Raw genomic sequence first — 72089 nt, 5'->3', positions numbered from 1 at the left:
CCCGCAATGATTCCTGCCACAGACAGGACTGGAAAATACTAGTCTAGGGGTGGGATTTTCTCCTCTGCAGACTGAATGCTGTGGCGGGCGGGAAAAGTGGCCTGTCCTCCCCCGGTTGTAATGGTGGGTTTTCGCACCCAATAGTCCGCTTCTCGTTTCATTAAATATACATCAGCAGGAAATACGCCATAGTGCGGGTGGGTGACCTCTGATTTGCCCACCCCACCGTGACCTCAGCGGATCATCGGTCTGGGTGCCATATTTAAACCGCACCCTCGCACAGCTTTCTCAATGTCTGCATCTCAGGACTACTCCAGAGAGATGAACCCCCAAACCAAAGAAGTCTGCAGTGCCCAAGTTTGGTGATGCCTTGCTGGGTCACCTTCCAGATGTCTTTGAAGATCGCCGGGAGGTGCTCTACCCCCATGATGCTAGAAGGAGGCCAACCAACCTCACAACTGCGGCTTGGGAGGAGGTGGCCACTGTCGTGAGCACCAACTCCGCACAAAGGAGATCAGCCATTCAGTGCAGGAAGAGGATGAATGATCTTATCTGTTCCACCAGGGTAATTCAAGTATCTCATCACTCTCAACTCACTCTCACAATCCCCTCACACATTCACAAGATGACACTCCACAGGGATCTCATAGACTGCCAGCTCAAGGGACATCACTATCTCACACACATCTTCACATCTCCATCTGGGCTTATATCCTGTGTACCTCGTGTCCTCACCCCATGCACGGCTCCACTTTGCACCCACGCAAGGCAGGCATCCTTATCATTTGCCTTGGCATGCGTCCTGCTCACACTCTCTCCATCTGACTTTATGCAGGTCAAACTCATCCACAGCAAAAGGGAGAGGGCCCATGCTGGTGGGGGGATGACTGAGCTCAAAGCCCTCACTCCCTATGAGGAGTGCGCTGTCGAGCTGGTCGGAGAGGACCTGGACCATGCCTGGGGCAGCGGTGAGTTCGGCAGTGGAAATCCAAGTGAGGACCCTACACCAGCTGATCCTTCAGACAACAATACTGTGAGTGCATCACCATGTTTTCAAGTCAGCTGCCATGCACTAATTATCTCTACTCTCTTTCATAGGCACCTCCGTCAAATGCTCCAGGGACACCAGGAGCCAGCCCCTTCTCTCCAGCCCCCTCGAACCTCGGATGAGGATCCTGAGGGCGCCATCATTGAAGACACGTCACAGCGCTCAAGACCCGCGCCGGGTGTAATGGTGGGCGGGACCAAAACACCCCGCCCTAGGCCTTTCATTTTAAATTATAGTTGCAACAAAATGTCAATCCACTTCTGTTTATCTTTGAAAACACTTACACCTATTCTGCATTTTTGGCCTGCTTTTTCAACGGGGAATAAAATAGATAAAGTAGCTGACACAGAGCCATGGTATCAAAGTTGGTCAAAAATGGGCCTTAGAAGGCTTTCAAAGGTGGAGACAGAGACGGCGGGGTTTCAGATGGGAATCCCAGGGAGTAGAGTGAGAGGCTAGAAGTTCACCCATCAGTGGTGCAGTAAAGGGGATCAGGGGCTAGAGTCAAAGTATCAAAGGATATGGGAAGAGATGCCAGGCTGAAGGCTACAGAAGCATGGTAGCATAAAGCAATGGAGGTATTTGAAGATAACCATAAGGATTTTAAATTCTATGTGATTTTATTAATTATTTTGTGCACATTAAGGTGAAGAATGTTAGCCCTGGTTAATGGAACACTATTCAATTTCACCTATCCAATGTTTGCATCAAATAGCACCAGGTATTGTATAGCAAAAGCAATGACAGAGTTATGCGCCATCGACTATGTCTCAAAAGATGCCTTTGTCCCAATCTCAAAGTGCAACTTTTACTTCCCAGTATCCCAATGCTATTTACTACACCAGCCATTCTCATGTCCTTCTCCCTTAGTGATTGCCAATGCATGGGCAGCTCTGTGCTAAAGTTCCTTGTTTGATATCAACTGGGCTGATAACATTTATATTAAATTAAGATGCAGGTTCCTTACCTGAGAACGTAAGAACATCAGAAATAGGAGCGGCTCTTCAAGCCTACACCACCATTCAATATGATCATGGCTCTTCTGCCTGAGCTTCACTTTCCTGTCTGCTCCCCATATCATACATTTGCTGAGATATTAAACATCTGTCTAGCTCAGGATTAAATATATTCAATGATGGAGCATTCACAACCCATAATTCCAAAGGTTCATAACACTTTGAGTGAAGAAATTTCTCCTCATCTGAGACTGGCCCCATGTTCTAGACTCCCAAGCCAGGCGAAACAACCTCTCAGTGTCTACCCTGTCAAGCCGCTTCAGAATCTCATATATTTCAATTATAACTGGGGGCGGGGCGGGGAGGTGGCAGTTTTGGTGAGGCGGGGGGCATAGACAGAAAGTGAGAGAGTGAGAAGAGACTTTTATCCATCAATTTGTGCTAATTGAAACCCAGGCCCATGGTAGGAGAACAATGCATTAACCCATTGACCTACCCTACCCCTTGAGCCTTAGATTTATATCTTAAGCCTGCCTTTATATTGGTTATATAAACAGTCACAGCCTTAATGCAATGAGGTTGGTTCATTTCAAAGAGAAAAAGTCTGATTTTTCATTGCTATGCTTTTGCTCTACAGCCATTGCTACTGCTCTATCTCATCATAAAGGGACATTTTTCTGGTGCCTTTTTGTGGTATGCTGTCTGCTCTGGGCCCTCATATCTTTTTATTTGCTTACCTGTCGACTGCAAGTTTGTTTATTATGAGTTGTTATTGGGTGGGGTGGGGGTGGGGGTTGATGATGCAGGGGAGGGGGGCAGTGTGGGGTGGTGTTCTATTGTAGCTGTACTCCAGTATCCAAGTACTCTGGATAAACAGATTACCTGGCCATTGACACATTGCTATTTGTGAGACCTTGCTTTGTGCAAATTGGCAGTGCATTTCTTACATTATGGAATTAATTACACCTCTAAGAATACTCGATTGGCTGTAAAGCACTTGGGATGTAATGAGAAGTGTGATATAAATACAAGTCTTTCTTTCAATCTTTTTATTATTTCATTCACAAGTGCGCTACTCATCACAACACAATATTATTGAATCTGTATACAGACTGCCTTCAACATTCCTGCATTTTCTCCTTCTGAGGTCTTTCTACCTTCATGTTATGATTTTATCAATATAAATACCATGAATATATCATAGCAATACCCATGATATTCCAAATGTTTTCAAGAATGCTCACCACTTCAACAGAAAGAGCACATTCATTTTAATAAATGTAGATCCTCCATTGATGCTTTCCACAAAACTTGCAAATATTGTTTCTGCCCATGAAAGCAATTGGTTTTTGCATAAGATTTGAGTGGACTATTTCATTCATGGAAAAATCAAACTAAATACTGGTTCCAAAATTCATTGACCTAAGCTAAACAAACTGGGAAATTCCTCAGAGCTGCCTCCACTTAACCAGCATCAGAAAGTGCATGGACACCTATATCATATACAGTTTTGGACACCCAGTTTGAGAAAGGATTTACAAACAGTAAGAAAGTACATCTATTGATGTATAAGTCACCAGGGATGTGGGGTTACAGTAATGAAGAGAAATGTGAGAAGTTCGGGTTTATATCACTGAAATGGTTAAGGGGATCTGATAGGCAGCTTTGAAGGGTTATAAGTTAAATAATAACAGATTTGGCCCAGATCTTCTGAGGAGTGACAATTATGTGGACAGTTGCCCCTAGAGAATGCTCCACATTTCTGGTCGGGTCTTCCGACCTTGGCTTCTCCAAATTGCGGAGCATACAGTCCCTCGAAGGGCTTCATCATAGTGCCATAGTGCTGGAGCATCGGTGGAGGGTGGCGGGGGGTGGTGTGGTGCAGGGAAGACAAGCTGAACCCCCTTTTTGCAGCACTAGCTGGCATGTTCTTGTAAGTGTTCAAAGGACCCAAATCTTCTCAGTGTTAGAATGTGTGCGTGTGTGTGTATGTGTGTGTGTGAATGGGTGAGTAATTGGGTGAATGTGTAGTTATGTAAGTGGGTAGGTGGGTGAGGTAAGTTGGCACATGGATAGGGTGACAGCTGGGTATGGTGGTAGGTGGATAGGATGGCAGCTGGATTGTGTGGCAGCTGGACAGGATGACAGGTGGGTACAGTGATAGGTGAGTAAGGTGACAGTTGGGTAGGATAGCAGGTGGGTAGGGTGGTAGGTGGGCAGGGTGGTAGGTGGGTTGGGTGGCAACTGGCAAGAGTGACAGCTGGATATGGTGGTAGGTGGGTAGGGTGACAGCTGGGTACAGTGGTAGGTGGGTTGGGTGGCAACTGGATAGGGTGACAGTTGGGCAGGATGGTAGGTGGGTAGGGTGGTAGGTGGGTTGGGTGGCAGCTAGATAGGGTGGCAGGTTGGTGAAGTAGGTGAGGTGGGTAGGTGTGTGAGTGGGTAGGTGAGCTGGGGGGTAGCTGAGTCGTGAGGGGTTGTTAGGTCAGTGCTGGTCAGGTTGGGTTGGGGGAAGTTGGGTGGGTTAGGGAGTGGGAATTGGATGGTTCTGGGGGGAGTCAGGTGGCATGGATTAGTCAGGTCGGGTCAGGGCAGATTCAAGGGGGTCAGGGTGTTGGAGTGGGATTCTGGAGGATAGTAAGGTGGGGTTGGTGGAGTCGGAGGGTGGGAGTAGTCAGATTGGGTCAGGGAGGGGAGTAGGGGGTCAAGGGGTGGGGAACCATGGGGGAGTTGAGTAGTGGGTGTTAGTTAGGGGGCTGAGGGGAGAAGCGGTGGTGCCAGTTGTATAGTTACCCAGGAGTTAGACTAGGATTTTTCTGTCTAACATTTCCTGGGTAACTATCCAGGTAAGTGAGCCAGAAGTGTCCAAAGTCTCCGACTCTAACTCAGAGCTGAAGACATTTTCATAGGGTTGCAGGGAGCAGGAGAATTGCCCATGAAAGTACAAACTTCCTGGGCAATTCCCACAGAGTCAGTGCACCAGGACTTCCAAAGGGTCCCGAAGTGCATCTTGGGGACTACGTCCAGTCTCCAACTATCTGGAGATCGGAAGATCTGGGCCAATATGCTTCTGAGTCAACAAGACTGCAACAAGAGACAGAATTTTAGGATAATCACGAAAATAATTAAAAAGGTGGAAAAAAAACTTCACACAGAGGTTGAATAGAAATGGAATTCATTTGTTTTTTTTTAAACAAAGAAAAATATTTAGAAGAAGGATTATGTAGAGTATACAGCACAGAAATAGGTCATTTGGAGCAACTAGTCTGTCCTGGTGTTTATACTCCACACAAGTGTCCTCCCATTCCATCTGCCTCGTCTCAGCCTTTCAGCATATCTTTTTAGTCTCTTATACACCCAGTTTTGTTTTGAAAGCATCCAAGTTATTTGCCTCAACGAGTTCCTGTGGTTGTAAGTTCCAAATTCTAACTACTCTGAGTAAAGAAATGTCTCCTTATTTCCTTATTGGATTTAGTAGTAACTACCATGTATTCATAGCCAGCAGTTTTGGATTCTCCCACAATTGAAAACATTCTCTCCTGTCTAACCAATTCATAATTTTAAAGACCTCCATCAGGTCACCTCTAAGTCTTCCCTTTTTAAAGAAACATGCCCCGATCTGTTAAATCTTTTTCATTAGCCGTAATCCTTCTTTCTGGTACCATCCTTGCAAATAATTTTTGCACTTTCTCCAGTGCTTCCATGTCCTTTTGATATTATGGAGACCAGAACTGTGCACAATATTTTAAGTGTGGCTTAACCAGGTTTACAAGTTTAACATAACTTCCCCACTTTTGTCTTCCATACCTCAGAACTAAATCCTAATGCTTGTTTTAGCATATGCAATTACTTTGCTGACTTACAACGCTGCTTTTAATGATTTATTCATCTGAATCCCTAGATCCTTTTCCTCCTCAACCCCATTCAGTTTTTTCTATTTTCATATGTTGTTTTTATTTTTCCTACCAAAGTGCATCATTTCACATTTATTTATGTTAAAGTTCATTTGCCAATTAACTCTCAGGTCTGCAAATTTTCCAAAGTTTTTGTATCATGTTACATTCTTCCTCAGTGTGAGCTATACCCCCAGTTTGGTGTAATTTGCAAATTTTGAAATTGAGTGATTTGTTCCTAAGTCTAAATTATTAATTTAAATTATGAATAGCAGTGGTCCTAGCCAAGGCCCAGAAGAGGGGGTGCACAAGGTGCAAAACATCTGGGCCCATGCATTCAGGGAACCCAGGCTCAACTCACAGCTTTCGCCTTTGCCTTGACTGGCAGCACATCTCCTGTCTCAAGTGGCCTTCTCACACCTCAATTTACTCGCACACAAGCACGCAAAGGGTGCACCACTCTGGGACAAATTTCCACTGCTCAAGATCTGATTTTCCTGGAGCAAGAGTGTAAGTCTATGTGGCCACTTGTTTTGATAGCCAGCATGCATCCTGGGTGATGGAGTCCACCCTGAGCTGCACTCTCTCCCTCCTGCACAGGTGCCCGCCCATTAAAAGATTATAGATGTCGCCCTCACATTAAGATGGTGGAATAGGCCGGGCAGGCCTGGAGTAGTGGTGGCTGCAGCAACAGCATGGTGGGGGGCACCTGGGGTGTTAGACAGAGCTGAGAGGAAGTACATCCTGCCACCTTCACAGCTTTTCTGAATTCCTCCTCAGTAACATTAATTTCCAACCCTTCCGGGTTGAAAGGGGAGAGGGGGCGAGGGTGGGGGGGGGGGGGGGGGGGAGGGTGGAGGGAGTGAGTGAGTATGAGGGTGATTGAGCTAGTGTGTGTTATGACTGAGCAGTTGGTAAAGCTGTTATTTTTTTAAAATCCCACAGGGAAACTTAAAACAACTGTCATAACCTATAATTTTAAGTGTTATGTTTGAGGTGCAACTCAAAATTCAGGAATCAGACCACCAGTTCTTGAGAGGTTTTATATTAAGCTAAATGGAACATTTTTTTCATTTACACAAGTTAAATATATACACATGGCTACAAATTACTACGATCATAACTTTAAAAAAATTCCCAAATTAATCTCCATTAAGGCAACAACAACACATAGATCTTACCAGACACCAGACAAAGCATTTTCATCTCATGAATTCAAAATGAGGTTCTTTTCACTTTGGTTCCTGTGGAGGCAGTTGGAGGCTTACAGCTGCTTTTGATTTCACATTGCCTCTGCTCTACCCACACAAAACTGCTGAAGTTATACCTAGCACAGCCCATTGAATGTAAATTCTCATTGTAGCACCAGCCTCTTCTAACAATAAAATCCCTTTCATAGTACCAATTTTATTAGCAATATAAACATATTGCTTGGTCTCTGCTCGCTAGGTGCCAGAATTCACCCCACTTCTTGAATGCTCTATTCAAAAAATGCACTCTGTCTTACATATCAAAACTAGTATACATCAAAGCACCCAGACTAGCTGGCTTTAATCCAATTAAGACACACCCATAGACTAAACCTCTATTTTAAAAGAAAAATATTTTCCAATAATATTATATACATTAATAGCTTCATGACAATGTGTGAGAGAGTGAGTAAGTAGATATGAGAATGATTGAGTGTGTTTGAGAGCTGAGGCTGGGAGTGAGTCAGACACAAACATGCACACACACACACACACACACACACACAGAGGCTGCTCGATGCAAGCACATGCACACGCACACACACTCTTCCCCTCCATCTCTCCCTCCCTCCCTGAAAATCTATCCACACACTGGGCTGGGGGAGCAGGAAAACCCAGACTGAAAGGCAACACACTACCCACTGCCGCTTTTCTATGAATTCTGCCGAGGCCTGCTCAAAAACTGTGCCACCGGAGGTGAATGTATGGTCAATGTTAGCTAAACCTAACTACTTATCATGGCTCCGGTCCCCTCCTCTTTTCCTGGTGACCTGGGCTTGTGGCCTGGTCTGTCTCCCTTTAGCTCTGCTTCTTAAGCGAAAAGGCAACGAACTTTTTTTATTAGTTAGCTCTGAAGCTTGGCACTTTTTAATGGCCATTTTTATTAATCCTTCATTTAAAAAAAAATAATTTTTTTGCTTTGACATTGAATTTGTCTTTGCTAAAAAAGTGAATAATGTTTTCTACATACCTTAACCATTTTTATGAAATTCATGTTTAATGTTGAACCAAACCAGATCTCAGGCAGCTGCTGGGTTACTCGCTGAAGAGGAATTAAAGGCTCACAAGAAGCTTTTAGGAGAGCTGGAAAAAAGATTTTTTTTTTGCTCTAATAGAAATGTGTTAGAATCCTTGACCAGGCCCCCAAGTTTTTGGTAAGATCCAGGTTGCGACCAATAATGTTTTATTTAAAGTAGGCCAAGTTTGAGATTCCAGGCACTTGCTCAGTGAATAAAGCCCCAAGATTCCATAGGTTTTGAACAAACAAAAATAAACTTTACAATACAAGGCTAGAAATATAAAACAATTTACAATATCTATCTTATACTCTAACATTCAGGGTTAATATGAGGTACATGTGAACTAACAAGCAAACTGTGGTTGAACACATCACACTACACAATAAATGCCAAATGAGACCAAAACAGAGTCCACAGATTTTTCGGAAACCCACACAGATGTCAATATAGCACCAACCAACCAACGTCACTGAAACTCTGTCTCTCTCATGAGGAATTTCAGTCTTCACCTTCAAAGATCTAACCTGGGAATTTTCTCCAAATGTTTTGCTAACTCGGACAGCGCCAACAACAGCCCTCCTCGCAGCATTTCAATCTCATCTCCCAAGATTCTGTTCCCCTGGATTCCTAAGTAAACACTCAAACACTAACTCACAAGCACAGCATCAGATCTTCAGCCACGCCAAGCAGCACACTGCTGCTCCAAAGGGGTAACTTTGCCCCAACAGCCTGCAGCATGGAGTCACCAACTTTTGGCTGCCTTCTTGAATCCTCAGGGCTTATTTTAAGTTGTCTTCGATGACCAGGACTTCACACAAGCCCTCTTCACTTAACGTCTGCTACCTGCAGCCCTTTCCTTATTTCGAGCCTATTTTTCTTTGCATTTCTCTTTTTAACTGACTGGGACCTACTCCTATCCCTGTCCCCTCTCTGGGACTCTTCTTTTGGGACATCTCCCTGTCCCCTGCCTGGGATTCTTCTTCTCAATGGCGCTCCACCCCCTGTCACCGGACCCCAGCTTCTTGTGCTGTTTATCTTCTTGCACAGGTGCGCTGGACCCAAAGAAAATAAAAATGCTGATCTGTGCATGTGCAGCCCACTCCCGGTCTGTGCATGCACAAAAACTCCAAGGTCTGTCAGGAGTTGAAGGTCCTTACCTTCACTCTCAACATTAAGGTAAGTATAGTTTTCATAACAAATCGGAAGTGTTGAAAATGCTCAGCACATCTGGCAGAGGGAAACATGTGCAGAGAGAAACAGAGGTCACAACCCTTTGTCAGAACTAGTGCAGATGGTGGATCTGAAGTATTGACCCTGTTTCTCTCCCCACAGATGCTGCCTTGGCCTGCTAAGTATTTCCAGCATTTTCTGTTTATATTTCAGATTGCCAGCATCTGCAGTACTTTACGCTCCTATTGTATGCTCCCCACTGGGCATTTGTAAGTGTGATTAGTTTCAATTTAAAATGAGAAAACATTTATCACTCAATGCAAAGTGTAATTTTCCTGTTAAGGAAGTCCACTTGGGTAGATAGAAATAGTACATTATTGCAAGTGAATTGGTTGGTGCTTATTTACTTGAAGGTTTTGCCATTTTTAAACTTGGAAGTGGAACCACCAGTCATGCGCCAATAGAATGTGTCACTGTTAGTTCAAGCTATTCTCATTTGTACATGGGATTGTTGTTTGCAGTGCTTGTGAGTTTCAAATCTTTTGGGTCTTGGTGTCTGAATATTGCATAGAGCCAGGTTTGAAAGTTCAAGTTGTGTGTAATTGTGTAACCTGTGGTTGTAAAGTGTATCATAGTGAAACCTGAGCTTTCGATGGGCTTTATAAATAGAGGCATAGAGTACAAAGTCACAAAGTTTTGCGAAACCAACATAAACCAGTTTGACCCCACTGTGACCATGGTTCCCAATTCTGGGCAGCCAAAGGGTGTGAGGGGGAGAGTTAAGGGCGGGTGGGGTTTAATGGGCTGGGAAACAGGAGAAACAATAGGGCCTATGATTTCTCTATCTGGCCCTGGTCCTAGCACTGATCCTTGTGGAATGCTGCTTTCTATCTTCCTCCAATCTGGATAACTACCCTTTATCCCTGTCAATATTTCCTATGTTTTAGCCAATTGGCTATTCAGTCAGCCATTTGTCCCCTGGCCTTTGTTTTGAGCCTATTACGTGATACTTTATCTAAGGCCTTTTGAAAATCAAAGTATATGACATCTACTACATTACCCTTGTCTACTCTAGTAAAAGAATGAGAACAAACACCTTTAAAATAAAATGTGTTTTTTTTGGAGCACAGGAAGATACAGGGCTGACATTAAACAGCAAGGCAATGAAAGTAGATTGCTCAAAACGTTTCTATGATCTGGTACACACACCATAGCTTCTTCCTGTAAACTGTACCAAATGCAAATAGCAAGTAGGCTAAGAGTAGATGGGTCATGTAGAAAACAATGCTAGTATACTATGGATGTAGTCCTATCCACATTTAAAAACAATGTGGGATAGAATTGGTTTGTGTTTTTTTCAGGCACAGCGTGGGCCCCACTCTAAGAGCACTGCTGCAATCATGCAAACATATCTAAGTCTCCAAATTGGTCCCTCCTATAAATTTAAATACATAGACAGCTTGTCTCAAGGGGAGTGGGGGGATGGGTGAGTGTCATTATCAAACATTGCTGACATCATTTAACGGCCGCCTGCACCTTTTAAAGAGGTGATGTATTTTGGCTGCAAGCAGCTATAACTGAAGATTGTGGACTGTAGCACACTGAACAGAGGTTGCAAGCCCTCCACCACCCTCCCACCCCATTTTTCTGACATGTTGGCAGTATTGATGCCCTAATTTTGTGTGTAATATCAAAATATCTTTTTCAGTTGGGGGAAGGGTGGTGCACAATGATTTCCATAAACTGTTTATTTGACCATTTGTAAGGGCTTAATAGAGTTCCTGTCTCTCAGTCAGAAGGTAATGGGCTCAAGCCCTACTCCAGACAGTCCTGTTGAGTGGAGACCAGACTCTGGTTCTGGATTCTGGTTTGACCTCCAGGGAAACATTTGTGCCTGATGATGTGGGTGCCTATCCTGTCCTCCCATATTGACTGACATAAAGATGGTTAGATTCTGGGCTGCAAAACTGGCAGCAATTAACCTGCGAATACTTCCACTACTTCACACTATTCTCCAAAGGAAGAGTAGGAGATAGGGCAATAACCACTGGTAAATATGCTAAAACAGGAAACAAAGTGACCCTAGCAAACATCATCAGCAATATTTCACAGAAAATGCGACAACACCTTGCATTTATGCAACACCTTTAAAATCCCAAGTCACTTGGAATATCATGTAAAATTCTGGTCATCATATTATGATAAAGGATATAGAGGCACTGGAAAGGGCACAAAAATGATTTACAAATATAGTATCAGAAATGTGAAGTTTTAAATATCAGAAAAGAATGAACAGGCTGGATCTCTCTTCACTTGAAAAGGGAACATAGAGGAGTGACCTAATAGGGTTCTTTAAACTTATTAAAGGTGTTGCTAGAATAGGTACATAATGTGTGCTTGTGGAGAAGCGCTAAACTAGAGACAATCAATATAAAATAGCCGCCAATAAATCAAATAAGGAATTCAAAACTTCTTCACCAGAGAGTGATGAAAAATTGGAACTGGCTACCACAGGGAGTGGTAGAAATGAGTAGCATAGATACACACAAGGGGAGGCTAGATAAGCATAGGAGAGAGAAGGGAATAAAGGGTTATGCTGAGAGTTAGATGAGGAAAGACCAGAGGAGTTCGAATGGGCCATAAATGTTGGCATGGACTGATTGGATCGAATGGCCTGTTTCTGTGTTATATATTCAATGTAATTCTATTTAAGGTGGTTAAATGCATCCAGATACCAGCGAATCCAATATATCAAATTGGTTCTGAATTTCTATCAGTTTATATTTCTCTCATGTTATAATAAACTAAGTAATATTCAGAGAGAACATTTAATCTCTGGCATGGCATGCATAAGAACTACTGTAATCTGCTGACAACTTCATCTCTTTTGCTCTTAGGAAGTGTATGCTTGTAGTCGTCATGCTCTGTGTTAAGTGCCTCACTGGCATATGGCATTGCGTCGACAACAAATGCTGTAGAGTTCCAGGGTGACAGATTGGCTTTCAGCCCAGATTCTGAGGCCTCGCAGACTCAATTACCATGATACTATGAAGTTACTGCGGGTTTAAGGATAGGAACTGCACTACAGTATCCACGGACGTGAAAGATTACCACCCTGACAACTGTACCTGCAATATTTTAAAAGTAGCCTGACTCCTTTTGGAGTTAACTTGCAGCATGAAACGTGCAGCAAATTTCCAGCGGATATATAGTGATTTCCATTAAGTTTCAACACCATGTGCAGGGCCATAAATTCAGCTTGAAGACAGAATTCAATCATAATTTGGGACACTTCACACAAAAATAATTTTGAATCTCTCTGTCTAAAAAAAACCATGGCGAAATACAGTAAAGCAAAGGGTGATTTCGGTGGCTATATGTTAGCCACGTGCACAAACTGAGAAAATTCCCTCTGATCTTTCTGGCGAAATAAGTGTTCTTTTATCATGCTTTTCCGATTTCGTGGAACACCTATGGGAGTGTTTAAAGGAAATTTTCCCTTTATTTTAAATGAATCACATTTTAAACAAAGAATTAACGCCACACCTTAAGCCAATTGCCAAACTGGGAATTACTATATTTCTGAATGATAATAGCAAGCCCAAAATGTACTCAAAAAACAATAATGGTACCATCTGCAGTTCAATGGTCTTCACATTATTCATTCACTTCATTGTGAACTCGTGACCACATGGCGTAGTTGAGGCGAATAGCATGCATGCATTTCAGGGAAAGCTAGGTAAGTACTTGAGGGAGAAAGGATTAGAAGGATATATTGTTAGGATGAGATGAAGGTGGGCGGAAGGTCCTGTTGCTTCTAAACACCGACATAGACCTACTGCACTGAATGGCCTGTTTCTGCACAGTACTGTAAAATTCTATGATGAGATTTTAACTCACTCAAATCCCATTCACTCATGCAGAGTTAAAATCAGGCCTTTGTATGTATTGTTAATGACTGCTAGCACAAGGGCACACTCAGGTCTACATTTGGGTCCATCTGTATCAACGAAACGCCATCTAGGTGGTGACCATATAGTTCCTTGGCAGTCACTGCTTGTGTTTTGAAATGTTCCCTGATTACATTTGACAGAGGACGGGAATTTAATATGTGCGCCAGCTGAATTATTGAAAACACGTGTTTACTTGAAAACGGACTCTGGACCCAACACACAAGCGAGACATGATACCATCCTTCTGATCTTTGATTTGGATTCTATCTGAGGTCCAGGTTATAATCGCAATGTCAAGCTTAAAATAAAGGTAAACTGGTAGAAGTGCCAACTGGAAAGGAATAATTCTCGTTTCTGCCCAAAGCGAACGTTTCCTGTTTTTATTACTTATGTTCCCTTTAACTAGAAACCACAGATAGATAGCACGTGAATTAGTATTATTCTCTTGTCGTTCCTTAAAAGGTACAGAATCACAATCGTGATGACAAGCAATATGCTACCAGTCAACCAAATATCACAGCAGAAGCTTTCAATCTTTCTGGACCTCGGGGGTGTTAGACTTGTGCCTCGCCAGCAGGTGGCAATCGCTAGTGTTCCCTATTTTGTTTGGGACGGTTCCCGGCGGCGTGTGCACATAATAAGGAATGATCTTAATCCCGAAAAACATCGCGAATGGGTGCCTATTTCGCTTCTTGAAAGCAAAAAGGAACTTGCCTGCGCTTCGATGGAATGCAATAAGCTTACTTTTCTATTAACGGAAATATGAGCCACGCAAAAATCTCGCCAATGGCGCAGAGAAATCAAACACAAACTTAAGAGAAATGACGTTCTCGGAGAAATAAAAACTGTTTCTCGAGTTAAAAAATACACAATCACAATGGGCAATGTGTAGGAAAATGCCCGATCCAAAGCCAAATAAAAATATATGCCGCCAAGCCTGGAAAATAATCCACGGTGTTTTCGTTTTCATTTCTTACTTTTCGTAGAATTTGTACGATTTGATGCCATAAGGAAGTTAAAAAATAAAACTTGACAATATGATATGTCTAATAAATAAGTAAAATGGGATTACTTTACCAGCTGACAAATCCACTCGCTCTTGGGCTCAATAAGATACTGAGGTAAACCAACGTTAACAATCCGCTAGCAACTTCACAACCAGGTTCTTCCAGGCACCGATGTGATTTTTTGTCTGCTCTGCCGACAACAAGAGATTGCTTCGTCAACACACGGACGGATTGATCTCTTACATCAATGCTTCCCGGATCTAGGGCAGTGCAGCTCAGACAAGACCAAGGGGCTCGGCTACTTGGACTGAAAATAATACCTGTTCACTCCTGGAGATTGGAGATGTTCACCATTTAGTACTTTACTAACACAGATGGTGGCATTGGGAGCCCTTGCTGTGCCCGACCTCATTCCAGGACGGCGTCAACCATCTCTCTAATTCTTTGCCTAACCCACGATAACAAAACCAGCAACAAGTGCATTGAAAATATTAACACCATAGTCTGACTAGGGCGGCTTTCCATTTATTTTTGAGCTTTACAGTTACTAAAACCTGTAGAAGAAGATCAAAGCAATTCGGAACACGATCTTGGATTTATATAAAAAAAACTAAAACAGTTTCTACAAATCTTGAGAAAATCTGAAACTGGCTATGTTTGCTTCTCCCATGCTATGGTTCTTGTATGATTAGAATCTCAAGAAGCTAAATTATTTTATTAAACTTCAAAATATTGCTGACCTTCTAAAAATTCGAAGTTATTCCATTTTGCAAAACGGTTCAAAAGTACAAATGAAATAAATGCAAGCACCTTGATAATGTGCCTAAAACGCGCCTAAACCTTTCCATAAGGTCTGACTAGGAGACAAGACCCTGTAGCGTTTATGATATATAGAACGATTCAAGTAACAAGAACGTTGGTACACATAAGATTGCTTCAATTCTGAACATAATGCAAAATTAACTATTCAATATGTATTTTGCAGATTACATTTTTTTTGTCATTTCATGGCGACAGACGAACAGTATTGTCGACAAAAAGAACATCTACGATCACTATCTTTGCCAATTCCATTGGCTAGCGAGAGGCTTCAGCAAACTTGTGACGAACAGGCGGGAGACTCTCAACGTTACCCTTCACTTATGGATAAAAATTTGTGTCTTTAGCAGGAATTGTACCGTGTTATGAAGCATTGATTTGTTTGAACCTAAATTGATTTTTAAAAAAATAAGCTGACCAATTAACTGAACTCTAGCCGAAATATTAATTAGACTTTAGGAGTTAAAAGCCTGGAAGATATCTATCCCTTCAGCTGTATTGTCTAAATTCCATGTTTTCTCCATTTTCAATGAAGTGCTTCCCCTATGACTACATAGGTGGGATTCCATCTGTGTTCTTCACATCATCTTTTCAAATACATCATTATTCTTTGGAATGCTTCATGGAAAAGGAGCAAGTCGCATTCTGATGTTCACAATGGAGGTTCAAGATTTTGAACGGATAGACCTTTGTGTTGTAATAAGGGGTTAATTACCTGTAGGGATTTATAAGAATGTAATTGTCACATCTGTGATTTACTCCAATTAATAATTTAATTGTAGCCATGTGGGGCAGCCAAATTATTAATGGATCATGCATCTTAACGTTTAGTTGTGAAATTGAACCCTTGTGACTCTGCTCCTAATGGACTCTTCTTAGATTAAATAACCCGGAATAAACCCATACCGACTGAAAATGCATTTCTGTTTACGTAGCTAGAAAATTAAATTTACATGAAAAGTGCTCTTGTAATACATTCAGTGTTGTTATTGTTGCTGTTGTTCCAGTTGCTTATAGATTTATAAATGCCTGAACAAGCTTACATAAACTTCTTTAAATGCGTTTTTAACCCGCAGTGAACCGTTCAGTCTGCTTTCATTACACCCAATTTAGCTGAACACTGTCTTGGATAAGAACAATGCAGATTGCATAGAACGTTCGGCTTCTTAGCTGAAATATGGGAACATTCACCAAGTGTGTATGATTGCTGACGTTTTATTTTAAGTATTTTTGATCAGTTTTTTATTTTGAGGTGCTTTGGGGAAATATACCATAATCAGCAGCCCATCGAAAGTGAAGCTATTGGAGGTATGCAGGCAATGGATTTTCTGTTTTGAAAATTACCAGTTCAGATCCATCAATAATGCAAAAACAAATGGGAACATTTATGATTCTATCTGCAGATGTTGCAATTTTTCCCAAAAACGGCACACGAATTTTTAAGTAAAACAGTAGCTCATCAATCCAATAGGGAATTGAGGAGGAGCTTCTTTACCCAAAGAATGGTAATTCCAATAGTAACATCCTACCACATGGAGTAGTTGAGGCAAATAGCATAGGTGCTATTAATGGATAATTTCACGAGGGAGAAAGGGATAGAAGGATACGTTGATTGGATCAGATGAAGGTAGTGAGGGTAAGGAGCATAAACGCCTGCAGAGACCAGCTGGGCCGAATAGCCTGTTTCTTCACATGGCACTCGGTATAAGAATCGGGCGCACATAAAAAAAAGTTTTGACTGAATGTTATGTATTTACTGAAAGATCACACATACACACACACACAATTGCGAAATTATAGGACTAGATGGACAGTCCTTCCAGCGAGCCGGGTGGTCTATTTATGTGCTGCGGATTTATAGTCTGTGAAATATGCGATCTTTGTGAATAAAAGTAACGAGATAATCTAGTATAGCACCTTATTTTCATGGATCGTGATGATCTCACCAAGCAAAATAAAATATTGTTGAATATTGAACAGTTTCCCATTTTGATTAGCCACTGTCACCATTAAACGCTCCCAGATTAGGTATAAAATAGTTCGGATGGAAAGCCAAGTTGGGTATTCAGGAACAACTCAACGTTTACACTGCAGCTTTAATATCCCTAACAACCAACTTCCGAAGGAGTTCCGAAGAAGAGTCTTATTGGACTCGAAACGTGAACTCTGTTTCTTCCTCCACAGGTGCTGCCTGACCTGCTGAGTTTTTTCCCCCCAGCACTTTCCGTTTTTATTCACTATTCTTAGGGCTGCCATTGCTTGGAGTATAAATCAAGCGTTGTTTCAAGACTGATTTATGAAATGTTCATAGGGTCTTTTGGACCCCATGGACATCCACCTGACGTCGTTTAAACATTTAGAAAGCAGGGATTCGCCCTTACCAACTCTCTGAACGTTTTACATTCAAACTATTGGAAGAGGGTTTTCTCCAAACAGACCAGCTAATGTTCCAGTCAGGCAGGAGCCGAGCAATGCAAACAGGGTCCTGCATGGCCAGTACCCCTATCGCATTTACCAGTCTCAGACCGGAAGATGCAGTGCAAATGCGCCCTTAATTCCAATCTCAGAAAAGCGCCCAACTGTGAAAGCATGAACGTTTCCATTTATCACATCAAACATTCTGGCATTAGTAATTTTGCCAATTTGATGCCATGCATTGACTGGTGTGTGCTGTGCACCCAAGCCCATTACAGAGTGCTCGAGAAACATTTCCCTTATTTCAGATAGAAGCCTTAAGGCCATCAAAGAAATAAACCCACTTCAACAATATGGCCTTAGTTCGAACCCAGATTGAAGAAATGAAAGATCAGCGAGCGAACCCAGCGGGGGTTCGGTGACATTGCAACATATTGATTACAATGCTTTACACGTAACATGCATTTATAATGACCAATAATCAGAATGTCTACTTCAATACTCACCAATAATTAAGTTACAAAAAGCGAAAAGTCATGTAAATGCTTCAGGATTTAAAGAATAATCAGAAATATATGCATACGATCAGGGTTGGGTTTCACTACTGTGCCTTAGCCGAAGTAGCTTACATTGAATTACATGGAATTTACGGCACCGAAGCGGGCCAGTCGGCCCAACTATCGTGTTTATTGCTGGTGCTTATGCTCCACACGACCATCCGCTCACTCTATTTCATCCTAGCCTATCCGCATGAACTTCTTTAGACGGATTTATATTGCAGCAGACATATGCCATGGAATAGCCACTGCAAAGTTGCATGTACTACAGTGAAATCAGTATAAACAGAACAAAACAAAAACACATGATTCCAACAAAACTCGGATAATAAACCAATCCATCGATTATTTCATTGCTTTAATCCCAATAATTGTAAAGCATAGCATAGCGACAAGCCCTTTTCAATTATAGCCCAATAAATTCACAATGTGAGGTGGACTGTTAACTCTAAATGTAATTCAAGGATTAGCCAATTATGTAATTGTATTTGTGTGTGGGGCTGGGTGCTAGGATCTGAGGGCCTTGGGGTGGTCGTGAGTGTGTTATGGAGGAGGAGGAGGAAGAAAGGAGGGGGTGTGTGTGGATAAAATATCCTATTATAAATGTGTTGAACGTTAGTTTTTTTTTTGCTCTTTTATATGTTGAAGAACCAGCCCTATATTTCTAACACATCCACCTTGTATTTTAGGGTGCATTGCGGCATAAGAGATAATTCAGGATATCTAGCTTTATATCGCCCAGAAGTTAGAAATGTAAGTATTTCGAGAGGGAGGGAAGATAATCTCTGTTTTCCAAACATTTAAGGTCAGGCAAGTTTATGAAACGTCCAAGCGGTAGCAACCAAGGGATTTGCACTCTACGCCTGTCAAACTCAGGCCGTGAGATTAGTCCCTGACACCTCCCCGCTTGTCACTTTTCCTTTCAAGGGATTCTCACTCCGCTTCCTACCAATGTCAGGCCTGCCCCGACTCCTGGTGTACATCGCCTTTATACGACTTAATTCTCACTTTTTCTGTTTCATTATTGGTGGGCATCGGAATTGTTTTAAATCTATAATATTAAAGCTTATAAATGCGAATATTGCTCCAAAGCCCAAGGAAGGTTAACTCGCTCCCCCCAACAGAAAATTTGCACTATAATTGTGAAAAAATATAAAACTTTGTGCAAATATGCCCACAAATCTAGATGTCTTCGTTTACTATTACATATGTCTTTGTATTGTGCCATTATTGTTTAGTGAGGCGATGGAGTTCTTGAAACCATGACATATATATATCTCCTACATTTTTCTCATGTTTTAAGTACTATAGGTAAGTATGAGATTGAATTCATCGCTGTTCAATATGTGGTGTTCGGGGTTAACCAACGCCATTTTCAGTTTCAGAGATTAAAAAACAAATAATCTTACAATTATTTCACAAGGTGCTGTCTATTGGTTAGCATGATTGCCTAAACACGTTTTACACATTTAGGTACCCTGTAATGGAATTTACCTAACGCTATTAGCTGTGTTGTGTCGACTCTCGCGGCATTCCGGTTTTGCAGGCGTCCACACCCCAGGGTACAAGCTACAGTTAATAATGACCATTTGACTAAAATAAAAGCAAAATTCAGTGGATGTTGGAAATCCGAAATAAGAACAGAAGTTGCTGGATATACTCGGTGGGATTGGCAGCATCTCCGGATAAAGAAACAAAGTTAATGTTTTTAACAGAGTTGACTGAAAGTTCTGAAGAAATCATGTTCCAGTCGGAACGTTAACTCTGGTTGTCTCTCTACAGATGCTGCCAGTCCTTCTATGATTACTTGGCTATTTACCTTTGGTAGTAACCTCAAATAAAAACATAATTATGTAGGAAACAAATGGCAGTTGACTGGGTTGTTTAGCATTTTCTGTTTTGATTTCAGATTCCTAACACGAGGATTTTATTTCCTCCTGGTCCGAGTAATTTATTTCCCTCTATTGAGTTAGCTATTTTCACACCAAACTCCAAATAGAACAACAGGGTCACGCGCCATAAAACACTAATAGATTATTGAATAGAGGGACAAATCTTTTCAGCGATACATCACAGAGAGCCAGAAATATATAGAAGGTAACATTATTGGGAAAAAAAACTATAGATCGATATATATTTATTTTAATAGTGTCTCCTTTTGGTTTAGACCTTTATTTTCAGTGGTATGAAACCACGGCGCACGCAGATCCTATGAGGCTCCTTGATTTACATCTGAATAGAGCAAACTTACTGAGTGCCATGAATATAATTATATGCAAAGCTATTGTTTTAACGCTCTACTATTTATAATATTGATCTTTATTTATGTCTTCAGCAATTCCTGATTTTAAAGAAATGTTCTTTCCGGTGATAAATGTTCTTGCCTCTAATTGAATCTAGTAGCTATCATATTAGTTGTATGTTTAAATTCCTATTGTAACACACGTCTTAAAGGTTACCTGCTGTCTGACCCCGAGGTCAGATTCTCAGCCCAGTCACTTAAATTCCGTGCTAAAATTCAAAGCCGCCTAGCCACAGCTGCGCATTTCTGTTAGGTTTTAACATTCGTATTCGCTCACAAGTGTGCTGGACGTCATGTCAGTCCTCCAAAAGGAAATGCTCTGACACATTTTGTATCACTATTTTCTTCAATTTATCTTTATCCGTTGAATTCTAATCAAGGAGTCCTATTTACTTTCCCGTCTACGGATGAAACTAGTCCCTGCGCTTGGGGCAGTATGCGCATTAGCGACTCTGGCGAAAGTTAAAATAGTCCATTTGTACGGCCTGACTGAAAAGGCAACTGTGGCCTCGAGAGCACTGGCAAATTTTGCTCCGATCTTGAACATCTGCTGCTACAAGGCAACTATTCGTGTGGACCATATCACAGGTCAAATCAAGCACCTCCTTAATTTTAGATGCAAAGTATTCCTACTGGTAACATAGATAAATGGTAAAGGCAATCCACTTGAAAATATGGCCAACTTTAAAATGTTTCGTAAAGTTTAATTAAATATAATTGCACGCGAATGCCAGTTTCATTTTCTCGAGTCCTCGTATAGACCGACATGAGAAGCAATAAAGTATATATATAATTTTAAACATTGCTGATTGCATTGTCTGTCGCATGCTTCTCTCGGGAGTTCGAGTGCAGTCAATAATTTTCAATTTATGAAACTGACCTGTAATCTTTAAGTAGATAGCTGGAAAGGGGAGCGTTTAATAGCATGGAAAGGGCATGTGCTGATATTTAAAATGTAAACCACCGCTTAGCCTGCGCCTTTACTGCTAGATTTACAACGGGGTGGGAGCAACGTAGCAATACTTTTTACAAACTGATATGGAGGGACATGATCAAACTTCAAGTTTAGCTTACATGCAGATAAGTCAAACGTCAAGTTTAATTTCGTCCTCTTTGACTGATTTTGGCTAACAAGTGTACAATTCAGTTTAAACGCTATTAAAATAAGTTCTATGCCTAAATCCATATTTGGCCGTTTATTCAGAATACACACAACTGCATTATTTATTTCAGCCTTACAAAAATAATCAGTTTAATGATATACCATCGACAGCATATTATGTAATTAGATTTATAAATAGATTTACCATCCGAATAACGGCGCAAGGCAGTTTAGCAGTCCCATCTAAAAGAAAGTTACAACCACAACAGAACAAAATATATGATTTCTTTAAAATAACAAAGAAGCTCACTTGAGTGACAAAATAAAATCCAAGAAGCTCTCAAAACGTACTAATAATAAAGCTTGCAAAACTCAAGCGTCGACATGTTAGTCAACTACAGAAATCATACTGCGTGTTTCAATCCCGATTTATGGGGTTATTTTAATTGCTTAAAACGTTACTTTCATAATCTTAATTTATGACTAGTTAAAATAAATGTTATGGATGAACGCTGGAGCAGACCAAATTTATCAACCACATTTGAGTTTCACTGACTGGAGCAGTTTTAGTGCAGTTATAGCTATCTGGGAGCTGTTTTTCCACTGTTGACCCAGTTGCTCTCTCTGACTCGCACACAATTAAAACAAACCCAAATTAACTGATTATTGAACTCACTTGAATGCGTTCGCGCAAATTAGTCCAAGTGGAGCGACATCCCCTGGTGCAATTTAGGAAAGGCAAGGGAATACGGCAACCTAATGGTCCACCTGTAAACTTACCCCTTTCTCCTCTGGAAATGCAAACAAGCCGTGCAACAGGGAGGTTTGTTTTTGTTGTTGTAGAGACATAATTTGATCGTGGCCCTTTTCAAACTGGCTTTTCTTTTATTAATCTTAAACCAAACAGTGGGCTGTTTTAGAAGGATATATGCAAGTCGGCCTAAAGAAGGCTTGACAACATTGTCAAAGAGCACTGCATGTTTAAAGAAGCGAATCCGACTCATGTAGCGCAGTCACGCACCATCAGTGGAGTATAAACTTCACAGTGGAAATTGAGAAAATCCCATATATTGAGTAGAAATCAGCTAAAAGGCATATCTCCTAATAAATGTGTGAACAAATAACAGGGCAAACCTATAGAGGGCCCTGGCTGTTAGAGTTCATTTTTCAAAGTGGCTGAGTGTCAATTTGGACAGAAATTCTGCATTTCCAAATAAACGACCTGCTTCCTTCCCATGCTGAAGACGTCTGACAAACTGTTAGACCTCCAGCGCCTGCAGAGTTTTTTTTTCTCTCATGCGTCTCCCCACCACCCCCACCCAACCCCTTCGATTTTACATAAATTATTTTGTAGCCTCACGTTATGCAGGGTATTGCAAATCACGATTCTGTTTAACTAAATCAGTGACCACCCCCACCCCCACTCACACAACACTGCTGTTGCTTTAACTTCTGTGTCACTTGTCAAGCGGTCAATGCACGTACTTCTCTCTTCGTCCGCAGTGGGTAAGAAGAGAAAACAATTTGTAGCCAACTCCTTATTAAATCATGCATGCTTACTTCTCTAGCTCTTTAAATTTGACCCATGAAGTAAAATCAGAGTAGCTTTCTAACATTTGACTGGCACGCTCAAGCGTTATTAAATAACTCACAAAAGCTGTTTCTTCGGAGTATTTACAACACCCTTTTTCCTTTGTTACTAGACGGACAAAACTCAATTTGAAATTGCAGAAAATGAGCATCTTGTTAATCAACACGCGAAGAAATAAATTTTGTTTATCTAAAATGTGGAAAGCAATTATTATTTGTTATATGCAATCATTACAATTATACGTCAAATTGCTTACGACGCATAATTGGTGTCTTTCATCAGAAGCTCTGTCCCTGTAATAATACATCTTTTATGATAGACTCAGCAAATTGATTGATATAAATGTCAGTCTATTAAAAATGCATTAACTTTCTCAGCGCCCTGCGTTCTATCGTGTAACTTCGTTGTAAGTTGACAATAAATGAAATTCACGTCAGATATTCATGTTTTTAAATATATTTATATATTTAGAACAATTACGCAGGAAAATACCCTGAAACACAGCAACAACAAAAAACCCTCAGATCAGAATGAATCCTAATTATCTTGCATTTGGCGTCTGCTTTCTATAATATTGATCGACATCATAATTGGATTGATGAAACAGTTAAATATATTGGACTGCTGAGAGAACTATGTTTAATATTCAGTCATCATTATGTTCATTTACTTTTTAGATAAAGAATAACTACGTTAAGTGTTTATATAAAAAATACAGCATATAATAGCAAAATAGCAAAAAAAATATATCTCGACTGTGGCGTAAAACGCTATTATTTTGAGGTAATTGTTATTCTAAATTAGTCTAGGTATTAGCATGCATGGGAACGCTCTGATATACTTCGCAAAGCCTGTCAAAGATGGCGAGCGCCAGTGCGCTGATACAACTTTAACTATGATTACTTCCGAATGAGCACGCACAATTAAACACGACTCGTTCTTAATATCAAGGCAACGCTTCCTCCGCTCTTCACGTCCCTTTCCACAAAATTGTACAGATTTAAAATTAAAAGTCTAACAGCACTGGAAGTAACAAACATCGCAGAAGGCAGAGGATGGGGTAATTTAATACGTTTACTTAACCACAGAACCATTGTATGTTTATGAATTTGTTGCTTCATTGCCCGTGTTGCAAGACAGCATGGGAGTCGCAGTGTTCGGCAGTTAACGAATATATAAATATTAAAAACGGCAATACCTTCTACTGAACCATAGCAAGAATCAAGCAGCAAAGTAACCTAGGCTTTAGGCTACCAGGCACGGCGACGGTTAGTCTAATAAATGGCATCATCCTTGTCTGCTATTTTGAGGTAACTTTTATAACCATATCCTGTGTATTAGGTTACAGTTATGTGATATATAGAGCAGTCGATTTTCAAGTTGTAATATCCTTTTCAAGCCCGCTCGTAACCCCCTCCGTTCTTATCTGTAACTACGTCACTGTAACCATTTCTTTTCTGTAACGCATGTCTTTTATTTTATTGCAGTAGTCGATTTACCGATAAAATCGTCACAGAAACAAATGGGTTACACTACTGTCATCAGTGGCAAACGCGTGAATCTTAATATGATGCAGCGTTTCATAAAAGACAATAAAGATACTCTGTAAAATTTAAACGGCATCGTAGCATGGAGGATGCCTCGAATATTATATCATAATGTTGCTTTATAACCAGAAGCAACAAAGACATTTTTTTAAAACAGTGTAAAGATAGTACGCAATGACTTTTTGGGCTCAAATATGTCAAAACACCGAACTATTAGAATAGGCTTTCTGACATGACATACAGGCAGAAAGATAGACAGACAGATAGATAGGTATACAATTGCCACTGGACACCGAAATAAAAGAATGACGCAAGCGACCTGAAGCCTCAAGTGATGTATTGCAAGAGTCTCAGAACAAATGGCTGTTGTTACTTATGCTAACTTTTATAGTTTTTATCCCACGAGTCACATTTGGTATAGGCTTTATTTGCCCAGTGCAGATATAAACATGTAATTAGCTTCCTTTGCCATTGCATTTTACTGTAGTGAAAAGACTGTTTACTATAATACTTTAAACTTAAATTTAAAACCCTCCGCTTGCAAGATGCACATAACGCCTTGCATCAATAACTCGCAATTGGCTGAGTGTTATCACCGACCATACGTTGCTCAACATAATTTATGTCCAGTATAAGAGAATAAGAGAAGCCAGTTTGTTTTGGCCCATGTGAATGTGAATATGATCACATTCACCACTTAAGTTATTGCAAGAGGCTTTGAGAATAACGTTATAGCAAAGAAGGCTTACATTTCAAGAAGATTCAAATTAAATTAAATGGAGTCTGGCCATACCCCAGTCAGTGAACGTGTGTCCACAATATACTTAATTGAGCAGACACTGACAATTCCGGAATAACGCCGTATACGGAACACACATTAAGCTTTTAAGCCTATCCCCTTTTCCGTTTTGTAATTTAAGAAAGAAACAATGATATGAGCTACACTGTTTTGTATGAATATAAAAACAATCATGCAAAACACACTGGGGTCACAATAGCCATCCATATTTTTGTATAGAATTAAATCTGCTTTGTAGACGGATGACATTCAGGAGGGGAGACTAAATGCGTTTTATATCTTACTGGCTTAACTAGTAAACGGATTGTGTCGCTCGTTTTCCCATTTTGGACATTGATTTGAAGTAAGCTGCAATCAATAATTTTTAAAGGCCCATTAGGCATTTACTTTTTCGCCAACCTCGCTTTGTGTAGTATTAAAATTACGTCATAATTAGGTTAACAATAATTACCTGGAGCCTTAACACAAATGCAGTGACAAATTTAACATATACCTTACGGTGTGATAGTAAAGTGAAACATGTAGCTACAGTAAACGCAACAGCTGAAAGCGCTGCCATTCATTGTACTACAAGTAAATGCTAGCAGTTAATTAAGTATCGTGAAATATAAAACCGTGTTGAGGTCGATATTAAAATATATAATTAAGTTGCAGCTAACTATTTGGAGGGGCGGGAGGGAAGAAAGCAAACGTTTCAGAAGTTAGCTGTGCTCTGTTTTTATTATAAAATAAGCAGGATTTCCCCTCCAAAGATTGTAGTCACGTAATATAAACAGTAATAAAACAATTCTTATGCAGCGTGCGAGTATTCCTTCTTGTAGACTGAGATAATTTTTAATGCTTGAAGAAATGACATATTTTTACGGAGTTTTTCAGTTCAATATAGCTGTGATTACACGTTCCACGCATTCTACTACAGGAAAGCCAGCTTTCTGTACAATTTTCATCTACATGTAAATGATCTTCCTATAGCGTGTTTTTAAAATTTTTTAGCATATTTTATCAAAACTTAAAATGCTCATTTTCACGCGATTACAAACCTACTCACTCTTGTAACCTGGATATATATATATATATATGTATATGTGTGTGTGTGCATGTGCGTGTGATGTAGTTTTAATTGGGAGCAATACTTCGAGATCGTGATTTTGTGACCAGTAAAATAAAACTTGTCTGTCTAAACAAAAACATCCTCCATTATATAAAACCGTAAGACTTTGCTACATCAATCTCTTATGTGGTCTAATACAGTACCTTAAAACTTGAATAGCTATATCCATCATTCCTTCCCATGGTTGACAAAATATCCACTAACGTTTTTTTTTATGTACATCGCTTAAATGTCAAGTAAAATATATAAAGGATAATCTTGAGAGTGTCTTTATTTGTTCGAAGATAAAAGGATTTTTTTTTTTTCTTTTTACGAGCCAAGGTCAACTAAATTGGATGACATGGGGTTGAGCATGGAGTCTTGTAATGCGTGGTGGTGTATCACATCTGAGTTGGGCACGGCAACGGCGCTAGGACCCGGGGGCGCGGCCAGGGTGTGTAGAGGCTGTAGGCTGGTGTTGGAGCTCTGGCCCAGGGATCCTAATAGCAGCGCCGGGCTACTCGACGTGTGATCCGGCGTTTGAGACGGAGTCTTTTCCTCGTCCGAGCTCGCCAACATATTTTTGTTCCCATTCATCGAAGGATTCATTTGGTTGTGGCCGCCGGCTGTAACGTTGGAATTCGAGTTCTCGTTGTTCTCTCTGCGCGGGCAGAAAGAGAGAGGGAGAGGAGGAGAGAGAGGGAGAGAGAGGGAGAACAAAAATCAAACCAAATGTGTAAAAAAAAAGGCTAAAGCCGAATAAGAACCAAGGAACCAAATCTGTGCAACCACGGGGAACATTTAGGAAAAAAAAACTCGCGTTAGAATATTCTCCATGTCTACTACGTGCGTGTCAAGGGAAGAGGCGCCAGGAACGGGTTATAAACTTAAAATCTCAAGTCAGTCTCCTCAACCTTTTTGATTTATTAACAATAGTTGGTAACTGAATGACGGAATAACGCTTGGGGGCACTGGAAAAGTTTGCAGTTCGCACAGTTCAGATTTCTAAGCCGTCCCCTTATTTATTTTTAAAAAAGTCTTCCAAAGGAACTGGTGCTGAACACTAAACCCAACACTTGCAAAGTTTTACTACTTTTAAAATAAAAAGAAAATCCACGCGGCCTGGCAGCGATGGGCCGCTGAACACCCGTTTAATTTTTTAAAACTTATTCGTGGATAAGCTACTGTACCAGACGGCGAGATACATACATATTATATATATATATGTGTGTATATAATATATATGTGCCAGAGACGGAAAGACGATCCTGTATAAACAGTTCGTAATCTTTTCGCCCTCACTTAACGGTTCGTGACAATTACAAAGCAAAAGAAAGTTACATTAAAACTTCCCGCAGCCTCTGCCTCTCCGCAATTCGCTACCCGTGTGGAGTTTGACATAGAAGCGCAGAGTCTTACGCTCCGCTTCGGGTTCCTGAGGTTATTGTCAGTTCAATCGTACTTTTCTTCCCAAAAAAAAAGGAACACGTAGTTTGAAAGGAACGCACTTTAAAATAAAACAGCCGGTGGACGGGCCCCTGAATTGATGGGATGAGGTACATGGATTGATCGGATTGCTGCAAACGAGGAGAGAGAGCCGCAGTTTGCACCGAGCGAGATAAGTGAAATGGTTTCATTTAACAATTGAAATAAAAAAAGTATATTATTTTTACTTACTCGTACCTTTCCTTGGCTTCGGCGGCTCGGTCCCTTTGTCTCCTGTTCTTGAACCAGTTGCTGACCTGTGTGGTGGTGAGGCCGGTGGCCTCGGCCAATTCCCTCTTCTCCCGGGGCGAAGGATATGGATTGTGAGCGTACCATTCCCGCAGGACGCTGCGCGATTTCTCCTTGAAGCAGTAGCTGGTCTCCTCGCCGTCCCAGATCGAGCGCGGCAGTGGGAACTTGCGCCGGACGCGGTACTTGCCCACGGCCCCCAGCGGCCGCCCCCGCAGCTTTTCGGCTTCGATGTAGTGAGCCTTTAGCCACAGCTGCTGCAGCTTTGGGTGGTTGTGTGGGGAGAACTGGTGGCTCTCCAGGATCTTGTAGAGTTCGCGGAAGTTGCCCCGGTGGAAAGACACCACGGCCTTGGCTTTGAGGACGCTCTCGTTTTTATGCAGATGCTCACAGGCAGGTAGTGACCACAGGAAGCGACCGAGCCGCTCGATGTTACCTCCTTGCTGGAGGACCTCGCAAACACACGCCACTTGCTCTTGAGTAAACCCAAAAGTTGGAAGCATCGACATATCTCCCCCGCCTTGAGATAGCCTAAAAACACATCCAGATCCTAATGGAAAAAAATTGTTCTCCTCTGTGCCTCCCCTTCGTTTGAAGGTTACAGTCTGTACCAGTGCGTTTTAGTTGTGGACGCATAAAAATATTCTTTCTTTCACAGAACACCCAACATACTGCACTTGAAGACGTCCACAGTGCTCTCCCTTCGTTTTTTAATAATATTATTCTAAGTTGGCATGAATAGTCATTATGTAGAATTTGATTGGTTGGTTATCTGACCTACGGATAGTGAGGATAAGACAATAGTTAGTCAAATTATTTGCCATGGAGACGCTGTCACTCAAAGTAACCCGATCCCCTTTGAGGTGTCTCCCTCGCTGAGCTAACAGATTGCAGCTCCAGCCCTGTCCCAGACCTACCTCGTAACACTGCACTACGTTATGGGATTCCAGTTTGACAATCGAATCGACGAAAGGGAGAACAAGCCGCGCTTTCATACTCTTATTACACTTATTTCAATTATTGTTCTGTTGCGGCCTGGCTAAATATTTATTTGTTTCAGCGGCTTTGACAAGAACCTCGTGGAGCCTCTCCGATGATTGACATCGCAGTAAGCCGCACAGGAGAGCGCTTTTTCTAGCAGCAACGATGCAGAGGAACACAAGGGTGGCGCCAGTGATCTGGAAATAACGCGTGGATTTGATCGCGTTGGGCTCTGGTATCTGTAGTTACATCTCCGGTACTCCGCAATACTTTGACTTTGTTAGTTGAAATACAGCTCCCACGATGCTTTTCTGCCGGGGGTTACCGTGGTGTGGTGGGGTGGGATGGGTGGTGGAGGGCGAGGGTAGAATCTATTTTTCATTCCATTGAGGTTGGACAAAACTACTTGTATTAATAAAGCGGGCATTGCCAAGGCGTCGCCTCATTACTTTATGGAGAAATATGCAATTATAATCATGTAACTAAATAAATAACGTGTAATATTCCCACCCTGCGAACCCATGTGTGTTAATCACTGGTTGGAGCATTGCGAGGATGTTTTAAGATGGGACACAATTTTGTTTACAAATACCTGCATGAAACATTTAGACAAGAGCTAACTTTTTGCATGACTATTAACACTGTAGTTACACAGCAACGTGATGAATTCTTTGCACCATAATGTTAAATGGTTCATGACATTTTCAGAACTGAAATTTGCAATATATTATGTGATTATCTTTTGGTGGGAAAGGAGATGAGAGAGCAGAACTGATCAATGTAATCTTAAAGCTTATTTTTTTTAAGCGTTTGTGTCTAATCCTTGGCTTAACAAGTCTTAATTTCATGATATTTAATAACAAAAGGGGAGGAAGGGATGGCGATAGTGATGGTGTGTGCCGTGTGTGTGTGTTTTTTTACGGGTGGGGGGCGGTGGGTGGCGGTGGTTGGGATAAGCAAACAGCTGCTTCTCTTTGCCGGGAGCAATGTTGCAAATCTGAGGTAACCAGTCAAAACTTCAGCAAACACCAGAACATTGAATTGGCCAAGTGCTTCTTTATATGGCTCTTCCAACAACGTGTGCGTCAGCAACACTTTGGATCAAAACAAGGCTAGAATGTACCTATCGAATTAACAAAACAAAGCATGGATCCTTATTCTGACAAGCTTTACTTTCAACGCCGCGTCTCAATCTTGCACTGCAGCTCCTGTACATTTCCCAGGCGAACGTGTGTTGCTATCTAACGTTCGCAATATTCTCAGCTATTTAGTAATAGTTGGAAAACCTTCCATTTCCCGCCCTTCAATAACTAGGCTGAGTTGTTTAGAAGAGTTCACAGGAAAACAAATACTTAAACAGATGTTAACGAGTTGCCAATTTAATCCACATCCCTACCTTGGCGAGCTTTGGTCATCCGGAGACTTCAAAGTTTCAATACAACCAGGTTAAAACTGTCCCTATCTTATTCGAACCTGCATCACAAATCCAGTATTTAAAACAGTTAAGCCATTACTGAAAAATAACATTTATTTTGTGTCCTGAGAGCACAACAAATAAATTTTACGCTGAGGTTACAGCTTAATTGCCCATATTTATTTAACTTCTGAGTAGGGTGTCAAATGTGTGTTTCCACCACGCTTTTCCTCACTCTCAACTGATCCGCCACATCCTGTTCATTTATCTTAACTAAATTCGGAAACTCCTTTCTTCTTATCCCAAATTATTTAACGGAGCTGTTTTTTTTAGGCTTTACAGAAACTCTCCACTATATTTACCAGTAATGAGCGGTTGTGCGCTTTAATCTGACAATATATGATAACTTATTATTCATCTCCAAAAGCATGCATTTTTATGTTTCAAATGTTCAGTTCACTAGTAACGTGTTTCGTTAGTCAACACAAGCTATATCTTGTGCGCAATTTTGTTACATAGAAGGAGCATTTCTGGTCTGTGGTTATTAATTAGGATACTGCTAAAGTGGATCGCCCCTTTGTATAGACAATGCTGCAGATTAATTCCGCTAATACTCCAGGAAACTCGGGGACTGAATCAAATGAAGCACCCTTCTATGGCAAGTGCAGTTGTAGAATATTTGCGTGTACTTTATGATTACATGTACACCAATACTGCAGATATATTGTTCAATAGATTTAGTCGGCTAAAGTGTAAGTTTTTATTCATGCGAGATTAATTGTAATATAATGGAAGTCAACATTTTTTTTTAATCCGGAAGAGAGGGAGAAAAGGAAAGAGCGAGAGAGAATAACGATACGGCTATTTCCGCATTAGCTCTGTCACTTATACCAATTAGGTTTGCTTATCGTGAGTTTGGATCTTAAAACAACACTAAGGCATATTCACCTTAATTCACTCCATACGCTGGGATGCTTGTTTCGCCCATTGCCACCGCAATGAGAAAAGCGAAAGATTCAAGTAATACTAACAATAAATCGGCGGAGATGATAGAAAGAAATCAGATGCCTAGTTATTAGAAACTGAGAAACTGAATCCTGGAAATAAAAAGAAAACGCAAAATATATTTTACATGACAACCCGTGATTCAATATCATTGCTCAGGGAACACCGTAGTTTTTTTTTTAAGGGAAAAAAAAATGTTAGTTATTAAAAACATGGAAACTTTCATCGGCGTCCTACCAAACTACTATTTCATTATGATTCAAAGTTAATCGTCGTCTTTTAGCGGAGAGCAAAATTGTAGGTAATGCACAACGATCAGATACAACGAAAAGCTTCGGTGGCTCAGCAGCGAATGACAGACTGAATGACGGTACAAGAATCAATTTGACAATATTTGTAAACTCCTTCGTGCCAGGGCTGCATATCTGAGAATGGAAAGCTTGAGGGTTCGGCTGAGTCTGACCAGTGATTAGACTTGCTGATGAATGGATATCACGTTTCTACTAATGGCTGCCCCGTATTTTGACAACCTCCCACTACTAACCCGAGAAGCTGGTAGGTCGACCGGCCTTAATTTGCTTGATTGCTCCAAGATGTCGAAGAAAACTGATGTGATAGAAGAGCCTTCCTATTGCTATTGGAAAATGACATCTATTATGTCGTGTCATATTTTCATTTGACGATGTTTCACAATTTCACCAAAAATAATATTTTAAACAGTATTCAAAACGATGTACTTATTTTCTCCATTAATGTAATTATTAATGTGCGGCTTGAATATATTTACATTTTTATAACTTTGATTAACATGCGACTAATGAAACTGCCAATGTTCCTTGATACGCTAAAACAAGACCTGCGATTATTCTTATAATTGTTCGCGGAATTGCACTGTCAGTGGTCCGTTTTCTGTCAATTATTTTCCAAATAAATACACCATTTAACTTTTACCTTGATCCTCATGTACCATTCTTATAAACTGTCCGTCTGTTCGGCAGGATTAAAGGCCAGGTAGAAAAATGCAACCTGACGTGCAAATGGAAAGTTCAAAATTCTGCATGTGAAAATTTGACCGTCCAATGTTTCTGCTACAATCGGCTCTGATTTGAAAGATGTTTTAAGTAAATCATCCTTTGCGAAACTTTCTTCCGAGCACTAATCTGTCATTTGACGCGCTGAGCGCCACTAATGAAGCGCTGCTTAGCTTGTAATCAAGAATATTTGTTACCCCTTGTTTGCTCTATTTTGTAAAATAAAAGAGATTCTTTAAATAACCCAATCACACCTGGGCCGTTTTTAGGAAGCCACACATATATCATTCTAATTCGGGGACGTTCAGGTTTATTTGTCAATATTACAGATCTGGCCGAAACTTGTCGGCCTGACCTCCGATTGTGAAACTCCGCTATGACGATCTAAAATGCAGGACTCATGTTCTGATGAAGAGTCATACGGACTCGAAACGTTAACTGATGTCTTCCTCTCCACAGATACTGTCAGACCTGCTGAGTTTTTCCAGCTATTTTTGTTTTTGTTTCAGGTTTCCAGCATCCGCAGTATTTTGCTTTTATATAAAATGCAAGATTTCCGTTCACTCTCCCTTTAATTGTCTTATAACACTAAAATACATGAAGTGAACTAAAACCCAACAGAATGCAGTGACAATTGTCAGTAACTTTCTGCAATTGTGCATAGGACGTATCATGGAAAATTTCAAATACAACCCAAGTCCATCTTAATGAAAGGGTCATTAACCTGAAATGTTAACTATTTTTCCCCCCACAGATGCTGCCTGACCCGCTGAGTATTTCAGGCATTTTCTGTTTTATTACTGTAAAATACGATGGACAGAGGTTAATCTGTCAATTTTTTTTTAACAACAGAGGTTAAAAAATTAACATTCGTTTTATTTATTTCATGCTGTGACAAACCATTTGATTAGCTGCATAATATAAGTAAAATGGATAAAGGTTGTGGCAGTTCACTGCTATTTGAAAAAGAAACCTTTGTGTTGCTATGTGGAGTGGGGTGCGATGGAAAGTGTAGGAGAAGCTGCACAGTATGTTACAAAACACGAATCAAATAAAAAGTTTAATTGAATTGCACACTTAGACAAACATAATTCATGAGAATGGTTTAATAAATAGTAAAACATCATATGGCTGATTTTAACATGTTTGAACAATTGGCAGAATACAATGACTTGACTTTTGGACTTTGGAACTAGCACAATAAATCTGAAACACAAAAAGGTCTACCTGATGCAATTATATTTTCATTTTATGTTTTTGTATTGATGTTTTCTTTTGTAAATTAATACGATGACCTTTTTAATATGTGTTGTTGGTTTATTCTGTTTTATCAGCATATCTTTGTAATCACAAACATGAACATTCTTTGTGCTTTTGGTTTGCTGAATGACCAGCTAATACACAACAAAAGAGGCAATTTCATAATTGAAGAAACTGCCGTTACATATTTGTACAAACAACAAAAGAGAATTATAACCTTTAATTAATGTAAAATTTGTATAAAATGTAAAACAATTCATAAGTCACTTGCTGGTGGATTGTAATGTATAATGTTTAAGCTTTAATATGAAGTGTGCAAATATCCTTAACATCATATTTTGTTTTACAGGTATCACCTTATGCTTGCACTGGTTTGCATAAGTAAATTATATTTTTCAAAGGCATGTTATTTTTCTCCATGATTATGTTTGCTTTTAAAATCAGCTTTCTAAATACTGGAATATCTGCTTATCCATTTAAAGAAAATCAATAAAGTATTTTCTTAAAAATATACCATTTTGTTCATAAATGGGTTTCTCGTTTCCTGTTCTGCATTTTAGGGTACAGTTCAATCAAATTACCCCACATTAAGTCCGCTTGAGTGATCTTGCACTGTTCCTAACTATATTTGTAAGTACATTATCTGAACTTATGCTTTATGAATGTCTTGATTTTTCTCTAAAGTTATGACTTATGATGATTTTGCACCATTTAGAATAATTTCTGTATACTTCTTTAGGATAGTGGAACCTATATATTATTTTCAGAGATCAAAGACTGAGTAGGTATATTTATAATAAATAATAATTTCTTCAAAAACAATTTAAAACAGGACACATTCTGTAACATTCAATGGCTAGCAGTTTCACCTATTATTATTGCCATTCTTATTTATTGGTTTTGCTGTTATATTGGACTAATTCCATATTTAATAATATATAGCAGCTGTGCATGAAGTGTGATGGAATGTGAAGTACTGATTCAAGCATATCTTATTGATCACACCAAGTTTTATTAGTTAAATATTATTATCAGTTTATGCTTAACTGAGTTTTGATTAATTCTCACATTTTTGTCAATTACAATTAAGAGAAAATAAGAATAAGGCATTCAGTAAAGCATAACAAATAGGCAAAAAAAACAGAAGAAATATTGGATTATGCTTGCTAGGAAAAAATTGAAATTGATGTTAATGGTTCCTATTTATGAAATATAATCTTATTCTGTCCCAGCCAATCTTAAGTAAATCATATTTAACTATATCAAGAAAATAATATGTAAAAAAAAGGTCTAAAACTAAAGGGCCACCTAGGTTTGAAAATTAAAGACATCACATTAAGAGACTGAGTAGCCTTAAGCAATAGCATGTTTACTGTTGGGGGAAATGGAGGGCAGACTAGATGACTGAAAGATCAGCTCAGAGTGCAAATCAACCAGTCTTGCTTTTTAACTTATATCTGGAAATATAGTATGTACACATCCATTCATTGCTGTATAATGTATACTGACTACATTATTTTGTGGTAATCAATGACAGAACTGATGCTGTAGCGATTACATCTGAATTGAGTGAAAACATCATGATGCATCAACCACACAAAATATCCTGCAAGTTGACATTAATCATAACATTGTCACCAGCAAAAGAAGCAGAAGTAACCAAAACAAATCCCCATGAACATCAGAGTAGATTGTAGGTAAAATAATAATACTTCGATTTAAGGGCAGTAATTTCATCTTGGGGTTCAGTTATAAATGAGTGCTTGTGGGGTATGACATCACCTGAACTCATCAGTTTAATCAATGTCTAGCAATCACTCCCAGCTATTCATTATGGCCTACTAATAATAACTCAAAATGTTTACATTCTGATTCCCCAGTGTATTTTTAAAAATATCAAAAATCAATTTCTTATGCAGCATTTTGAATCATTAATATCATGCCACAATCAAGTCATTATTATTTTATTATCAGGAGTGCTCAGTTCTCCCCAATTAATAAATGGGGACAATCTGAACCAATCAGCTACCAGCATTCAAATCAATTGACACTGAATAAACAAGATAACATGTAACTGGCCCACAAATTACCTTGCAATCATCTTATTTACTTAATTTCATTGAACACATACTTTTATTACTTATTAATCATTGCTGCCTCCTTGCTGATTTTGACTCAGAGTCTGTAGGATACATAATTGAACTTTGTGGCTTACCACAAATAAAGAAATCAACACATGGCACAAAGCATTAAAACTTAGATGATGGGCTATGCTAGTGAGCTCACTTTATAGTTTAATTTTTAAGATGCAAACCATAAAATCTGAACGTAGTTTAGACGAAAATTCATGACACGATGTTCAGTGTTGGTCAAGTACTTGCTGCATTGCTATATTCCAGTAGAATTCTGTAATGCAGTTCAGTAGTTGATAAATGGGATGAAAAGGCCTCAGTCTCTGTTGAACAGACTCCCGTCCTGTTCACATTGGAAATATACTCCATGATGTAGCTGTCACAGCATTTCTTTGCTGTAAGCTCTCAGGGAAATGCCAAAAATCTGCAATCAAGATAGAAGTAGAAATGTAAAAGGAGAAACAGGGAGACCATTTAAGAAATGTGTGAGTGTGTCTGAGCAAAAGAAGAGTGATGTGTATACTATATACTTTGACTACACTAAAGAAATCCAAAGTTGGAGGAACCTGAGAGAAAGAGAGAGAGAGGGAGAGAGAGATTTCTCTTTTTATTTTTGATAAATAGAAAAAATATTTTCATTGTTCATTCAGTTAGTAGTTAGAAAGCAAACAAAATAAATTCATCAAAAAAGCAAGGGGAGGGGCTTGGAAACTTTGAACTAGTGGTTTGTGAGGACAAACCCTGCTAGAGACTATGATGGGAGCAGAATCCATGATCGTTTTTAAAAAAAGAAGCAGACAAATATTTGCAAAATCCATTTTTAAAAAGAGTACGGGGAGAGGTGAGGGAAATATGGCCAATATATCACCTTTTCATAAAGTCATTACAGGCGTTTGCTGTAGTCTTTAAAAATAGAATTAAAAAATAGGCCGTTAAAAACAGAGAAAAGAAACCCAAATTGAAAATTTGGAAAAAAAACAATGGTAGAAAGAAAAGAATAATGGAGCTGGAAAAATAAAGATAGAGAAACAAGTTGTTTATATTTTCCTCTCTTTCAGCATACAGAATAACATTGGGATCTAGCCATTCATAACAGGTGATATATGAGTGGTTAAATGTAGTGCCAGAATGGAATAAACTGCCAAGGTTGGGTTCAAACATGTATATAGTACTAAATCACATCATACTTTAATATAACCAAAAATGGCATCTTAATCCACATCAACCATCTTTAATGAACAATAAATAGCCAGTTTGGCTACAATGTGCTGCTAAGTATACCTAATTAATCAGTATATATACACATGTGTATTGTTAAAGAAACAGCGTGCTTGATCTGCATATGTTGGCAACAGACTAAGTAATATTGTTATGCTACCACTAACAATCTACCATAAAAAGATATATAAACAACAACATTTTTTAGCAAAATAATACTCATGCTGACCTGCCAAAGACGTTTTAAATTAGATGAGTTAAACAGCCATATTCCTGCCCATGTGCAGCCCAATCCAACTCCACAGGCAACCTCTGTTACAGTGACAGAACTCCAGCTGATTTTGAGGAAAATGCAGCCAGCTGGGTCAGAAGAATGAAGGAACAGTTACAAAGAAAATAAAAACTGTGAGTAATTTTTTTTAAAAAAAGCAAAATTATTTTAGAAGGTTGGATCAAAATAAAAGCAGCGTACATCTTGTCAAAACCACAACTTCTATGATTCATTCCAAAACCTAACTAAATAGTTTCGCATTTGCATTACTCTAAATATCCTCTCAAAACCTACCTCATGATAGCAGTGGATCATTAGTCCTCAAGTAATCACTGAAAGTTTATTTTAAGCAGAAAGATGAGTACTTTATGAGGAGGGCACGCTCATATATTATTATTGGTCACAAGTGCCATGAATTACAAATAAACTCATTAAGCAGATGAGATTACCTATATTGTATTTTGTTTAAATACTGTAAGGCCATTTTGACACTTAATTGGAGACAGCATATCAAGCCATCTTCATAATCCAAGCAGAAACTATTTTATGTACAGTATTTTATTTCAGTGCACTATCTGGAATTCGGTTTGCAGCTTGAAATATATTTACTGAAGATTATAAATCCAATTCCTGCCAAAAGGCAATTTACTATTGTTTGTAATTGTATCTTTAATATTCTTTTTGAATAATTTAAACCATATACTCTTTACTGGTAAGAAGTTTACTTTACATTTGAAATCTTACTAATTTAACGTATGTTGGATGACTGGTGTTTTGATGTAACAAATAGGCTGAAGCTGTGCTGATTTTGTGCACTTCTGATTTTGGTTTTTGCAATTTACTATATGTGTCTAGTTGTGGATTTGTGTATTCATATATTTCTAATGTGTTTCCCATAAGGTCGCTTCATTGAAGTCTTCTAATATTTGTAAACTAATATTGTTGTAAAATGTTTAATTGCACTAGGAAGAACTGATCTCACCACCTTAATCAAACTCAGGACAGTCATTTTGAACCTGTATTGGGCAAAAATACATAAAGTTTTGGCAAAATATTTTTCTATATCAGCTACATGCATGCTACCTCACACTGAAATTAAAAAAAAAACTTGTTTCCAATTTCACAAATAAAATTCTCATCACATAGAAATAATATTTTGCATGATACTGAAAGGAAATCAATTACATATTTTTCAAACCCTAAGAATAAATTGTTTTCTGCTTGACCACCAACCATTGTAATAATATGAGAAGCAATTGTAAGTTAACATATTATAAATAAATTGAATGATTTATTGGTGATATGTTGCCCAAATGGCTTGAACCAAAGATAACTAAATGCCATATAAGCAACCAACTATTCGAAAATGAAAATAAGGAATTAAAATTTACAACTCTGTAGGGTTGAATAGCACCAGCTGTGCACATGATTTTGCTTAATTCAATGTGCCATGCAGTGGCCTAACCTAACCTCCATTCAGCAAAATAATAAACATTTAGCTCCATTATTGCATGAAACTATATTTACATTATCAATCTTCAGGCTTCCAATTAGCAGACACACTAAGGGCAGGTAAATCCAAAAAATCGTGCATAAGGAATTAGGTCTGTTATATATCCCACAGAATAATGAGGTTTAGACAGCTTCATCTAGTGTGGTTTAATTATTTTAAGCCTGACTAACCTTTAGCAGTATACCAAAAGAATGAACTTTTAAAGAATTTTGCGCTGCAGGGTGATTTCCTTGAGTACATTAGGTTCTCAATAATTAATGATACAGCTGGAAAAGTGGCGCTACCAAAAATCAGTCTGATAACTTGTTCGGCAGCTTTTCAATAATCTTTATTTTCTTGCTTCTGCAGGCAGAAGCTGTACAGAGATATAGCTCGTGCTAGAATTTTAAACCAAAATTGCGTTACGATAAACTGATTTAAGCATGTGCAACATCACGGTGCACATTGCCGCTTCTCTTCGGTACACTTTAGAGAAGTCAACTTTCACACCACATTCTAGAGGTTTACATGAGCAGGACATCTGCGTCTTTTTTTAAAGAGAAACTAAAATTAAGATTTCCATCAACGGCACTGATTGTGATTGCTCACAATCTTTTAAATGGAAAATTAGGGTGTAACTAGAATGTCCTTCGAAACTTACAATTTTAAGGATGTTTTCACGGGTTCCTTCTGCCACATGAGAGCTCGGACGATGCGACGGGTTGTCACAATTCAGTCCAATTGGTCTGCATCACCCTCCACAAACTAAAAAAAAATGCTTTCATCCGAGGGAATGTGCCCCATGCCGATTGTTTGCTAGGGTTCATCCCCACCCCCCCCCCCCCCCCCCCAAAGAAAGTTTTGCATTGCCCTTTTAAGAAACAAAATATTCCCGTTTACTGCAACAGCCCTTGCAGTTGTCACGGGCTCTGCAGCCACTGTCCCCAGCCAGGGGGTTGCGCGCGGCGGCGGCGGCGGCGGCGCGAGGTGGGCGCGCGACCCGCCCGCCAGGGTGGCCTGGTCCGCGCGCTCGGTGCTGCCCCCACCATCTGCAAACTCCTGGGGAGCAACTTCGCTGCAAAAAAGTGGCGCTCAAAACACCACTGCTTCCAGCACCTGTGAGTAGGATTGACACATCAAATGCCCTTTCTTTTTGTTTACTTTCAAAAACAGAAGTGTGGATGTTTTTACTTTCCGAGGCGTCAACAAAGCTGGAAAGTGTTCTCGTCCCTCACAGTTGTCTTCCCTAGCTAGTTCCTGTTTATTTTGTCCAGTCGGTGCTGCTCCTCATAAAATCAAAACTATGAAAATGTGACTGGCAAACGAGCTTTCTCCTTCGTTAGGGAGAAAAGCCGGGAGAGTCATTTATCTTTCCAATTAAAATTCTCCTGCCCAAACTCCACCTCGGAGAGTGTGGAGTTAGTTAGATGGGTCAGACGTCAATTGTGTCACAACCACGGTGTCATATCCAAGGTGTCACATATCAAAAAACAAACATTGGTTGGGTCAAATATTCACTCATCTGTTGTTAGCAATGAAACATTCAACTGACTTAAGTGTGAACAAATCAAAATGTAGCAAAAGGTACCAGGGAAAGGTACCAGAAAAGGGACAGTCCAAGGGAAAGTAACAGCTCCCCTTAACCTATCAATTACATTGATCAAATACTTTTTCAAGTTGAACTTAGCTACTTATTTTCATCTTCATCTGCGTCCATGCATACAGTTGAAAACATTTAAAATGAATAACATAATTCTGGAAAAGAAAACACTGAAGCTAAATACTAAAACTAACACTAAACACTAAAGCTTTTCTTGTGAATTGTCCTGGTGAGTGCAAGATGAAAAGCTTCGGCAAAAAAATGTCTTTTTTCAGCAATACTCAAGTTCTGCACTACCAAATGACTACTAAAGCTATCACTTGAACAAGTTATTAATGTTTAATAAGGCTTGCAAGAGGTTTTCTCAGCAGAGACCTACCCTTTTATACAGAGCCTGGGACTTGAGTTTCAAATTTTCACCCGATTCCGGGAATTGCCACTTTCATGCAAAAAATTTGTGACTACCGGGAAGGAAGGAAGGTACATCATGGGAGTTGTGGTTTTCACTATGCTCCTGTAAAAATCCATCCACAGTGCATCACAACAGCCTATGTTAATGGCAACCAGGTAAGAAAGAATCTGGAAATGTTAATTCCTATGGAAGAATTCATTGCACAGAATTTTATGGCCTCTCTCGCCTGTAGGATCTTCCAGGTCCTGCCGAAGTCAAGTCAATGGACTTTTGAACGTCTCACCACATTTTATGGCCCTGTCCTAGCCGTGATGGGGCCGTAAAATTCCATCCAGTGTGTGTAAGCATTCATGTATGCATTCATATATGTGCTCACACCAAAAAAAAATCTTAAGAATTGGAATTTTAACCTTACTCCTGGGGAACTGCAAGCCCTCATGAGTGCACCTAGGAGAATCTCTAAAGGAAAGGCATAAATACACTTGGTTAATTGCTAGGTTTTTGGAGCAGAAGCTTGGGGTTGAGAAGCATTTATCCACATGTTTGTAGTTCTTATTCTTTGGACCTTAATATGTTGGTAAGAAATCACTGATAGTTGAGCAGAGTAAAGTAATATCTGAAAAGTGGTATCAACTTGGGATTGCCTGTTTGTTCCTGAAATTTTGCATTCCCCTTATTGCTCCCCCCATGTCACCACCCCCACCCCAATCAGAATTTGAAAGCCTGGTTCAAATTCAAGAAAGCCCAGCAGCATCAGGATCTGGTCCCTATTTCTGCTGCCCTCCTGCTCACCCACCCACCTCCTCAGCCCTAAATACTCGTGGTTTCTTGAATTAAGTGGTGGCTCAGTTGGTAGCTCTCTTGCCTCTGGACTATAAGATTATGGGCTAAAGCCCGATTCTAGGCTCATACTCCAATAGCGTTCTGAGGGAGTGCTGCACTGTTGGAAGTGTCATCTTTTGAATGAGAATGTTAAACTGAGGTTCTGTTAGCTATCTAAGGTGGATGTAAAAGATCTCATACGACTTTCAGAAATGAACAGAGGAGGTTTCCCTAATGTTCCGGTCAATATTCATGCCTTAGTGAGCATCACTAGAGAACAGATTATCTGATCATTATTACATTGCTGTTTTGCGAGTTTGCTGTGCACAAATTGGCTGCCATGCTTGCCACATTCCAATCATGACTACATTTCAAAAGCACTTCATTAGCTGTAAAGTGCTTTGGGATGTCCTGAGGTCATGAAAGGCAATGTATAGTTTTTTTTCTCCAAGCTATACATATGCTTATGTCTTCTTCAACCTTAGGATTTCAGAGACTTCCTGTCCATTTCTAAATCTTTTAACTGAGCCTTCACTCGACATGACATGAATGTGCTTCTGCCCAGAGACTTGTATCACTCTAGTGATGTGAAAACAAGTAGTGGAAGCAAGGGAAGTGCAGGGTAGGGAAGGTCAACATCATGTACTCTAGGCCAGCTTTGACAGGCCAGATCAAAGCAATACTTTAACACTCGGCATATTTTGAATCAATTTTACTTTACAGGCAATTAGCTTCTGTAGTTTGATTGGTTTAATTATTTTGTATTGCCTAACTATCATGGAAGATAACTTGGCTCTGAGAATAACTTTTAGCTGTCAGTTTTACATAAAACCAACATTTCAAAGAACATGGAGTTTCCAGTGCTATTAACGTATCATTACTACTTTCTGGGAGCCTGATTGGGTTAGATACCTCCAAAGAAAGTTGCATACCCCCTAAGTGGTGCTTGCATGTTGCTTTAACAACAACAGTCTGCATTTACATAGTGTCTTTAACAATAGTAAAATGCCCCAAATCGCTTCTCAGGAGCATTATCGGATACAATTTGACACTGAGCCACATCAGGAGATATAAGGACAGATAACCAAAATCTTGGTTAAAGAGTTGGGTTTTAAGGAGTGTCTAGAAGGGCGGGGGGGGGAGTGGTAGAGAGGCAGAGAAATTTAGGGAGGGAATTTCAGAGATAAAGGTCTAGGCAATTGCAGGTTAACCTAGGCATCTAAATAAATAATATCTTTTAAGAAAAATACAGATAAAATGAGTCGATTCTTGAATTTAAATATCAGGATAGGTCTTAAAAGGCCCTAAACCTCTGCTTCCATGCTATTTTACTGAATTTTTTGCACAAGCTCCATAGGCTGATTTGAATCCATGCACCAAACACCTGGTGGTGGGATGGACAAGGATTTCTGCTTTTACACCACTAGTGCAGTCTGGGTAACTTAAATTGGTATAAAACAGGCATAGGTATTCCCCATGACATCAGCTTCAGGGTGAAGAAAGGAGTTCAGCAGTCTTGAAGTGTTCCCAAACTTTGGGTGGAATCATCCCAGATTTGCGCTATGTGTGGGAGAGGGCGGGAAAAACAACGTTTTCCTCCCGGCCACAATGGCGGCTTTTCATGCCGTACCATCCCAATCCCACCACATTATTTATGCACTCCAGGGAAGCACACTGTTTCGATGACAGGCGGGCTCTCATTCACCCGCCACGCCATCACCTCACTGCTTCCTCTTGCTGGGGGCCATATTTAAAGTGCAGCCGGCCACACACCTCTCAGTGTTTCTAGCCTGGAACTGCTGCAAAGAAGACATGGCCCCAAAAGGCAAGAAGACTACAACCACGCGCACCCCCCACCGCGCCCCCCCCCCCCCCCCCCCCCCCCCCCCCCCCCCCGCCCCCCAACCTTGCAGGTTTAATGTCGTGCCCCTCGAGTGCCCTTTGGATGTTGTTGAGGTTTGCTGTGATGTCCTCTACCCCAACTCTGGGCGAAGACCAGCAAGCAAGGTCACCAATCCAGCATGGGACACGGTGGCAGCGGTGGTCAGCACCAAAGCCCTGCAAAAGAGGACAGCCACCCAGTGCCACAAGAGGCTGTATGGCCTCATCTGTTCCGCCAGGGTAAGTCAGTCTTCTCATCACTCTCAACTCCCCCATCACACATCCACAGGGATCTCACAGTTCAAGGGACAACACCACTAACTCTCACACATACCCTCACAACTCCATCAGGCTGATATCCTCTCGAGCTCGCATCCTCATCCCATCCATGGCCCCGGTCACCAAACAAACATTCCATGCAGTGCCATATGTCCTGCTATCACTCTCTCCATGTTTCCATGCAGGAGAAACTAGCTCAAATCAGCAGGGAGAGGTCCCAGAATGGGTGTGGAGTGGCAGACATTAGGCCCCTCACTCACATTGAGGAATGTGCCATCGCGCTGACTGGTGAGGATGTGGTCTCTGCCTGCGGCGACAGTGAGGTCGGCGGCAGAACACCCATGTGATCCTGCACCACATCATCCCTCTCTCATTTCAAATGTGAGTGCTCTCCCCCATGCTTTTGACTCTGCTGCCATGCACTAATGATCTTTACTTTGATTCACGGGGAGCTCTGCCAAGCGACTGACACCCTCAGCCAGCCTGTCCCTCAGCTCCATCCATGTCCTCAACTCCAGCCAAGAGTACACCTCCTCCATTGAAGAGCTGGGAACAAGCAGCCTGGAAGACCCAACACAGTGCTTACCCACATCCTCCACCAGCGCAGAGACACACATCTCAGTGGGACCTAGATCTAGAGCAGGCTCGCGCTCACAATCAGCTCAGCTCCCCTGCACTCGGAGGACTGCTGGGGAGGAGGCATCCGTGAGGCTCGAGTGAGATGATGAGCCTCTGGAGTCAGCCTTCCAACTAATTGTGGAGAGTCAGCAGAAGGCGGGGGAACATCACAGAGAGCTGTTGAAAGCCCTCAACACAGTGACATGCAAGTTGGAGGAGTGCGTCCACCTGCTCTCTGATGAAGTGGTGCCCACATGTGCGCACCTGGAGGTCTCCATGGGAAGGATGGCGGATGCCATGGAGACCCTTGTCCAGCAGAATGCGGAGATTTGCGCAGACCTGCATTCGAGTGCGGTAGCCATGGGTGAGTTCCTGCAGTAGCAATACGAGAGGGAAACAGGGCACCTCAACATCCCTCCAAGTGCTCCTTCCTCTCAAGGAATCGGGCTGGGGCCCCTAGGCACCCAATGGGAGGAGGAGCGGCAGCTGGACACCCCTGGGTGGTCCACTCAGGAATCTCAGTGACTATCCTCCCCCTCCAAGGCCCCTTTGCCTGTGACCCCCCTTAACCTCGTCCTCTGTCACTGCAGAGGAGCAGCTGGCCCAGAGGAGGACAGCCAAAGCACGCTGGGGCCCCCAGGGCCTCAGCTCTCCAGAGGACCCACACCAAAGTCATCAGAGGCAACAGTGGCAACCATTGCACAGGCTGTCTCTACACCTGCTGAGGATGTCAGGGCAGCACCTAGAAGTCTAAGATGTAGAAAAGTTAAGAAATTCCTATCACAGTCGGTTGCACGAGAGAACAAATTTTGTCACTTTACAATCTGAAAATATATTCACTTTCTCTGAATAATGTGTAATGGTGTCTTTCAGCTTCATTTACAGGCTTCGTGAGTCAGCCACCTGCATCCCCCCACCACCGCCCCCCCGCCCCCCCACCACCCCCTCCACCCTCCCCCCACTCCCCCCCAACCCCCTTGCCCCAACTGGCAGTTCTGGCCCACGAGTGATTCTGGAGGGAGAGGTTGTGTGTGGCAGGGCCTTTCGGAGCCTCGTGCAAGCACTCTCCCACGCACATGGATATTTTCAATGCTGTTTGCTGGGGTTTGCTTTCAATTGTCCATCTGAGCTGACCTGCAACTCTGCCCACGCACTGATCACACTTCCATGCAACCCCTGTTCTTGCCCACCACGAGTGTCGTTTCACTTTTGATTTAGCAATCATGGCAGTGTTACAGTTTTTCTTGAGGTCCCCCATCCTTTCCCCTCCCCCAGTCACCCATTTCCTTTCCCCCATCACGGTCGACCGCCCTGGTATCACCTTCCACCTCCCACTTGTCACCTACCAACCCGAGCCCTTTTCTTTCCAGGATGTCCAGGTGAACATGCACGTTCCCTACCTTCCTGAAAATCCCACCCCCATCCACATTGACCTCTCCGAGCTCCTCCTTCCCAACCCCCAGGGTCCATGTCTGCCTCACAGTCCCCACCAACCACTCTCGCTGTCCCTTCTACTGATACTGTCACACCCTCACCCTCCCACCCTACTGCCTCACTGTGCTCTCGGTCATTCTCACCATTCCCTCCACATGACCCCAGGAGGCAATCATCGACTCCACAGACCCCTCCCTTGCACATTCACCTGGACATCCCCCCCTCTGGACTTCTTTCCCCCTTGGAACTCCTCCCCCCGGACTCTTCCACCCCCCCCCCCCCCCCCTCCCGGACTCCTTCCCTCCCACGGACTCCTTCCCTCCCAGACTCCTCCCCCACTTAGTACTTCCCCCTTCCTGACTCCTTCCTCCACCCTTCCTTCACCCTCCAGCCTTACTCCTTCTCCTCTCCGGACTCTATCCTCCCCCCCGGATTCCTTCCTCCTCCTGGATTTCTCTTGTCCAGGCTCCTTCCTCCCCCTGGACTCTTCCTCTCTCTGGTCTCCTTCCCTTACTCCTTCCCCCCGCCTACACTTATCTCCCCAGTTGCCATATTCCCCTTTGATACCTTTGTTCACCCCCCTCTAACATCAACCCCCCGACACCTTTGTTCCCCCCTCTCAACCCCACTCCCCCTGACACTTTCATTCCCCTCTCCCAACTTCACCCCACCCTGACACCTTTGTTCCTCCCCTCCCAACGTCATACTCCCCCAACATACCTTCCTCTCCCAGTCGAAGCTAGACCTTCCTCTCCCACCCCCGGGTAGATCTTCCTCTCCCAAATACAGCTGGACCTTCCTCTCCACCCGCTCGATGATCATCCACTGCAGACCATGGCCAAACACCGAGCAGACCCTCAACGATGACTTTCTACCTTCTGTGATTGCTTCACAGTCCATGAGAATCCACCCAGCATGAGATGGACATTCCTCCATGATCCCATTGTTGTCCGGCTCCAGCATTTTCTGTTCCTCCTATGTCTGCGATGTGAGCAAAGCCTTGACGGTAAGTCCCGATTTCTGCACGTCACAGTTGTCAAGATGTGTTCTGCATCGGCGTGTTTTCCCTCCGATGTGCTCAGATGATCCAGCGTGGGGGAAATGATTCCAATTAGCTGGGCCTATAATGATATGCAGATGTATTACAATGAAATTTCTGATGTCTGATGGCGGAAAACACAGCCTGCCATTGATGGGCAGAGCGGGTGATTGCAAACTGGTTTCACAATGTCGCAAAGCCGGTTTTTGGCCTTCTCGCCATATTGCCTGCTCATGCAGCCAAGCACGCCTGACTCCAGTGGGCACATGCAATTCCGCCTTTTGCTTCTGATTTCTGGCTTCACAGGACATTTCTTCAATCCATTTATTGTGCCTACCGAGACTTCCACTTTCCCCTCCCCACAGTGCAGCAGTCTCACTCCACCCTACGTAGTTGGATCTCCAGGAGCTCTATAGCTCCTGGAGATCCATGGTTGCAGGTGGGGATACATCCACTGGTGGTGTTCTTCTGCTGGGAAACATAAATAACCTTCCTAGCTGGCTTGCTGGCTCTCATACCCAGGATTCTATCTCTCTGGTCTCCCAGCCCTTCCAAGAGGGATGGATGTCACCCTCTTAAAAAAAACTTGAGTCATTTTTTACTGTGGGGTCTTGTCAAGGTGCTCAGTGGGCAGAGCTGACCCTAACGCACATGGCACTACCAAAATGGGAAAAAAAGTAAAAGTAAGGGATGCCTTGAAGAGATGTGACACAAAGAGGTTGAGTGGACAGTTGCTACAGTCATTCTTTGTGGTTTGCAGTCTGTTTAGAGGTTGTAAAAAGCTAAGCCGCTTCTGCATGAAAGTTCCCTGATCACTCTGTTTCTATGTGTAACTTACATCAGAATTTGCACCACATTTTCCTGAATTCCACGTGCCACTAATCTCTAATCAAATGATTTTTTGAAAATCCATATAAACCACATCTACTGGATTTTCTTTATCTATACTTTCTGTTTTTCTTTAAAGAATTCTATAAAGTTAGTCAAGCATGACCTGCCCTTCAGCAATCCATGATGACTGGTCCTGATTAAATCATGTTTCTTCAAGTGTTTAGTAATTTCATCCCATAATATAAACTTTAGTAGTTTAACTACCATTGAAGTAAGGTTAATTGGCTTCAAATTTTCTGGCTTATCCCTGGCTTCATTTTTTTGAAAAAGAGAGCCACATTTACCAATCGCCAGTCATCTGGCAAAATTTATATTTCCACAGAAACTTGGAAAATTATAGTCAGATTGTCTGTTATTCTTTCCCTAGTTTCTCTATTAAGATCCCCAGGTATATAAGCTGTCAACTGTGATCCATCTACCTTAAGTACGAGTGGCTTTATTAGTACCATATCTTCTAGAATAATAACTTGCACTAATAGTTGAATACTCACCTCTGGTGGTTCTACAATCCCAATATTCTCCTCCTCTAGAAAAACTGATTCAAAGTGCTGACTTAGAACCTCTCACTCTCTGCTACAAACTTGCCTCCTCTCTTACTCCCGACCTTGACTACCCTTTTACTATGTTGTGTCGACGTACAGCCTTTTTATTGTCCTAAATTTATAAATTTCCTCTTGCACTACCTATTATTAACCGTTATAATCTTCCTTTTCGCAGCATTTATACAATGTTTATATTTGTCCTGATTAAAAATTTGTTAATTCAACCCCACTACAGAGAACTGAGCACAAAAATCAAGGCAAACCTAGGACAGTACTGAGAGAGCACTGCATTATTGGAGATGCCATCTTTCAGGTGAGATGGTGAACTGAGGCCAAGTCTGCTCTCTCAGGTAGATGTAATGACACTATTTTGAAGAAGAGCAGGAAACTTATCCCCAGTGTCCTGGTCGTTATTTATCCCTCAATCAACATCACTAAAAACAAATTATCTAGTCATTCACATTTCTGTTTGTGGGAGCTTGCTGTGTACAAATTGACTGCCAAGTTTTCTACACTACAACAGTGACTACACTTCAAAAATATTGCATTGGCTGTAAAGTGCTTTGGGATCCCCTGAGGCGCTGTATAAATTTAAGTCTTTCTTTTATTATTTTCCCTGAAAGTAATGAATTTGCTTTTTTGTTTTAAATTCAATCCAATCTTTCTATTCATCCATGGAACATTAATCTTGATACACTACTTTTTTTCTTACTGGAATGTATTTGAGTTGTAGCTATTTCATCTCATATTCAAATATTTTGCATTATTAATGCATGTTTTTATTTGCCAGTTTTGTCTTTTATTTAATCTGGAAAAAATCTTTTAAGTTGACTCGAATTTGCTTTTTCTTCAGTCATTATTTTAACTTTACTTTTTTCTACTTTGGTTATAGCAAAACTCTCATGAACCTATTGTTATGTCAATTCTTTAGAACACCAAATTAAACTGCACAGTGATATTGATATGTTGAGACATGGGTTAAGATGTCATATGGAATTCAATGACAGTAAGTGTGAGGTGATGCATTTTGATAGAAGAAACAGCAATAATTATACTCTTAATAGGAGCAGAGTCAGTGCTGTGGAAAACCAGAGGCACCTCTGGGTATAGGTTCAAAGAATATTCAAGGCAGCACCTTAGGTTGATAAAAGTTATGAAATACCTAAAAGAATTAGGTATAGGTATATCTGAAGAGATATAGGATATAAAAACCAGGTATTAATGATGAATCTATGTAAAATCTTAATAATTCAGTTAGAATATGTTCAGGATTGCACCCCACACTATACAGAGGATAATAAAGCTGCATAGAAAGTACAAACATAAAGGCCAGAATTTTCCTGTTGGCGTGCGAGGGCGGGCCCCGCATGCCCGCGTGTAAAATGACGCGCAGTGATGTCGGGCCAGCGCCCTGACATCACCGCGCTCCATCGCGATATTTGGGAAGACGGGTGCGCTATAAGTTCGGATGCGCGCCAGCCATCAATTAACAGGCCAGTTAAGGCCCTTGAGGCAGCAATTGATCTCGATTTTTCGCAGACCATGCGATCTTAAGGACATCGCACGGGCGCAACGGGCAGGCAGGTGGGAGACATTTGTATAAACCTCATCCACGGGCGGGATAAGAGGGATGAGTGGGGTCATGAGTGTAATGTTTGATGTATTTAAGTATGAAAGTCACTTATGCTTGCCTGAGCGAGCAGAGGACTTCAAAACTGATACCAGCTGCTAGGACAAGAGTAAAAGCCTTGGTCAGGACTCTACAGTAGAACTCATTTCTGGGGCCTGCAGCTTTCAGGAAGCCTTCCCTTAGCCTGTGAATGGGAGTTGTGCTCTCCACTGGAGGCACCTCCCCTGAGGAGGACGGGAGGGCCAGAAGTGGGAGGAGGCCAGGAGTCCACATTCAGCCTCCAGGGAAGCCACCTTTGGGAAGAGAGGCGCAGGCACGAGGGGCGCAGGGCCAACAGGAAGTGCAAGGCGGAAGGGGCTGCAGAAGACGCCAATATCCTGCTGCCAGGGTTACAGGCGGTGAAGCAGCTACCTCAATATGTCTGAGGTCCAGTGCTGAAGGAGGCTCCATCTCTCAAGGGAGGCAGTCACCTCCATTTGTCAGATGATAGGCCCTGAGATCTCCGCAAATGGTGTGGGTGGGCACCCCATGCCAGTGGCTCTAAAGATCACAGCTGCCCTCAACTTCTATGCCTCTGACTCTTTCCAGGGGTCGGTGGATGATCTGTGCGGAGTCTCCCAATCAGCTGTCCACACTTGTGTCAAGCAGGTGACAGATGCTCTATACAGGCGTGCATTGACTTCATCTACTACCGCTGGGACAACGCCAGTCAGACAGAGCGAGCCAGAGGCTGCAACCGACTGCACACATGTGGCCATCAAGGCACCAGCAGGTGAGCCCGGTGCCTTTGTCAACAGGAAGGGCTTCCACTCCTTGAATGTGCAGATAGTGTGTGTTCACAAGCTGCTGATTCTGCAAGTCTGTGCAAGGTACCCAGGCAGTTCCCACGATGCTTACATACTCAGACACTCCCAGGTACCAAGGCTCCTCAGTGCTCCAGCCCGGCTGGATGGATGGCTGCTGGGTGACAAGGGCTCTCCCCTCAAAAGGTGGCTCATGACGCCTCTCTGCTATCCAAGAACAGAGGCTGAGCAGCGGTACAATAGGAGCCACTCCTCCATAAGGTGCGCTTCTGATGCCTGGAATGCTCAGGGGACGCACTACAATATCCCCCAGATCATGTGCTGCTGATAGTGGTTGCATGCTGCACTCTCCACAATCTGGCGCTGGAAAGGGGTGACGCAGTGGACGAGGAAGACGTAGACGCAGTTGCTTCAGATGCACATGATGAGTCCAGCAGTGAGTCCGAGGATGAGCACGCACAGGAGAACGCTGAGGGGGTCGATGCTGACCTGGGCATACTCCAGGGAGGCAGGAACACCGGGAAGGCTTTAATCCAAAGAACCTTCAGCTAGCCCACCACAGATGGACCTGCAACACACACCAGGGCTGCAGGCTCCACACTTGATACCTGAGTGTTAAATCAGCCTGGATAATAACGTTAACTAAGGCCCTTGTCAATAAAGCTCAATGTCAAACAACTCACTCATAACATCATGGCTTCCCGTACACATGCAGAAGTGAGGAATCACCCTGAGGCATGGCAACATGTCTAGTAAACAAAAGCAAATTCATAAAGCAAAACAAAAACGGTGTTGGACATCACACCAAGCCTTCCACAAAGTACTGTGGGCCAATGTAAAAGCACCATTGAGAAGCCCGTGGTGTGCCTAAGGTGCCTTCAGTTTACGCTTATGAGTGCTACGTCTAGGCGCTGACCCCTTGCTGGCACTGACATCTGAGAAAGCCTACTCACTGTGCTGTCCTGTTGGCCTCGATGACCTTGGTGGTCATCCTCTGTCCCGCGGAGCATTTGATGGCCCTGCCTGGGAGGGAGCGGCCAGTTCCACAGCTGGCTTCTCCCCAGTCGCCGCAGCCTCATCGGATGCCACATTCACGGGCAGAGGGGCGGAGGAGCTGCTGCCCTCATCTGGAGTGCCCTGAGAGGAGCCCACAGAGACAATAGGCAGCTGCTGCGCTGACATGAGGTCGCTTCAGACCTCCCTGCTCACCATAGATGGATGGGTACTGAGCTGGGATACTTGGTGCCCAAACCATCTCCCACACTGGCACTGAGCAGCTGTGGCCAATGCCGCTGTGAGGGCGTGCAGATCTGAGCGCAACCCCAGGAGGATCTGATTGTTCTCCTGAAGGAGCCTCTCCATGAGAGTCGCCACTCTCTCCATGGAGGAAGCATGGCGCTCAGCCATGAGGCTCATGAGGCTCATTGCATCAGTGATGCTCTGTGTGGACTCCTCCAGCACGGGCACCATGCCATGCATAGCCTCATGTATCTCCGCCAGATCCTCCCACATACCCTGCTGCACTTCCAGCGTTTGCTGCCTCACGGATGACTCCAGAGGCACATCATCAGCCACCAACTGAGCATGTACCTGATCCCCAGCAGTCCTCTAACTGTCAGTGCCCTGGGCACTCTCTGTCTTTGCCCACACCTCAAGCGAGTGTGAAGTGCCCTCACCGCCGTACCCCAGGACACTAGCCGAAAATCTAATTCCCACCGAGGTGCTAGTATCAGCGCTGGTGCCCGCCTGGCTGAGATGGTGCGACGCTGGTGAGTGTGTCTGGTCAGGGGCTTCACGGGTGAGAGGTGGGCCCTATGCCTCCTCCTCCCAGCCCGGCTCTGGTGATGCTGAAAGGAAGAAATAGGACATTTGATTAGTTACAGTGCCGACAATGTCAACTTGCCTGCTGCTCCCCCAGATCATTATGCGCTCATCCTTTCATAATCAAAGATAAACCCATGTTGTTAACTTCAATCACTGAGCGTTCAGCAGTGCCATGGCTTTGTGACACACATGGTGACCTGAGTGCTCGCCAAACATACCTCTCCATGGCACCCCAGCCTCACCGGAGGACCCGGGGCTATGGCACCTCTCTAGATCCATGGCCGGCTGCTTGAAAGCTGTTAGGATGGCCAACTGGGCCTGCCCTCTGCCAGTCTGCATTTGTTCAGAGGCATTGTGTGCAGTCTTCTCCTGAAAAGGAGAGAAAAGCATTGATTAGTCCAGTCTGCACCTGAATTCCCATCCCATCCCTGCCAACCCAGCCAGAGTGGGACATTGCAGGACTCCAGTTCTTCGTCACCCTGCTGCCCGCCCACTCCCGCTATGCATGGGAGTTGTGAACTACACTGGGTGGGCCTTAATTGGCCCGCCCGCATAAAATGGCGGCGCGGACCCGATCAAGGGCAGCGATCGGCTCTGTGCTTGCCCGCACCCTCTCCCAACTGGTCCGCCCCACATGGGGAAAATTCTCCCCAAAGTCACTGGGCTGCTTCTTGGTATGAGGAAATACAAATACGGAGAAAAGATTGGAAAATTGGGTCTTCTTTCATTAGAACAGCACAAATTACAGGATGATAATACACTTTTTAAATTGTGAATGAATGGAAAAGGGTAAATAGAAGCAGACTGTTTAAAATAGCTACTATCGGACCGTCACCCTCCCACCCTACTGCCTCAATCTGCCCTTGGTCATTCTCACCCTTCCTCTATACCATACCCACCCTTAGTTTGCTCCCCAGGAGGCAGACATGGACTCATCCGACCCCTCCTGTGTACGTTCACCTGAACATCCCTTCTTCCGCACCCCTCCCCCTGCTGAAACCTCTTCCCCCATCAGAACTCCTTCCTCCGCTCTTGTCCTCCCACCCCCCAGACTCCCCCACCAGATTAGTCCCTCCCTCTTACTGACTCCTTCCTCCACCCTTAACTCTTTCTCCAGCCTCACTTCTTCCTCCAGCCTCATTTCTTCCTCCAGCCTTACTCCTACCCATTTCCTGACTCCTTCCTGCACTCTTACTTCTTCCTCAATCCTTACTCCCTCCCTTCTCCGCACCTCTCCTCCCCCATGGACACCGTCCCCTCTCTGCACCCTTTCCTCTTCCCAGACATCCTCCCCTCCCTACACCTCTTCCTCCCCCCGGACCCCTTCCCCTCTCTGCACCCCTTCCTCCTCCCAGACACCCTCCCCTCTCCGCACCGCTTCCTCCCCCTGGACCTCCTCCCCTCTCTGCAATCTTTACCTTGCACCTTCCATCTCCCCTTACAGCTACCCCCCCAGTTGCAGTCTTCTACCCCATTACCCACTCCTCCCCCAGTTCTCCCTCCCCGCCCTCCCAACCTCCCCACAACATCTTAATTACCCCTCCCAACCTCCCCCAATCTTGACACCATCACTCTCCCCCCTTCCCAACCTACCCCCACGCTGACACCTTCATTCCCCCCCTCCCAATCTCAACCCCCGCGACATCTCTTCATTTCCCAGCCGATCCTAGCCCTTCCTCTCCCACCCCCTCAACCATCACCCATTGTGAGCATCAATGATGATTATCCAACTTCCATGCGCTGCTTCTCAGCAGAGCCATGTCCACGAGAATCAACCCAGCATGCACTGGACCATTCTCCGGTGTCCCGTTGCTGTTGGGCTCCAGCATCTTCCGCTTGTTGGATGTCTACAATATGAGCAAAGCTCTGGCGGTAAGCCCCGACTTTTGTACATCACACTTGTTAAGATGTGTTCTACACCGGCATGCTTTCCCGCTGACATGGGTGGACGATCCAACAGAGGGTGGGGGCGGGGGGGTAGGCGGAGTGGAGATTCCAGCGGGCAGGCCCAATAATGATATGCTGACGTATTACAAAGAGGCTCCCGATGCCCGATGGCAGAGAACACGGCCCACCATCAGCAGGCTGAGCAGACGATCGCGAACTGGTTTCACGCTGTCGTGAAACCGATCGTGCCATATTGTCTGCTCACGCTGACAAACACGCCTGACACCAGCGGGCACGGAAAATCATGCCCACTGTCTTTGTGAACAAAAATAATTGTCAAAAATTCAAGAGGGTACCAAGAACAGCAATATAAAGTGCTTCATATTTCAGCAAATTCAAGATTAACTTAGACACAATAAATTGTATAGTGAATGAACAACTTGCATTTATAAGGCATCTTTTAATGTACAAAAATGTTCCAAGGTATGAATGGTCATACGTGGGGCCAGAACTTCCATGGAGTGGCAATCGCTGTCGGATTGCCGCTTCCGCTTCCTTTTACTTATTCAGGCCAGGAGCTGCACACTTATCACCCGATCATCCATCCTGGGCCCAATGAGATACGTGCAATGCAGCAGCTCCCGAGTCCTTCCAGTGCAGTCTAGCAGGGTCGTGGGAGTGAAGCACTAGTCACCATAAACCAGGTAAGTTTGAAGGTCCCAGCCACTTTGAGAAGCCAGGGAGAAGGTGAGTGTGTAAGGTAAGTGGCTGAGAGTGGTTGGGGGGCGGGGGGTGGGGGTCAGGTGGTCAGTTGGAGGGCGTGTCGGGTGGTCAATGGTGGTGGGGGTGGTTTGGTGGTCATGGGGGATTCAAGCGGTCAGGGGGTGTTTGGGAGTGTAGTTGTGGATTGGGGGTAGTCAGAGCGTTCAGTGTGGGGGTCCGGGAGGGTCAGTACCATAGTTACCCAGGCGATAGAAGTGGTTTTAAACCTGTTAACTTTTCCTGGGTAACTATTCTGCAAAGAGAGTCAGAACCATCCGAAGTCTCCATTTGAAATCAGATTATCAGATGGTTCCTGGTGCAGGGTAATTGCCCATCGGAACTTAAAACCTCCTGTGCAATTCCCGTGCAGTCCTTGTATGGTGGGGAGGAGAGGGGGGGGTCCCCCAGTGTATCTCCTGGGGTACAGTGGTACGATTCTCTGGGAGCAGAAGTTCTGGGTCAATATATCGTGGTGATCTGCCTCTGCCCATTACTCCACACTTCACAGTCTTGAGCTTTCCTCTTCAGTTGCTCTTAAGAGCCTCACATTTTCAATTTCAATATGCAATGAGCAATATGACCAGGGAAAAGCATACATAAGGTGGTTTCCCATTGCCTTTCTCGTGTGCTTAAAGGAAACACAGTCCTCTTACTGATGAATACTCTGCCTGTAAGCAGAATCACAAAATCACAGAATTCTTACAGTGCAGGAGGAGGCCATTCAGCCTGTTATGTCTGCACAGGCTCTCCAAATGAACAGTTTTTCTCGGGCCATTCCCTCATCTTCTCCCCGTAACCCTGCACATTCTTCCTTTTCAGTTAACAGTCTAATTCCCTTTTGAATGCCTTGATTGAACCTGCCTCCACCACACACTCAGGCAGTGCATTCCAGACCCTAACAACTCGCTGCATGAAAAAGATTTTCCTCATGTCGCATTTGCTTCTTTTGTCAATTACTGTAAATCTGTGCGCTTGTTGTTGATCCTTTCATTAGTGGGAACAGTTTCTTCCCATCTACTCTGTCCAGACCCTACATGATTACCTCTATCAAATTTCCTCTCAGCCTTCTCCTTTCCAAGGAAAACAGTCCCACCTTCTCCAATAATAAACACACAAAGTGCTGGAAAAACTCAGCAGGTTTGGTAGCATCTGCAGAGAGAGAAACAGAGTTAACATTCCAAATCCAAAATGAATTTTGTTTTGAACAGAGAAGTCCAACTTCTCCAGTATGCCTTCATAACTGAAGTTCCTCATCCCTGAAAGCATTCTCGTGAATCTTTTCTTCACTCTCTCCAATGCTTTCACATCTTTCCTAAAGTGTGGTGCCCAGAACTGGATGTGATACACCACCTCCTTGCTCTTGTACTCTATGCCCCTATTAATAAAGCCTAGGATACTGTATGCTTTATTAACTGCTTTCTCAAGCTGGCCTGCCACCTTTAATGATTTATGCACATAAACACCCAAGTACCTCTGCTCCTTCAGAGTTGTAACCTTTATATTATCTCCAAATGTTCTTCCTACTAAAATGAAGCACTTCACATTTCTTCACATTGAACTTCATCTGCCACTTGTCTGTGCATTCCTCCAACTTGTCTATGTCCTTTTGAAATTCTACACTATCCTCCTCACTGTTCACAATGCTTCCATGTTTCATATCTTCCACAAATATTGAAATTGTGCCCTGTACACCAATGTCTAGGTCATTAATATATATTAGTAAGAGCAAGGGTTCCAAAATTGGACCCTGGAGAACTCCATTACAAATTTTCCTCCAGCACGAAAAACATCCATCAACCACAATTCTTTGTTTCCTGTCACTCAGCCAATTTCATATCTATGTTGTTGCTTTATCTTTTATTCCATGAGCCAAAAGTTTGCTGAGAAGTCTGTTGTGTGGCACTGTGTCAAATGCCTTTTGGAAGTCCATGTGCACCATATCAACAGCATAGCCCTCATCAACCCTCTCTGTTATCTCTCCAGCAAATTAATTAAACACCATTTTCCCTTAACAAACCTGTTCTGGTTTTCCTTAATTAAACCGCATTTGCCCATGTCACTATTAATTTTGTCCTGAATTATTGTTTCTAGAAGTTTCCCCACCACCGAAGTTAAAATGACTGGCCTGTAGTTGCTAGGCTTATCTTTACTCCCTTTTTTGAACAATTGTGTGACATTTGCAATTCTCCAGTATTCTGGAGGCACCCCTGAATTGAATGAAGGCTGGAAAATTATAGCCAATGCCGTCGCAATTTCCGCTCTCACTTCCCTCAGAATCCTTGGATGCATCCCATCTGGTCCAGGTGCTCTATCGACTTTAAGATAGACAGCCTATCTAATACTTCCTCTTTATCAATTTTAAATCTTTCTAGTTTATTAATTACCTCCTTTTTCACCGAGGCCTGGGTAGCATCTTCTTCCTTGGTAAAAACAGATACAAAGTATTCATTCAATATTTCAGCTATTCCCTCTGCCTCCATGTGTATATCCCCTTTTTGGTCCCTAATCAGCCCTACTGCTCCTTTTACCACTTTTTTACATTTATGTGTCTATAGAAGACTTTGGGGTTCCCTTTTATGTTAGCTGCTAGTCTCTTTTCATACTCCCTCTTTGCTACTTTTATTTGCTTTTTCCCTCCCCTTCTGAACCTTCTATATTCACCCTAGTTCTCCATTGTATTATCCACCTGACATCTGTCATAAACGTACTTTTTCTTCTTTGTTTAATGTCTAACTCTTTTGTCATCCTGGGAGCTTTGGATTTGTTTACCCTACCTTTCCCTTTCAAGGCAATATACCATGACTGTGCCCAAACTAACCCTTCTTTGAAGGTAGCCCATTGTTCAGCTACCATTTTTCCTGTTAACCTTTGATTCCAGTTTATTTAGCCCAGATCCAGTTTTATCCCATTGAAGATGGTTTTCCCTCAGTTAATTACTCTTTCTCTAGATTGTTCTTTTTCCTTTTCCATAGCCAACCTAAACATTGCAATACAATTATCACTGTACCACCTGTTTGTAAGCAGGGGTGTTTTGAATTGTTTTTAATGTATGTGGTGGCATGTTTTCCCAAACTCGGCTTGTGTGATCCAATTTATTAATAACCTGCAGCAAACTTGTGTTGTGATAAATCAACCTTCTGAGTTAATTTCACATTCAAAACGTAGGGAGGAGTGTTCGCAACTTTCCACTCCACTACACACACACACACACACACATACATATACACATACACACGCGTGCACAGTAGTGGGGAGAGTAGAGAAAGGAGCTTTGCAACTATAGATATTAACAGTACAAGGACCACAGAAATAAATATTAGTTCGTATGATTTCCAGACTCCAATGAGGAATTCTTTCCATAGGAGTTCAGCTGTTGGAAGACAGTAGCTGGAGGGTTCACTTTACAGTTGTTGCAGATACCACAAATGAAGTAGCTACACAGGGGCTGGGTCAGGTCTGCATGTGATGGTAGGAGATCTTCCAGCAGAGACAGGCTTCAAGGAACTGAGAAATGGTGACTAACTGCTTGCTCAGCCAGGTGGCTAGAGCCCTTTCCAGTTGATGTTAAAACAGCAGACTGAGGATTTCTCAATTCTCAAAGGCATATAGAGATTTCAAAATGGTCACTCGAGTCATGTGACCTTTCTCTACAATGACTTCAAAAGGGATGTTTATCCAATGTCTGGAACTGGCTTTGATTCCAGGTCTGTAAATATCCCCTCATTAGCTGATGAAAGAGTTACCACCCTTGGTCTCCTTTCAAAATAGGCCTAAACAGTCCCAGATGTGAAATAAGTCTCTTAGCAGCTCTTCAGACATAACGAGTTTCGATGTGCGAGTCTCCTGGTTTTGTGATTACAAGGGTCTATAAAATGAGGTGTGAGATTCCACCAACTGAGAAAGAATTCTTTTGTTCTTGTAAGTCCTGGTGGTAGCTCCCAGAACAAAGGGCCAACCCTGTGGTCATGTTACTGGTAGCAGCCATCTTTTTTGGTTCAGCAGAAAGTCAACTTTTAAAATGGCAAAAGGATAAAGTTCTGGATTTCTTTTCATATGGAACCCAATGTTTAGCTCTAGCCAAATAGATTCTGTCCTCAACCCCTCTGGGATATTCTCTCTCTCCAGCACTGCAATGCCTTGACCAATACCGTCACTACACCTCTTTTTCTTCCTTTCCCACCTTTCCTTTATACCTTGAACCCAGGTATATTTAACACCCAGTACTACCCTTCTTGGAGCATGGTCTCTGTTATAACCACAAAATCATATTCCCACATGGCAATCTGCTCCTGTAACTCACCAATCTTATAAGGCCCACTCTGTGCATTCACATACATGCACAGAACCCCTGATTTAGACTTTATTATTTTCTCTCTTACTCTAACCTCACCTAATAACTTACTATCCCCTACTCTAGTGCCACCTATCTCTTCCAGCATTCTATGCACCTTGGTATTCCTCTCTGATAATTCCTTCTGGTTGCCAAGCCCCTTCCAAATTAGTTTAAACCCTCCCCAATAACCATCCCTACAAGGAACTCAGTTCTGGCTCTGTTTAGGTGCAACCCATTGGGCCTGTACAGGCCCCATCCCGCCCAGAACTGACCCCAATGTACCAAGAATCTAAAGCCCTCCCTCTTGCATCATCTCTCCAGCCATTTGTTCATCTGTTTTATCTTCTTATTTCTTTACTCACTTGTGTGTGGTAGTGGGAGCAATCCAGAGATTACTACTTTTGAGGTTCTGCTTGCTAATTTCCTATTTATCTCCCTAAATTTTGACTGCAGGGCCATATCTCTCTTTCTGCCTATGTCATTTGCACCAATGTGGACCATGACTGCCAGCTGTTCATTCTCCCCTCTCAGGGTGCCTTTCAGTAATTCAATGGCATTCTTGATGCTGGCACCAGGGAGGCAACATGTCATCCTGGATTCATGTCTGCGGCTGCAGAAATGCCTGTCTATTCCCCTAACAATCGGATCACCCATCACTATTGCTCTTCCAGTCTTCCTTGTACCCCCGTGTACAGCTGAGCCATCTGTGGTGCCATGGACTTGGTTCTTGCTGCACTCTCCAGATACACCATTACACTCATCAGTATACAGAACTGAATACTGGTTGGGGAGTGGGATGCACTCAGGAAACTCCTGCACGACCTGCCTGTTTCTACTTGACTGCCTGGTCACCCATTCCCTCTTTCTCTACATTATCTTAAGCTATGCGGTGACCACATCTATGAACACGCAATCCATGAAGCGCCCAACCTCATGGATGAACTGCAGTTGCTGCTCAAGTTCTGAAACCCAGAACTCAAGCTGCTGCAATTGACGACACTTACTGCACAAATGGTTATCCAGGCAACGGGAAGCATCCTGGAGTTCCCATATAGCACAGGATATGAACTCTAGAGGTTAGAGCAGCCCTGCCATTCCTTTATCTGTTAGGTAATAACCTTGCTACTACCAATAAGCCTTATTACTGCTAATAAACCTTTATCAATACTAATAAGCATGATTACTATTAATAAACCTTACCAATACTAATAAACTTTACTAACACTGATAAACCCTAATAATACTTAGTACACCTCACTAGTAGTAGTGTACTTTAATTTAAAAAAAAAGATCAGACTCACCAGTTTATTCCCTCATTTAGATAAGATGAATAGGAAATACTCACCAGCCAATCAACCACCTGGTTCCTTGTGATGTCACACCTCGATTTTTCTTTCTGAGCACCGGCACTGAACCCACAGACTGACTGCTGGTGGCAGCGGGTAGTCCTGCTCTGCTATTGCAGGCAGGTCCCTTGAGGTTCTAGCTCTTCTGTAACAGGGGGAGGCTGTGGACTAGACATTCAGAGGCCCAGGCTAATGCTTTGGGGACACGGATTCAAATCCCACCGCAGCAGCTGGTGGAGTTTAAATTTAATTAACAAGTCTGGAGTTAAAAGCTATGGTGACCATGAAACCATTGTTGGTTGTCATAATAACCCATTTGATTCACTAATACCCTTTAGAGAAGGAAATCCTTACCGACATATGACTCCAGACCCAGAACAAGGTGGTTAACTGCCCTCTGAAATGGCCTACCAAGCCAGTCAGCTGTATCAAACCAGTACGAAACCAGGCCACCCGGCAGCAACCTAGGCACCGAAATAACAATGGCAAATCCAGCCCTGTTGACCCTGCAAAGTCCTCCATACTGACATGTGGGGGCTTTGTGCTAAAATTGGGACTAACCCACAGGTTAGTCAAGCAACAGCCTGGTATGGTCATACTCACCGAATCATATCTGAAAGACCACTATCACCATTCCTGGGTAGCCTGTCCACCAGCAGGACAGATTCATCAGAGGTGGCAGCACAGTGGTATACTGTGGGGACGGAGTTGCCCTGGGAGTCCTCAACATTTACTCTGAACCCCATGAAGTCTCACGGCATCAAGTTAAACATAGGCAAGGAAACCTCCAGCTGATTACCCACCACCGGCCCCCCCACCCTCAGCTGATGAATCAGTATTCATCCATGTTGAACAGCACTTGGAAGAAGCACTGAGGGTGGCAAGGGTGCAGAAGTGCAGAATGTACTCTGGGCGGAGAGACTTCAATGTCCATCACAAAGAGTGTCTCGGTAGCACCACTACTGACCGGGCTAGCTGAGTCCTAAAGGACATAGCTGTGAGACTGGGTCTGTGGCAGCTGGTGAGAGAACCAACAAGAGTGAAAAACCTACTCGACCTCATCCTCACTGATCTACCTGTCATAGATGCATCTGTCCATGACAGTATTGGTAGGAGTGGCCACTGCACAGTCCTCGTGGAGATGAAGCCTCATCTTCACATTGAGGATACACTCCATCGTGTTGTGTGGGATTACCACCGTGCTAAATGGGATAGATTTCGAACAGATCCAGCAACTCAAAACTGGGCATCCGTGAGGTGCTGTGGGCCATCAGCAGCAGCAGAATTGTATTCAACCACAATATGCAACCTCATGGCTTGGCATATCCCCCATTCCACCATTACCATCAAGCTGGGGGAATCAACCCTGGTTCAATGAAGAGTGCAGGAGGGCATGCCAGGAGCAGCGCCAGGCAAACCTAAAAAATGAGGCGTCAATCTGGTGAAGCTACAACACAGGACTACTTGCCTGCCAAACAGCAGAAGCAGCATGGGATGACAGAGCTAAGCAATCCTACAACAAACTGATCAGATCTAAGCTCTGCAATCTCACCACATCCAGTCATGAATGGTGGTGCACAATTAAACGACTAATTGGAGGAGGAAGCTCCATGAATATCCCCAATTTTAATGATGGGGGAAGCCCAGCACATCAGTGCAATAGACGAGGCTGGAGCATTTGCAATCACATTTAGCCAGAAGTGCTGAGTGGATGATCTGTCTTGGCCTTCTCCTGACGTCTCCAGCATCACAGATGTGAGTCTTCAGCCAATTCGATTCACTCCACATGATATCAAAAATGGCTGACGGCACCGGATACTGCAAAGGCTATGGGCCCAGATAACATTACAGCAACAATACTGAAGACCTGTGCCTCAGAACTTGCCACACCCCTAGCTAAGTTGTTCCAGTACAACTACAACACTGGTATCTACACAGCAATGTGGAAAATTGCTGAGGTATGTCCTGTCCACAAAATGCAGGACAAATCTAATCCCCAATTACTGCCCCATCAGTCTACTCTCGATCATCAACAAAGTGATGGAAGGGGTCGTCAACAATGTTAACAAGTGGCACTTACTCAGGAATAAATAACCTGCTCGTTGATGTTCGGTTTGGGTTCTGCCAGAACCACTCAGCTCCTGACCTCATTACAGCCTTGATCCAAACATGGACAAAACAGCTGAACTCAAGAGGTGAGGTGAAAGTGACTGTTCTTGACATCATGGCAGAATTTCACTGAGTGTGGCATCAGGAAGTCCTAACAAAACTGGAACAAAGGGAATCAGGGGGAAAGCTATCCACTGGTTGTAGTCATACCTAGCTCAAAAGAAGATGGTTGCAATTGTTGGAGGTCAATTATGTCAGTCCCAGTACATAGCTGCAGGAGTTCCTCAGGGTAATGTCCTAGGCTCAACCATCTTCAGCTGCTTCCTCTATGACCTTGTCTCCATCATAAGGTTAGAAGTGGGGATGTTCACTGATGATTGCACAATGCTCAGTACCATTCATGACTCTTCAGATACTGAAGAAGCCCATGTCCACATGCAGCAAGACCTGGACAACATTCAGGCTTAGGCTGATAAGTTAGAGGTAACATTTGGGCCAGACAAGTTCCAGGCAATGATCATATCCAACAAGAGAGAATATAATTATCTCCCCTTGACATTCAATTACATTACCATTGCTGAAACCCCAACAATCAACATCCTGGGGGTTACCATTAACCAGAAACTGAACTGGACCAGCCATACAAAAACAGTGACTACATGAGTAGGTCAGAGGCTGGGAGTTCTGTGGCGAGTAACTCCTCCAGATGTCTTCTAAATATTCAAATATGGGGATCACTGGCAAGGCCAGCATTTATTGCCCATTGGTGGGCCTTCTGTAACTGAGTGTCCAGCCAGAGGGTAGTTAAGAGGTCAACAGCGTTGGTGTGGATCTGGAGTTACGTATAGGCTAGACCAGGTATGGACAGCAGGCTTTGTTTACTAAGGGGCATTAGTGAACCAATTGGCTTTTACAATAATCGAACAGATTCATAATTTTTATTGGTATTAGCTTTCTTTCAGATTGCTTTAAAATTGCTATGGTGGGATTTGATCTCATCTATACACTATGAGTTTAGGGCTCTCGTTTACTATGCCAGTTACATAATCACTCTTCTGAGGCAACCCCCAAGAATCAAGGATGACTTGCTTCCAGTCTGATTTGATGGGTTCTGAGACGGCTGATAATTCCAATGCGTGACCTACAGACTCTGCCACATGCGAGGCAGGTGGTGCTTGGAGGCTCAGATAGATGAATTGCTAGGAGGTTTGTGCACTGTTGCTGGCACTTCAACTTTGCCTGTGTATATTCCCGACGAAGTCTCTCGATGTGTTCGGTGCCTCCTGAATGAATATTCACCATTTTAGTTGGTCACAAGCTAGGGACTCCCATGAGTTGGCAGGTATGTTTGACTTTTTCAGGCATGCTTTGAGAACATCCCTAGAGCGTTTACATTGTCCTCCTGTGAGTCTCCTACTGAGATCCAAGTAGAACAGTTGCTTTGGGAGTCTGGTGTCAGGCATATGAACTTCATGTCCTGCTTAGTGGAGCTGGTTTTGAGTAATTAGTGCCTCAATGCTGGGCATGTTGGCTTGTGAGAGGATGCTGTGGTTGGGCCACCTTTCCTTCCATTGGATTTTGAGGATCTTACAAAGGTACCTCTGGTGGTATACTTCTCCAGTGCTTTGAGGTGCCTGCTGTAGGTTCTCCAAGTCTCCAAAGCATTTATGAGTGTGGGGATCACTGCTGCACAATAAACCATGAACTTACTCATGGGTTTGAGATCCTGGTCCTCAAATAATCTTTTCTCAGTCGGCTCAAGGGTGAGTTGGACCATTGGAGATGATGATGAATTTTGTCAACTAAGTCTTCCTCTGTTGCGAGTAAGCTCCCAAGGTATGGTTCACATTTTCCATGATCTCGCTGTTGATCTTAATCGATGGAGGAAGATTTTGTGCTGTGGGAAGAGGACCTTAGTTTTCTGGGTGTTTAGTGAAAGGCCCATTTTCTCATATGCTTTGGATAAGGAGTTGACAATGACCTGGAGCTCAGTTTCTGAGTGAGTGCAAACACAAGCATCATCAACAAAAAGAGCTCATTGATTGAAGTTGGAATGATTGAACGTGGTGTAGGTTGAATAGTTTCATGTCTGTCCTGTAAATTATCTCCATACCTCTGGGTAATTTGCTAGAGGTAAGGCGCAATGAGTATTGCAGTGAGGAAGATGGGGAAGAATGTTGGTGCATTGACACAGCCTTGTTGGACCCCAGTCTTCATTGAGACTGGGCTCTGTGGTAGTTCCATTGGTGAGCATCATGGCTTGCATTTCATCGTGCAGTAAGTACGGGATGGTGACAAATTTCTGAGGGCAGCCAAATTTGAGGAGGATACTCCATAAGTCTTCATGCTTGACAGAATCAAAGGCTTTTGTGAAGTCAAAAAAGGCTATGTAAAGCAGTTGGTGCTGTTCCTTGCACTTGACTTGGATTTGCTGCTAAGTGAAGAGCATGTCTGTGATGGCCCCTGATGGGTGAAAATCACACTACGACTCTGGAAGGAGCTCTTTGGATAGTGGGAGGAGGCAATTGAGAAGGATCTTTGCAATGATCTTTCCTGCGGCAAACAGCAGGGAGACTCCTCTGTAGTTACTGCAATCGGACATGTCTCCCTTCTTGAATATAGTCAAAATCACAGCGCCCTTGAGGTACCCGGCACACACCTCTCTCCCTAGATGAGCAATATGAGGTTGTGCAGCCATGCCAAGAGTATCTCCACGGTGTTTCAGAATTTTGGTGGGGATTCTATTTGTTCCAGAGGCTTTGTTGTTTCTCAGCCATCGAATGGCTTTTTCACTGCGCTCCGGACCAAGGTGGTGCTGAGTTCAAACTCGTTCTAGGGACTTGGGCACATAATCGAGGCTAATACTGACACTAGTACTGAGGGAGGACCATGTTGATGGAAGTCTGTCTTTGTATGAGAGGTTAAACTGAGGCCCTGTCTCCTTGTTTAGTTGGACGTAAAAGATCATTTGGCATTATATGAAGGAGAGAAGGGAAATTCTCCTTGTATCTTAGCCAATGATTATCCCTCAATCAACACCTCCAAAAGCAGGTTCAGTAGCCCCATGTCCTACTGCTATTTGTGGGACTTTGCTGTGTACAAACTGGCTGCTACATTTGCCTACAAAATAACATTGACTAACCATAAAAATATTTTTTTGGCTGTGATGTGTTTTGTATACCCTGAAGATGTGAAAGCTACTCTGATACAGTAATTTCAGCTTTAAAAATGGAAAAAATATGATATTTGACAAAATCAAAATATTGGAAAATTCACATGTATTATAAAGTGAATATATAAGGTAAAATCAATTATATCCATTAAAATCCAGTTAAACCTATTTATTTTGCTATAGTAATTTTGATTCTTCCACAATTGGAGTGCATATGACCACCAATTATGCCATAATTTTATCACAGGATCTTTTTACATGAAGCAGCTTGTGATTTTTGTCAAGAAATCTAGTCATTCCTTTCTAAATACCTTACCTCATAATAGTCCTGTACAAGATATAACAATTGACTTTATGACTCACTGTACCTCTAACAGAAGGGAAATACAAAATTCCCGTCTTCTTCAATCTGCATGGAATAAACTAGGTGAGAGATTGTTCTCAATCATAATTCTCTAAATCTCAATCCAGAGGCATCATTCGTTGAATCTGCAATAACGTGATGATACTTAGAAACATTGGGCGGAATTTAGTTGAGACGATGGCATCCCACACATCGGTTGAAGGACTGGTGGGAACCCCGAGTTGCCTTTCCACTGGGGGCCCAACATTATTTCAGCACAATCAGGCACTTAACTGGACAGCATTAGGCCTCCCATCGGATCATACCCCCGGTCAGGCAGAAATCCGTTCCTGAGAGCAGCTGGCCAATCAGAGGCCAGTACCAGTAGTGCCAGTAGCACCGGCAACGGATGGCTTTCTGTGGGGTCCCTCCTCCTGACGCCAGGTTCCTCAAGTGGGCACAGAACGCCCATGAACGAGGAACCCCTCTAGTAGACCACTGGGAAATCAAACAGAGCTTGTTGGGTAGCTTTCAGGATGTGGGGTGACCCATACAAGCCCTGTTAAATCACTGAGTCACCATTAAATCCTAGTAGGCTCAGGGATAATTGCTGTCAAGTGGCTCATTAATGAACCCTAATTGACATCCCGCTGCCTGCAGGTGGGATTCCCACATTGAGTCCTTCCCATTTCCACCCCCCCACTAAATTGGGGACAGTTTTCCTGATGTTGGGAATTGGAAATTTTCCTGCCCCCCCCACCCACCTCCCCAACCTCCGCGATCATGCCCGCTTGGGCAGGCTGCATTAAATCCCGGCCATTGTTTCCCCAATGTTTTATACATGTGAGTCTTTAATGATAAATAGAGAAATAACTGATCAGTCCAGCTCATTTGCTTACATGCAAAGGGAAGGCATTTTTTTATCTGGAGGTGGTAATACTCTTTGCAGAACCTATTGCTGCAGAAACCAAGTATTGAGTTTGGCTTCACACGACAAGATGTCTCTAAGTCCCAAATAATGGAACATGAGCAGCTGATATCTCTGTCTGACCTGATCATTTATGTTTCAGTGGCTTTTTATAGATGATGACTCCACTTTCTTGCATGAATCTGTATATCTATAGAAGTAACTATCTTTTCTCTTTACAAAGCTCCGATAGCCTGTGTGAAATAATTAAGATAAAGCATTTTCTAATCAAGATCCCAAGATCTTTACTAGAGTGATGGTAGAGATAAATCTGTAGCTACTGCACAACACAGAACTTTATTTTCTTCAAAAATAACTGTGATTAGCACTTCTTTTAATGTCACCGAGAATAGGCAAGACGGAAGGATCCAATTACACAATCTTAAGAGGACTGGGGTCAGTCACGGGTCAAGTGTTTTATAGAGAAACATGAAAACCTGTTTGGACCAGAAGCCTTCAAAGTTGCAAGGAAGGGCTTTAATTGATCTGGAAACTCTTCTGGTACAATTATACTGCACACCTTGTGTTGGTACAAAATGATGTGATAACTGCTGAATTGTTTCACTTGGAACAGGTGGCTTATGATGTGCATCAACTGCAGTATATCTCAACTGGTAAAATGCCAACACTGACAAAATTAACAATTTAGAAAGAGCGAGGATAGTCTGTTGAACTGTCTTTAAATTTATAATGATCGAAAAGAGTTGACTGTCCTGTCAGCTTTCTGTGAAGACTAAAAATTGTACTGATTGCCAGATACCATTGAGCAGATTTTGATACCTGCAGTTAAGTATTCATGCATTGAACTTTTTCTTTTGGTTAAAGAACCACGTGAGCAGGCAATATAACACTGTTGTATTTATTTGCACTGTTGCAAATAGGGTGCTGCTATATTATCAGTGTTGACAATATCACTGCAATATTGCCCTTGATTGTGTGATTCATATATTCAAGAAAAGGGCCGATGGATTTGTGAACACTCAGGGAACTAAGGAATATTGGCATAGTGCAGGAAGATGAAGTTTAGCTAGAAGATCAGCCATGATTTTATTGAATAGCAGTACAGAGTGGAATCGTCCCTGCCCGCTGGCATCGGGTGTGTTTGGTGGCGTGAGCGGACAATATGGCGAGAAGGCCAAAAATCGGTTTCACTATATTGTGAAACGAGTTTGTGATTGTCTGCTCAGCCCATCAATGGCAGGCCATATTCCCCGCCATTGGAGGTCGGAAACCTTATTGTAATATATCAGCATATCATTAGAAGGCCAGTCTGCAGGACTCATCCCCTTTGCTCTGGATTGTCTGCCCACGTCGGCAGGATAACACGCCGGTGCAGAACATGTCTTGATAAGTGTGACATGCAGAAGTCGGGACTTACCGCCAGGGCCTGGCTCACATTGCAGATGTCCATGGAGCAGAAGATGCTGGGGCCCGACAGCTATGGGACCCTGGAGGGATGTCCATGATATGCTGGATAGATTCTCATGGACATGGATCTGCTGCGAAGCAGCTCATGGTAGTTGGAAAGTCACCTTTGATGCTCATAACGGATGATAGTTGAGGGGGTGGGGAAGGAAGGCCCAGGATCGACTGAGAAAGGAAGAGGTGTCGGGGTGGGGGCAGGGGGTGAAGGTGTTGGGGGGGGTGAGGCTGGGGGGTGGGGAATGAAGGTGTTGGGGGTGAGGTTATGGGAGGGAGGGAGTACAGGGGAGAAGATGGCAATTGGGGATGCAGGTGTAAGGGAGGGTGGAAGGTGTAAGGGAAGGAGTTCAGACTGGGGAAGGAGTGCAGAGAGGGGAGAGAGTCCGGGGGGAGGAAGGGGTCTGGAAGGGGGAAGGGGTTCCAGTTTGGAAGAGGCCCAGGAGGGGGAAGGGTTTCCAGGAGGGTAAGATGCCTGGAGGGGGGGATGTCCAGGTGAACGTGCAAGGGAGGGGTCTGATGTGTCCATGATTGCCTCCTGGGGACCGAACTGAAGGTGGGCGTGGTATGAGGGAATGATGAGACTGACTGAGGGCAGAGTGAGGGTTCAACGGCAATGGTAGAAAGGATGGCGAGGGTGGTTGGTGGGGACTCGGAGACAGACACGGACTCTGGGGTGGGAAGGAGGAGGTTGGGGAGGCTAATGTGGCTAGGGGTGGGATTTTCAGGAAGGAAGGGAGTGTGCATGTTCACCAGGACATCCTGGAAGGAAAAGGGTTGTGGCTGATAGGTCACAGAGGGGAGGTGAAAGGGGATGCTGGGGGGGTCAACTGTGATTGAGGAAATGGGTGACTGAGGTAGGGTAAAGGATGGGGAAGTGAAAGTAAAACCAAATTAGCACCAAGCTGTCCAAATCGAAAGTGAAACAAGAGTCGTGGTGGGCGACATCTGGTGCTGCATGGGAATATGATCAGTGGGTGGGCGGAGATGCAGGTCAGCTCATATGGACAACTGAAAGTGAACCCCAGCAGACAGCATTGAAAATGCTCAGGACATTATGATGAGTATGAAATGTGAAGGCTTCGTGTGCGTGGGAGAGTGCTTGCACGAGGCTCCAAAAGGCCCTGCCACACACACACTTCTCCCTCCAGAATCACTCATTGGCCAGCTGCTCCCTCTGTGGTGACAGAGGATGAGGTTGAGGGGCTCATAGACAAAGGGGGCTTGGAAGGAGAGGAAAGCCTCTGAGATTCCTGAGTGGATAACCCAGGGGTGTTCAGCTATCTCCTTCTCCCTTTGGGTACCTGGAGACCCTAGCCTGACTCCTTGAGGGGAAGGAGCAGGTGGAGGGATGGTGAGGTGCCCCATTTCCCTCTTGCATTGCCACTGCAGGAACTCACCCATGGCTCTCGCGATGGAGTGCAGGTCTGTACACATCTCCATGTTCTGCTGGACCAGAGTCTCCATTGAGTCCGCCATCCTCTCGATGGAGATCTCCATATGTGCACATGTGGGCACCACTTCACCAGAGAGCAGGCGGACACACTCCTCTGACTCACGTGCCACTCTGTTGAGAGCTTCCAACAGCTCTGAGTGATGTTCCCACACCTTCAGCTGACTCCCCAGGATGAGTTGGAAAGCCAAATCTAGAGGTTTGTCATCTGACTCAGACCTCACAGATGCCTGATCCCCAGCAGTCCTTCGAGTGCCGGGGAGCTCGCACGAACCTGCCTCCTGCTGCTGCAGACATGTGCCTATGCAGTGACCACCAGATTATGAACCCAAGCCTGCTCTAGATCTAAGTTCTACAGAGGTGTGTGTCTTGCGTTGATGCGGGGTGTGGATAAGCGTTGTGAAGAGTCTTCCAGGCTGCTTATTCCCAGCTCTTCAATGGAGGAGGTGTCCTCTTGGCTGGAGTTGAGAACATGGATGGAGCTGAGGGACTGGCTGGCTGAGGGTGTCGGTCACTTGGCAGAGCTCCCTGTAAACCAAAGTAGGGATAAGTAGTGCATGGCAGCAGAGTCAAAAACAGGAAATGGAGTACTCGCAGTTGTATTGTGAGAGGGATGATGTGGTGCAGGATCCTCAGGTGGGTGTTCGCTGCCGACCTCACCGTTGCCACAGGCAGGGTCCATGCCCTCACCAGTCAGCACCATGGCACACTCCTCAAAGTGAGTGAGGGGCTTAATGTGGGATACTCCACCCCAGTCTGGGGCCTCTCACTGCTGATTTGAGCAGGCTTCTCCTGCGTGGAAACAGATGGGGAGATTGTGAGCAGGACACATGGCACTGCATGGAATGTTTGTGTGGAAGCCATGGGTAGGATGAGGATGTGAGCACGAGATGATATGAGCCTGATGTAGATGTGAGGGTGTATGTGAGTGTTAATGGTGTTGTTCCTTGATGCGTGAGATCCCTGTGGATGTGTTATGAGTTTGTGAGTGTGTGATTTGAGAGTGATGAGAAGAGTGAATTACCTTGGTGGAATGGATGAGACCATTCATCCAATAGAGGCACTGGGTGGCTGTCCTCTTTTGCAGGGCATTGGCACTGACCACCGCTACCATCACCTCCCATGCTGGATTGGTGATAGGCAGCTGCCCATCCTGTGGCCAGAGCAAGTTAGAAGACATCATGGTGGGCCTCCACGGTGTTCAATGGGCACGTGAGGGACGCTTCACTAAAGTGGGGACCTGCAGTCTTTTTGCCTTTCGGGGCATCTTGTCTTCTGTGCAGCAGCCATGGGCTGGAAGGACTGAGAAGTATGCACATGGCTGGACTTTAAAAATGAAGTCCGGTGTGATGACGCGGCAAGGTGAGGGTGTGGCAGGTGAATGAGAGCCCGCCTGCCATGGAAATGGCGTGCCTCCTGGGAATGCACAATTAATGTGGTGAGTTTGTTACGATATGGCATGAAAAG

General features: G+C 43.1%; 1 protein-coding gene across 2 annotated transcripts; it reads right to left on the bottom strand.

Annotated features, from left to right (window-relative positions):
* Positions 1–26129: 26129 nt before the first annotated feature.
* six2a (SIX homeobox 2a) lies at positions 26130–30677 on the bottom strand. Of its 2 annotated transcripts, XM_078557180.1 has the most exons (3): positions 30630–30677; positions 28196–29029; positions 26130–27179 (listed from the first exon to the last, which is right to left on the bottom strand). In XM_078557180.1, the coding sequence occupies exons 2-3, from the start codon at positions 28759–28761 to the stop codon at positions 26849–26851; spliced, it is 897 nt and encodes a 298-aa protein (XP_078413306.1). In that variant the 5' UTR covers positions 28762–29029; positions 30630–30677; the 3' UTR covers positions 26130–26848. The 2 variants fall into 2 exon arrangements, with proteins under 2 accessions (XP_078413306.1, XP_078413307.1); XM_078557181.1 differs by lacking the exon at positions 30630–30677 and having other exon boundaries at positions 28202–29086.
* Between the last annotated feature and the right edge of the window lie 41412 nt (positions 30678–72089).

This window comes from Cetorhinus maximus, chromosome 14, assembly GCF_964194155.1.
Source record: "Cetorhinus maximus chromosome 14, sCetMax3.hap1.1, whole genome shotgun sequence".
Taxonomy (NCBI): Eukaryota; Metazoa; Chordata; class Chondrichthyes; order Lamniformes; family Cetorhinidae; genus Cetorhinus; species Cetorhinus maximus.
The sequence above is the reverse complement of the archived record's forward strand: the minus strand, read 5'-3'. Positions and strand labels throughout refer to the sequence as shown.

Bases quoted from the DNA above. Each gene is read 5' to 3' on its own strand.
- six2a (XM_078557180.1), bottom strand. From the start codon at position 28,761: ATGTCGATGCTTCCAACTTTTGGGTTTACTCAAGAGCAAGTGGCGTGT. The intron at 27,180-28,195 runs GTAAGTAAAAAT...CTGCCCGCGCAG, and splicing joins GAAGCCAAGGAAAGGTACGA to AGAGAACAACGAGAACTCGA.